Genomic DNA, 71233 nt, shown 5'->3' with positions numbered 1-71233 from the left:
AAAAATCTCCAATTTAGACTCCTGGCCAAAGGACAGATTTCCACCAGTCTAATGTCCTCTGCTCGTGTTTCTTTGGACCAAGCAGGTCTATTCTTATTATTGGTGTCCTTTAGTAGTGGTTTCTTTGCAGAAATTCGACCATGAAGGCCTGATTCAAACTGTCTCCTCTGAGATGTGTATGTTAGTTGAACTCTGTGAAGCATTTAGTTGGGCTGCAATTTCTGAGACTGGTAACTCTAATGAACGTATCCTCTACAGCAGAGGTAACTCTGGTTCTTCCTTTCCTGTGGTGGTCCTCATGAGAGCCAATTTCATCATAGCGCTTGATGGTTTTTTGCGACTACACTTCTAGAAACTTTCAAAGGTCTTGAAGTATTCATATTGACTGACCTGCAAGTCTTAAAGTATGGATGGACTGCCGTTGTAACGGGATTCTTCCGTCGAAGGAGAGGCGGACCAATACGCAGCGTGGTTGAAGTTCATGGTTTTTTAATAAGAAAAACTATACATGAACAAACTACAAAACAATAAATGTGAAAACCCGAAACCAGTCCCGTGTGGTACAAACACTGACACAGGAGACAATCACCCACAAAACCCAACACCAAACAGGCTACCTAAATATGGTTCCCAATCAGAGACAATGACTAACACCTGCCTCTGATTGAGAACCATATCAGGCCAAACACAGAAACAGACAAACTAGACACACAACATAGAATGCCCACTCAGATCAAACCCTGACCAAACAAAACATAGAAACATACAAAGCAAACTATGGTCAGGGTGTGACAGTCGTTTCTCTTTGCTTATTTGAGCTGTTCTTCTCATAATATGGACTTGGTATTTTACCAAATAGGGCTGTCTTCTGTCTTATTGACTACCTTGTCAAAACACAACTGATTGGCTCAATCGCACAAAGAAGGAAATAAATTCCACAAATTAACTTTTAAGAAGGCACACCCATTAAATTAAATGCATTCCAGGTGACTACCTCATGAAGCCGGTTGAGAGAATGCTACGAGTGTGTAAAGCTGTCATCAAGGCAAAGGATGGCTATTTGAAGAAATTCAAATATAAAATATGTTTTGAATTGTTTCATTCTTTTATTGGTTACTACATATCTCAAAATGTGTTATTTCATTGTTTTGATGTCTTCACTATTATTGAACAATGTACAAAATAGTCAAAATAAAAAAACCTCTTGAATGAGAAGGTGTTCTAAAACTTTTGACCAGTAGTGTAGACTGGCCACAGTCAATAAATTTCACAGAGAGCTGACGTTCAATCAGACAGACCTGGAGACTGAGATGAGACCTAGCTCATTGTTGTACTATCCTTGTGGGGACTGAAATTCGAAATCCTAAATTAACCCTTAATCCTAACCCATACCCTAACCCTTAACCCTTAACCCTTAACCCTTCCCACCCATTCCTTCTCAACCCTGCCATGTCTTTGGCTATGCCGGATTAAGTGGTATGACATGCTATTCTATAAAATAATTTATCCGTAATTAATATTACCTGATTGAGCTAATCATGTAAATGTAATTAACTAGAGAGTCAGGGCACCACAAAATAATATTTATAGAGCTATTATCTTCCGAATAAACTCTTAAAGAACTAGTAATATTTTGCATCAATAGCAGTCAATATTAATCGTCACTTTAATTCAGTCTCATCTGAAAGTTGTACATTTTTGGTTATCTTCACGAACCCTGGCTAACAAGTTGAATCAGAAATACAAAATTTTGGTTTAATTATTTATTTACTAAATACCTAACTAATCACACAGAAATGCACATATACATAATTAATCATAACTTGATTACCAATTACGTCATAAAGGAAAACGTCCCTAGCGGGCGGAACAGATGACAGCAGGTTACACAAAAGAAAAGGGGCTGGGTTTGAGTGAAAGATCGGGAAGACTGAGGGACACATGGAGAAGCTGTGCTATCGTAAATACAGTATCTTATGCATTCTAAATTACCACCCATTTGGGAAAGGAAAATGCAATAAATATTTATTCTGAGCTGCGCTTCGGTAGGTTGGTGGTAGATGGAAAGCCGTGTAGCCCAACCGAGTCCTTTGAAGAATGTCTCTGCTGGTAAATTGGATACGTTGCAGTAATGTTGATGTGTGGTAGACAGAATACTCTGTCTGTTCCTTCCTAACCTGCGTTTGCAGCTGCTGTTGCTAACTCAACGGCTAGGAGGTATCACTTCTGTAATGAATAAGAGCTCAAAGTTCATACTATTTGCAACCAAAGCTCACGCTGATGTTGGCTTCGTTCTGTAGTTATTATCTGAACCATTATGACATTGGACCGTCATCCTCACATTCTAGGAACAGGAGGTCATTTTGTCGTCAAGGCTTTATATAGGAAGGGAGAGGAGGGCGTGTTTGAAAAGTTTTATAGCCCATGTCCCTTCACAGGGGCGGGCCACTGATTGAGCAGAGCCCTACCTTATGAAAATCCAAATCTCACATTTTAAATTGAACAACAATTCCATGTGAATCCGTTAACTCTGATGTGTAGACTTTCTACTGTAGAGTTTATGTCATCTTATCATTGATGAGATTGTCTCAGATGACAACCGAACTGACATCATATTCATTAAGTACCACCGCATATGTTCAATTGGTCGGATTACCAGAATATAGTTCATTTCCCCCCACCTTCTGATGTTCCCATAATCTCTATGTTAACCAAGGGTTTTGCAAATGTAACATCAGTAGGGTAGAGAGAGGAAAAAAGGGGTGGGAGAGGTATTTATGACTGTCATAAACCTACCCCCAGGCTAACGTCATGACACCCCGTCTTAGAGGGATACTGCTCCTACATAATTCTAGGGTCTATTGAACCATGTCCCCTCCCTCACAGCCCTCGTTCCATGGCCACACACGTTAATTCAAATAGCCCTAATGCTGAAATGCTATGACAACTCCAGTGCCACGTCCTCTGTCTCTCGCTCTGTCTCTGTTTTCTTTTTCTCTCTCTCTCTCTCCTACTCTGTCTTGCTTTCCCTTTCTCTCCTTCCTTTCTCTCTAAGTCTTCTCTTCTTTCCTCTGGATCCACATACCCGTTTAAAGTTATATTCGACGTGCCTCAACTAAATATACAGTAGTAATCATGAAACCCTTGTCATCATAAATATACTTCATCAGCGCATCACTCTAGGCCCTGCGTTAAAGGACTAACCATTCCAGGCACGAAGACTCACACGTCAGTAGACACACACACTTTTCTAGCTCACGTCATCACCCACAAACACACACACTTCTGCTCCAGCCCGTGGACTAATGTATTGGCTCACACACACATACCTATCATCATTACGCACATACAGTGTTTTAAACCAGTGATACATAAAAAATGAAACAACACACACAGCAAGCACATCTATTTACATATAAATGGAGGGGGAGCTGTGTCTTTCAAGTGTATTGTGTGATAACAGACCCCATAGTCATGTGTAATGATGAAGGTCAAGCCTCTAGCGGTTAGCATCAAAATGGCTGCTTCGTTTCCTCATTTAAAGGTGATTATGTCCCACATGCAGCACTTGACTATCATTGAAAGATGAGGCCTCGAGGTCGATAGCATTGCTGGTTTTCAAGCCTTACCCTCTAATGAGGGACTGATTGAGTCTTTACTTCCAGGGAAAGAAGAAAAGCAGCAGCGTTGCTAACCTTGAGGCCCTGGTTTGAGTATCTGAGTATCGCTGGTGTAGGGTTTCACGTTGATCCCCCTTCACTTTTCACTCTGCTGCCGTCCTGTACAGACCAGAGTGTGCCAGGGACACATGTTCAGCCTACTGCAGACTGTGTGTGATTGTACAGCGTATTGCTGCCTTAATAGAGATGTTATGTGGTTGTATAAGCAGTGGGTCACATCATCTGTGTGGTTCGATAGGTGTGTCTGTAGGGGTAGGAGGGATAGGACGCACTTCTCTAAGGGGCGCGTGTGTTCACGTGCATGTGTATGTTATTGTAATGTGTAAATAGTGCAGAGTAGTCAGCAGTACATCGAGCTGTCTATCAACATAGTGTGTCAGACCGTCTATCTGTCTGTCGCTGGAGCAGAGAGAGGGATTTACGCACAGTATCATCTCCTTAAATATGTCCCCAAAGCAACATATCAAATGATCTCTATTCATGTGGAAGGTCAAGTCAATACTTTGTGACTGTCTATAGGATGTGTTCTTTCATTCATTCCCTTTTTCTTGTTCAGTATATTCTCTTGTGTCTGTGTCTTTCTTGATTCTAACAGCACATCTCTAGCCTTTGTTTCTCTCCTTCCCTCGTGGGGGGGTGGGGGGGGTGTAAGCAGGCAGCTCCTGTGTCTACTGACGTGTGAGTCTTCGTGCCTGGAATGGTTAGTCCCGTAGCAGGGGCTATAGTGGTGCGCTTTATGGTTACTACTGTATATTTAGTTGAAGCGCGTGGAATATAACAGTAATCAGGTATGGAGAGAGGGAGATAGACATAGAGAGAAAGAAAGGGAGACAGAGAGAGAGAGAGAGAGAGAGAGAGGGCGAGAGGGAGAGGGAGAGAGGACGTGGCACTGGAGTTGTCATAGCATTTCAGCATTAGGGCTATTGGGATTCATGTGTGTCCATGGAACGAGGGTTGTGAGGGAGGGGACATGGTTCAATAGACCCTAGAATTATGTAGGAGCAGTGTCCCTCTAAGACACGGTGAGAAGGCATGGGTGGAAATGCTTCAGATAGTCTAATTATGCACCTTTGTCCTACTGCTACTGGAAAATCAACAACAACAAAACCCTCTTCCAACATTTGATCTCTATTTGGTTTCAATGGGATTACACTGAGAATAATATAGTGAAGAATAATACTATGGAAATTCGCTGTACTTCCTCTGTAGATTTTCTTTGTGACTTATTTCTCCATCCTCCTCCTCGCTCCTGTTTCAAGCATCACTCTCTTCCTTAGTCTTGCTCTCCTTCTATCTCTGTGTGTTGGTGTCTTATAAAGTATTCATTATTTCTGTCTCCTCTCACACGCATAGAGAGAGAGAGAGAGAGAGAAAGAGACAGAGAGAGAGAGATCATGCTCCAGTGGGTCTAGTCCTGTCTGTCTGCCCCCAGGGACTATGGAAGGGGACAGATAGGTGTTAGCGCTGAGCAGCCACCGACTGACTGGGTCCTCCTGGGGGACTTGTAGCTGGAGGTTGACTGAGCTGGAAACAGTTCTTTCTAACGTCACTAAGGCAGAATAGAAAGGTCCCATCAGATAAACAGATGGAGGGATGGATATTGCATGGATATCAAATGTATCAATACTTTTTCAAATATACTGCCTTAGCCCAGTCACCACCATCCTGTGACTGTCAAATCCCTCTGTGTGACTCAATGGCTTTTTGAGAAGGCTGTCGTGTCGGTTTGGCCGGACGAGAGAGAGAATATCCAGGTGAAAGCTATGATCCCTTAGTGATGCCACTTGTTATATCCACTTCAATCAGTGTAGATGAAGGGAAGGAGGCAGGTTAAATAAGGATTTGTAAGCCTTTTAAGCCCTGAGACAACAGTTTCCCGTGTCTATCAAGAATGGTCCACCACCCAAAAGACATCCAACCAACTTGACACAAGTATGGGAAGCATTGGAATCAACATGGGCCAGCATCCCTGTGGAACGCTTGGAATCAACATGGGCCAGCATCCCTGTGGAACGCTTGGAATCAAAATGGGCCAGCATCCCTGTGGAATGCTTGGAATCAACATGGGCCAGCATCCCTGTGGAACGCTTGGAATCAACATGGGCCAGCATCCCTGTGGAACGCTTGGAATCAACATGGACCAGCATCCCTGTGGAACGCTTGGAATCAACATGGGCCAGCATCCCTGTGGAACGCTTGGAATCAACCTGGGCCAGCATCCCTGTGGAACACTTGGAATCAACATGGGCCAGCATCCCTGTGGAAAGCTTGGAATCAACATGGGCCAGCATTCCTATGGAACGCTTGGAATCAACATGGGCCAGCATCCCTGTGGAACGCTTGGAATCAACATGGGCCAGCATCCCTGTGGAACGCTTGGAATCAACATGGGCCAGCATCCCTGTGGAACGCTTGGAATCAACATGGACCAGCATCCCTGTGGAACGCTTGGAATCAACATGGGCCAGCATCCCTGTGGAACAACATGGGCTTGGAATCAACATGGGCCAGCATCCCTGTGGAACGCTTGGAATCAACATGGGCCAGCATCCCTGTGGAACGCTTGGAATCAACATGGGCCAGCATCCCTGTGGAACACTTGGAATCAACATGGGCCAGCATCCCTGTGGAACGCTTGGAATCAACATGGGCCAGCATCCCTGTGGAACGCTTGGAATCAACATGGGCCAGCATCCCTGTGGAACGCTTGGAATCAACATGGACCAGCATCCCTGTGGAACGCTTGGAATCAACATGGGCCAGCATCCCTGTGGAACACTTGAAATCAACATGGGCCAGCATCCCTGTGGAACGCTTGGAATCAACATGGGCCAGCATCCCTGTGGAACGCTTGGAATCAACATGGGCCAGCATCCCTGTGGAACACTTGACACCATGGGCCAGCATCCCTTCCATTCCCTGTGGAACGCTTGGAATCAACATTAGGCTGTTCTGAGGGCAAATCCCTGTGGAACGGGAATCAACTGGGCCAGGTGGAACAACACCTTGTAATCCATTCCAAGCAAAGGCTGTTCTGAGGGCAAAAGGGGGGGGCAACTCAATATTAGGAAAGTGTTTGTAATGTTTGGTATACTCAGTGTGTGTGTGTGTGTGTGTGTGTGTGTGTGTGTGTGTGTGTGTGTGTGTGTGTGTGTGTGTGTGTGTGTGTGTGTGTGTGTGTGTGTGTGTGTGTGTGTGTGTGTGTGCACATTACAGTTTTTTTCAATTGTTAAAGTGCATTGGTCAAAACTGAAGTCACATTGTCAAAACTATTCACACACTCAGCGAAATAGAAGTCTATGTGGACCAAACTGTGAATAATTTGTCATTGCTTTCACACAAAAATGCATTCAATGACCACATTCTCCGAAATCCATGATCTCTTTTCTCATTCATACTCCACCAGCTGCAAAACTATATATTTGCAGCATATGTTTTCAAATGCTAACACAGTTTCCAAAACTGTTAAAAACACATTCAAAACAGAGTGATGGCAAATGTTGTGCATTTCTGCAGTAACCAGATTGAAACATAGAAAATCTCAGCAGAATATTTCATCATTCCAAACACAGCTGATTGTAATTTCAGCTGAAAGCCGACCCAAGTGTCCTGTTCTTAGTTTCGTTACCAAATACACAAAAGAGGACGGCTTCGGAATGATTTAGTTTGGAAACATGAATCAAGGAAGACAGGTTGGTGGGGAAAGAAGTGTGGCAGGAAGAGAGAGACTGCATGGAGGACAAAGGAGAGGAAGACCAAGAGTGGTGGTCTCTAATGAGATAAGGGTCACATTTATTGACCATGTTGTAAACAATGGTCACTCTCTGAGAGTGGCCGGTTTAAGGGTGCAACCAAATCTGCAGCTTTCAACAGTTACATTAACAATACGAATTTTCCGGAAAAACAACAGGTGAGATGTGTGTCCTTCAATGATAATTGAACTACATATTACAGTACAATACAGTATGTTCACATTTTTAAATGTACTGACATTTTGAAATAAATGGATTGTTTTGTGTTTTTCAGTAGGATACAAAGGTTGTCTACCACAGGATGGAGAGGAAGAATATTATCAGATGCGCAGGAAATTGCCATTGGTGACATGGTAATTGGCAACAATGTAATAAAACTGCGGGCAATTTGGGACAGAGTGCTGGCAGACAATATTACTTTTGGGAATGTGAAAACGGTCAGCACAACAACAGTTGCCAGAGTCCTAGAGAAACATTAAATAAGGAGGAAGCAGTTGTATACTGTACCCTTCGAGAGAAACGGTGAACGTGTGAAAGAAATCGGGTATCAATATGTCCAGGTAAGATGTCTGGTCAATAACCCAACAGGGTACATACACAGCTATGCATAATGTAAAGTACTGTAAAACTGAAGATTTACTGTAATTTATAGAGTAATGGAGATGGAAGCCAGGCAAACTGCACATACATTCATCTTTGTGGATGAAGCTGGATTCAACCTGGATGTCCCAGTCCTGAGGAGCTAACATCATAATGTGTGCAGCACTGTCCAATGATGGTGTGCTGTTACACAAACAACTCATTGGCCCCTACAATACAGAGAGGCTCATTTCTTTTCTGGATGACCTGCATAATGGACTTGTGCCAGCGGAGGAGAGAGGGGCATGAAACCTACCTTCGTTGTTGTGTGGGATAATGTGGCATTCCACCACTCTGCTGCAGTCAGACTGGTTTACTGCACATCCCAGGATGTCAGTGCTATTCCTGCCTCCATACTCCCCCTTCCTAAACCCCATAGAGGAGGTTTTCTCTGCGCGGAGGTGGAAGGTTTATGACCACCATCCACATGACCAGATGTCCTTAATGGATGCCGTGAATGCAGGGTGTGGAGACACTTCTCCTGAAGTCTGGCAGGGTGTGGAGACACTTCTCCTGATTACTGGCAGGGTGTGGAGACACTTCTCCTGAAGACTGCCAGGGTGTGGAGACACTTCTCCTGATTACTGGCAGGGTGTGGAGACACTTCTCCTGAAGACTGCCAGGGTGTGGAGACACTTCTCCTGAAGACTGGCAGGGTGTGGAGACACTTCTCCTGAAGACTGACAGGGTGTGGAGACACTTCTCATGAAGACTGCCAGGGTGTGGAGACACTTCTCCTGACGACTGCCAGGGTGTGGAGACACTTCTCCTGAAGACTGCCAGGGTGTGGAGACACTTCTCCTGAAGACTGCCAGGGTGTGGAGACACTTCTCCTGAAGATTGCCAGGGTGTGGAGACACTTCTCCTGAAGACTGCCAGGGTGTGGAGACACTTCTCCTGAAGACTGCCAGGGTGTGCCAGACTGCCAGAACTAGAACCCTCACAGTACTGTACAGTATGAGTGATTATACTATACATGTTGATGAGAACTAGAACCCTCACAGTACTGTACAGTATGAGTGATTATACTATACATGTTGATGATAACTAGAACCCTCACAGTACTGTACAGTATGAGTGATTATACTATACATGATGAGAACTAGAACCCTCACAGTACTGTACAGTATGAGTGATTATACTATAATGTTGATGAGAACTAGAACCCTCACAGTACTGTATTATACATACATGATGAGAACTAGAACCCTATGAGTGATTATACTATACATGTTGATGATAACTAGAACCCTCACAGTACTGTACAGTATGAGTGATTATACTATACATGATGAGAACTAGAACCCTCACAGTACTGTACAGTATGAGTGATTATACTATACATGTTGATGAGAACTAGAACCCTCACAGTACTGTACAGTATGAGTGATTATACTATACATGTTGATGAGAACTAGAACCCTCACAGTACTGTACAGTATGAGTGATTATACTATACATGTTGATGATAACTAGAACCCTCACAGTACTGTACAGAATGAGTGATTATACTATACATGATGAGAACTAGAACCCTCACAGTACTGTACAGTATGAGTGATTATACTATACATGATGAGAACTAGAACCCTCACAGTACTGTACAGTATGAGTGATTATACTATACATGATGAGAACTAGAACCCTCACAGTACTGTACAGTATGAGTGATTATACTATACATGTTGATGAGAACTAGAACCCTCACAGTACTGTACAGTATGAGTGATTATACTATGATGAGAACTAGAACCCTCACAGTACTGTATGATGATTATACTATACATGTTGATGAGAACTAGATGACCCTCACAGTACTAGAACCCTCACAGTACTGTACAGTATGAGTGATTATACTATACATGTTGATGAGAACTAGAACCCTCACAGTGCTGTACAGTATGAGTGATTATACTATACATGTTGATGAGAACTAGAACCCTCACAGTACTGTACAGTATGAATGATTATACTATACATGTTGATGAGAACTAGAACCCTCACAGTACTGTACAGTATGAGTGATTATACTATACATGTTGATGAGAACTAGAACCCTCACAGTACTGTACAGTATGAGTGATTATACTATACATGTTGATGAGAACTAGAACCCTCACAGTGCTGTACAGTATGAGTGATTATACTATACATGTTGATGAGAACTAGAACCCTCACAGTACTGTACAGTATGAGTGATTATACTATACATGTTGATGAGAACTAGAACCCTCACAGTACTGTACAGTATGAGTGATTATACTATACATGTTGATGAGAACTAGAACCCTCACAGTACTGTACAGTATGAGTGATTATACTATACATGTTGATGAGAACTAGACCCCTCACAGTACTGTACAGTATGAGTGATTATACTATACATGTTGATGAGAACTAGAACCCTCACAGTACTGTACAGTATGAGTGATTATACTATACATGTTGATGAGAACTAGAACCCTCACAGTACTGTACAGTATGAGTGATTATACTATACATGTTGATGAGAACTAGACCCCTCACAGTACTGTACAGTATGAGTGATTATACTATACATGTTGATGATAACTAGAACCCTCACAGTACTGTACAGTATGAGTGATTATACTATACATGTTGATGATAACTAGAACCCTCACAGTACTGTACAGTATGAGTGATTATACTACACATGTTGATGATAACTAGAACCCTTACAGTACTGTACAGTATGAGTGATTATACTACACATGTTGATGATAACTAGAACCCTCACAGTACTGTACAGTATGAGTGATTATACTATACATGTTGATGATAACTAGAACCCTCACAGTACTGTACAGTATGAGTGATTATACTATACATGTTGATAACTAGAACCCTCACAGTACTGTACAGTATGAGTGATTATACTACACATGTTGATGAGAACTAGAACCCTCACAGTACTGTACAGTATGAGTGATTATACTATACATGTTGATGAGAACTAGAACCCTCACAGTACTGTACAGTATGAGTGATTATACTATACATGTTGATGATAACTAGAACCCTCACAGTACTGTACAGTATGAGTGATTATACTACACATGTTGATGATAACTAGAACCCTCACAGTACTGTACAGTATGAGTGATTATACTATACATGTTGATGATAACTAGAACCCTCACAGTACTGTACAGTATGAGTGATTATACTATACATGTTGATGAGAACTAGAACCCTCACAGTACTGTACAGTATGAGTGATTATACTACACATGTTGATGAGAACTAGAACCCTCACAGTACTGTACAGTATGAGTGATTATACTATACATGTTGATGAGAACTAGAACCCTCACAGTACTGTACAGTATGAGTGATTATACTATACATGTTGATGAGAACTAGAATCCTCACAGTACTGTACAGTATGAGTGATTATACTATACATGTTGATGAGAACTAGAACCCTCACAGTACTGTACAGTATGAGTTGATTATACTATACATGTTGATGAGAACTAGAACCCTCACAGTACTGTACAGTATGAGTGATTATACTACACATGTTGATGAGAACTAGAACCCTCACAGTACTGTACAGTATGAGTGATTATACTATAATGTAGTCTTTTTTGTAAATATAATTTGCAGCCCTGGAATTTCAGGAATTTGTTTTTTGTTTCAACTTTTTATTTTTCACAAGTAAATTTCTACATGCAAAGATATAGAAAAAATAAAGGCTATTGAAGCAAATAGCTGCATTTCTGATTCATTCTTGTTACATATACTTTAGTACAATCAATAAAGTGAAAATGTGTTCTTATTCTATGAAATACTGATTTATGTGACAAATCATTCAAACCTCAAAGACAAGTTCATAATTTATGTAGTGCTCCCTGTTACTGTTTTTTTAGGTCAGTGTGTTGTGAGTGACTATGCTTTCTGAGTGAGAATTGTTGATAGAGTGCCTTGAGTATTGACCGATGCTTGTTAACCATAACTCTAACCAGTCATCAATCCAGTCATCAATCCAGTATCATCTGACCTTTTGGCCTCAAAAGGTCAGAAGATACTGGATTGATGACTGGTTAGAGTTATGGTGTTCTTAATGTTTGGTATACTCTGTGTGTGTGTGTGAGGGTAATAATCTGCCAAGCTCCCAGCCTATATCTCTAATCATGGCACACACATCAATGAGAAGGCAGGCAGGTGAGCCACATCACAGCTCAGATTATTAATGGATGGGAGAGGTGCCTGGGAGTTAGTGGGAGACAAAGGGCTAACACAGGGGACTGAGGGGGGAGGGGCTTGCCTTGGAAGGACTCATGTTTGAACATACACCACCATGTTTGAACATACATTCACACTCAACACTGGATTCATACATGTACACAATCTATAAGTGTTCCTATACATGCAGTTTTGCATTTCAATACTCAGAAATATAACATCTGTAAAGCCCACAAAAAAAGAAAAAGATGAGGGTGAGCGGGGGCATGCATGAAGTAGGAGGGGCTGTAGGAGGAAGGAGAGAGAAAGGAAATGGAAAAACGGTAGAGGAGAAAATGTCATGGAACAAGAGGGTTCCTTGGATTTTCTAGTCCTGTAGATGTATATCATACGTGAGTTGAATTATGGTGAAGAAAGGAGGAGGAAAAGGAGGAGGTAGAGGAGAAGGAGGAGGTAGAGGAGAAGGAGGAGGTAGAGGAGAAGGAGGAGGTAGAGGAGAAGGAGGAGGTAGAGAAGGAGGAGGCAGAGGAGGAGGAGGAGGTAGAGGAGGAGGTAGAGGAGGAGAAGGAGAAGGTAGAGGAGAAGGAGGAGGTAGAGGAGGAGGAGGAGGTAGAGGAGAAGGAGGAGGCAGAGGAGGAGGAGGAGGAGGAGGTAGAGGAGGAGGTAGAGGAAAGGGAGGAGGTAGAGAAGGAGGAGGTAGAGGAGAAGGAGGAGGTAGAGAAGGAGGAGGCAGAGGAGGAGGAGGAGGTAGAGGAGTAGGAGGAGGAGGAGAAGGAGGAGGTAGAGGAGAAGGAGGTAGAGAAGGAGGAGGCAGAGGAGGAGGAGGTAGAGGAGAAGGAGGAGGGAGAGGAGAAGGAGGTAAAGGAGGAATAATAATATATCCCATTTAGCAGGAGGAGGTCCAGGAGGAGTCGGCTGGGGCCAAGGCATATGGGTGGAGGTAGAGAAGGAGGAGGCAGCTTGGCGAGGTAGAGGCCATGCTCTAGGAGAAGGAGCCACACAGGTAGAGAAGGAGGAGGAGGTAGAGGAGGAGGAGGAGGTAGAGGAGAAGGAGGAGGGAGAAGGAGGAGGTAGGTGAGGAGGAGGTAGAGGAGAAGGAGGAGGTAGAGGAGAAGGAGAAGGAGAGAATGAATGGGGGGTCATATAAACCAAGGGGAGGAGGGGCTGCATATAGAGTGAGAGTGCAAATAAAGAACACGAGAGAGATTGTAAATACAACCCATTTATGTTTATTTATTTTCCCTTTTGCACATAATATGACATTTGAAATGTCTTTATTCTTTTGGAACTTTTGTGAGTGTAATGTTTACTGTTAATTTCTTATTGTTTATTTCACTTTTGTTTATTCTCTATTTCACTTGCTTTGGCAATGTAAACATATGTTTCCCATGCCAATAATGCCCTTAAATTGAGAGAGAGAGAGAGAGAGAGAGAGAGAGAGAGAATGGTCTCTGGGTGGAGTCTGCTGGGTGGAGATAAGGATGAAGAGGCAGAGAGAAGTTACGCACAGTGGGGCCCTCCCCTCTTCCCTCTATCACCCAATTCCTCATTCTGTCCAGCCCCCTGGAGCCCCCCCCCTCCTCACCGCTGTAAGTGTCTCGCTCTCTTTCTCTCTCTCTTGCTCTCTTTCTCTCTCTCAATACAATTTCAATTTAAGGGCTTTATTGGCATGGGAAACATATATTTACTTTGCCAAAGCAAGTAAAATATATAATAAACAAAAGTTCCAAAAGATCATCTGAGGGAGGCGCTGCAGTCGGCTTCGTCCATCACCCAACCGCATTACCTCGAACACACACACACACACACACACACACACACACACACACACACACACGCACATTCTCATACTTTATTTAGTGCAATGAAACAAAGAGCACCCAATTACATACCGGTATGCTTAATGACTACTCCTATTAATAGTCATCATCCATACTGTATACATGACCTCAATATACTGTAATAATTAAACCGGGCTTTTTACTGACTGCATCACACATACACACACAAATTACACTCATACACACCGTGTCCACTGCCGACCCTTTCAAGTGCCTTTTATGACATGAGACACAAATAGCCTTATAGAAAATATGTCTTTCTGATGTTGGAATAATTGGAAAAGCTCGGTCAAAAGCACAGACTGCATGTGACGTAATGTGTGTGTGTGTTTTCCTCCATACCCCCAGGGAAAGGGGACTTGATCGGCAGTGATTCTCTGACCAAGGAGCAGGTGATTAAGACCAATGCCAACGTGAAGGCCCTGACCTACTGTGACCTGCAGTACATCAGTCTGAAGGGGCTGAGGGAGGTGCTGAGGCTCTACCCAGAGTATGCTCAGAAGTTCATCTCCGAGATACAACACGACCTCACATACAATCTCAGAGAGGGCCACGGAGCTGACGTGAGTAAAACCGCAACACGTGCAGGCATACACTACTAAACATGCAGTAAAAACATGCACATGCACAATATCACACACAGACACACACACACACACACTAGTACATTGTTAGGCGTACAGCCTGCAGCTGTACCCGGTTTGTTTGATCAACAGAGAACATCGAGTGAGGAGGGATGGTTTGTCTGTGTGCATGTGTGTGTGTGTCTGTCTCTCGGTGTGACAGTGGTGAGATTAGTAACAAAATGGAGTCCCTCTCTTCTCTCTGTGTTATCTGCTAATGCTGCATTATAAAACTCTGAGGGACTTGCCTGAGGGGACATTCACCTTCAGAGGCCACATCATGCATTATATGCATAATCACTACTCCACCTCCCCTCTCCCTCCTCAAAATACACACACACACACCACTCCCAGTGCAGTGGAGTCAAACTCAACGAGACAGGAATAGCAGCGTTCAGTGGTTTGGAGTGTGTGCCGGAGCTAAGAATAGCGCCGGGGATGTCAGTGGCTCTCGCTGACAGGCTGTGTCCCCTGCAGGTCCTGCTAAGATTGGATCCTGCAGGATAAAAATAGCCCAGGCAGTGGAGGAGAGAGGAAGGAGGAGGGAGGAGAAGGAGGGAGGGCTCAGCGCTCTTTCTTCTTTTTTTTCTCCTGTTCACAACCACTTCCTTCAAACACACGCAAGAGGTCTGTCTCCACCTTTCACAGAATAGCATGTCTATTTGTAACTCCCACTTTCTAATCTTAGCTTACAGCCCCAAAGGCTGTGTTTGTGTGTCTGTGTGTGTCTGTGTGTGCGTGTGGTCGTGCTCATGAGCATGTATGCATGCGTGTTTGTGTTTGTTTGTCTCATATAGCATCCAAAGAACTTTTTCCTTATCGGTCAACGTTGTGATGGTATCACCGGGGTCTAAGGTGGGTTCTGCTTTACCGGGGTCTACGGTGGGCTCTACTATTCCTGTCATTTGTGGGGGGGGGGGGGGATTTAGAGGAGCCCCTGGTGGGGCTAGGGTTGGGCTGAGGGCTCCGGCTCGAAATGGACAGCAGCCATCAACCATTATTATGGGAAGCTCAATGGTTAGATTGGTGGAAGTCCGAAATTCCCGTATACTTTGTTTTCCTGAAGCTATTGGATTTATCAGAAGTGAAGCCCATCACGAAACAGATTCCTGCTCGGAAAATGTATTGTCTTCGCAACAACTCAGGTTATCTTGACAGAGGGGTGTTAAATGTGAATTTCTTGAGATTCAAAAAGGTGTTCCTCAGGGTTTGATTTTTGGTCCATTATTGTTCACCTTGTATATTAATGACATAGGAAACACTGTTAGTACTTGTAGAATTCCTCTCTATGCAGATGATGACACAGTTTTGTATTCCTGTGCCACCTCGGTGCAGTGGGTCATTCGTGGACTTCAGCATGACTTTGATTCAATTCAGAAATCACTTACGGATCTTAAATGAGTGTTAAATACAAGTAAAACCATGTCACGAAATGTTGACCGTGAGGACCTGCGTATTTACTTTACAAATGGAGCCCAAATTGAGCTTGTTTCTCAATATAAGTACCTGGCTGTCTGGATTGATTACAAGTTATCCTTCGTAATGCATATTGAAAATCAACTAAGAAGCTAAGATCCAAAATAGTTGTTTTTATATTGAAATAAATCATGCCTCAGTATTGAAAATATGAGAAAGATTGTTCAAACAACGCTTCTCCCTGTATTGGATTTAGGTGATATTGTTTACATGCATGTGACAACCTCTGTTTTGAAAACCGTTGGACGCAGTCTACCAGTCTGTAATATTTTATCGCAGGGGACAATTTTAGGACTCATCATTGTAGTCTGTATAAAATGTGGGATGGACCTCTCTGTCTGTAAGAAGAGAGCTGCATTCTCTTTGATTTAGTTACAAAGAAATCTTACAGAAACCCCCTTCATATATAACTTCATTAGTGAACTTAAGAATCATAAGTTAACAAACCAGTTCTCAGGAATGGATCACATTAGAGATCCCTTCAGTCTTTTGTTTTTGTGCCCCTAATTTGTGAAACAATATGCAGAGTTGACTGCAGTTACATGTGCTGGTGCCACTCAGGAAGTTTAAATTATTGATTGAGGACCTCCATGTAGCTGAATGTGATTTATTTTATTAAGTATGTTTATTTTGTTATTGTGTGCTGAGAGTGAGTGAGTGAGTGAGTGAGTGAGTGAGTGAGTGAGTGAGTGAGTGAGTGAGTGAGTGAGTGAGTGAGTGAGTGAGTGAGTGTGTGTGTGTGCTAGAGGGAGGAGGGTTTGAGAACTTTGTGAAAGCAGCAATGAATGTATTCCGTCCCCACTGTCTCTGCTGATTCACTTACTTCTGACTGAAAGACTGAGACTCATGAGCCAGGCGCTGGAGGGAACACAATGTACTGGGTACACAATGTACTGGGTACACAATGTACTGGGTACACAATGTACTGGGTACACAATGTACTGGGTACACATAGACACACTTACAGACACATGCAGTAAACACACACGTTCAAACCACAGGAGGCTGCTGAGGGGAGGACGGCTCATAATAATGTCTGGAACGGAGCAAATGGACTGGCATCAAACACAAGGTTTCTGCTCCTGCCGTTATCATGAACCCATCCTCTCCAATTAAGGTGCCACCAACCTCCTTGATACCAACTCCGTGGCCTTGTGGTTAGTGTCCGCCCTGAGATTGGAAGGTTGTGAATTCAATCCCTGGCTGAGTCATACCAAAGATTGTAAAAATGGGACCTGATGCATCTCTGCTTGGCACTCAGTATGAACGGGATTGGGGGTAAGTCCCTGCGACAGACTAGTGTCCTGTCCAGGGTGGTGTACTGGTACATCAAGCTGTCTCACTACAGAAACAGGAGCCAGACTAGTGTCCTGTCCAGGGTGGTGTACTGGTACATCAAGCTGTCTCACTACAGAAACAGGAGACAGACTAGTGTCCTGTCCAGGGTGGTGTACTGGTACATCAAGCTGTCTCACTACAGAAACAGGAGACAGACTAATGTCCTGTCCAGGGTGGTGTACTGGTACATCAAGCTGTCTCACTACAGAAACAGGAGACAGACTAGTGTCCTGTCCAGGGTGGTGTACTGGTACATCAAGCTGTCTCACTACAGAAACAGGAGGCAGACTAATGTCCTGTCCAGGGTGGTGTACTGGTACATCAAGCTGTCTCACTACAGAAACAGGAGACAGACTAGTGTCCTGTCCAGGGTGGTGTACTGGTACATCAAGCTGTCTCACTACAGAAACAGGAGGCAGACTAATGTCCTGTCCAGGGTGGTGTACTGGTACATCAAGCTGTCTCATGCTACAGAAACAGGAGACAGACTAGTGTCCTGTCCAGGGTGGTGTACTGGTACATCAAGCTGCCTCATGCTACAGAAACAGGAGACAGACTAGTGTCCTGTCCAGGGTGGTGTACTGGTACATCAAGCTGTCTCATGCTACAGAAACAGGAGACAGACTAGTGTCCTGTCCAGGGTGGTGTACTGGTACATCAAGCTGTCTCACTACAGAAACAGGAGGCAGACTAGTGTCCTGTCCAGGGTGGTTTACTGGTACATCAAGCTGTCTCACTACAGAAACAGGAGGTAGACTAGTGTCCTGTCCAGGGTGGTGTACTGGTACATCAAGCTGCCTCATGCTACAGAAACAGGAGACAGACTAGTGTCCTGTCCAGGGTGGTGTACTGGTACATCAAGCTGTCTCATGCTACAGAAACAGGAGACAGACTAGTGTCCTGTCCAGGGTGGTGTACTGGTACATCAAGCTGTCTCACTACAGAAACAGGAGACAGACTAGTGTCCTGTCCAGGGTGGTGTACTGGTACATCAAGCTGTCTCATGCTACAGAAACAGGAGACAGACTAGTGTCCTGTCCAGGGTGGTGTACTGGTACATCAAGCTGTCTCACTACAGAAACAGGAGGCAGACTAATGTCCTGTCCAGGGTGGTGTACTGGTACATCAAGCTGTCTCATGCTACAGAAACAGGAGACAGACTAGTGTCCTGTCCAGGGTGGTGTACTGGTACATCAAGCTGTCTCATGCTACAGAAACAGGAGACAGACTAGTGTCCTGTCCAGGGTGGTGTACTGGTACATCAAGCTGTCTCATGCTACAGAAACAGGAGACAGACTAGTGTCCTGTCCAGGGTGGTGTACTGGTACATCAAGCTGTCTCATGCTACAGAAACAGGAGACAGACTAGTGTCCTGTCCAGGGTGGTGTACTGGTACATCAAGCTGTCTCACTACAGAAACAGGAGACAGACTAGTGTCCTGTCCAGGGTGGTGTACTGGTACATCAAGCTGTCTCATGCTACAGAAACAGGAGACAGACTAGTGTCCTGTCCAGGGTGGTGTACTGGTACATCAAGCTGTCTCATGCTACAGAAACAGGAGACAGACTAGTGTCCTGTCCAGGGTGGTGTACTGGTACATCAAGCTGTCTCACTACAGAAACAGGAGGCAGACTAATGTCCTGTCCAGGGTGGTGTACTGGTACATCAAGCTGTCTCATGCTACAGAAACAGGAGACAGACTAGTGTCCTGTCCAGGGTGGTGTACTGGTACACCATCCGTCTCACTACAGAAACAGGAGACAGACTAGTGTCCTGTCCAGGGTGGTGTACTGGTACATCAAGCTGCCTCATGCTACAGAAACAGGAGACAGACTAGTGTCCTGTCCAGGGTGATGTACTGGTACATCAAGCTGCCTCATGCTACAGAAACAGGCTCGCTTCCGCTACTTACATACAACCTACTGGGGTTCACACACACGAGCGTGCTCTTGCTTTCATGTGCACACACACACACACACACACACTGCATCATACACAAACGTTTAACAAACGTGCACACATACTCACAGTCTAGATAGGCTGCAGATAAATACTCATTCTTAAACATTCTGACTAAACACACACTTACACGCTTGCTTGCATTCCAGCATGCTTGTGGCCATGGACGTCTGCAGACACCATGCATACATTAAACACATCATGTGAATGTGAAGGAACACAGGCACGTGAACACACCCACCCCCGCACAGTAAAGCAGCCCCTGCTTGCCTTTGGGGCTGTGAGCTAAGATTAGAAAGTGGGAGTTAAAAATTGACTCTCTACTGTGAAGGGCGAACTGATATGAGGGGAGTGGGGGATGACAGTAGAAGAAAGGACAGAGAGGGGGGGAGGAAGGAAAGAATGTCTTTGATCGAGGTGAAAGAAGGGAAGAAAAGAGAAAGAGTGGTGGCGTTGGCGGAGTATGGTGGAATATCGCACCCATTCATTAGCTCATTTACTGAATAGGCCTGTGGACATGGATTCAGGTACAAGCTCTCTGTTTAGATAGTGGATGAGATCTGCATACACACACACCTGGCAACACCTGGCATCACCTGGCATCTGTAAGGGCAGAACAAATAGAACACACCTCCTCCTTCATCTCCGTCCATCTCTCTCCCTCTCTGTCTCAGCCATGTACACTAACATGCCACCTTTCCAATCCATTAGTAATGTGTTGTAGCAGGTGGTGTTTGTTGTCTAAGACTCGTGGATTTAGCCTGTCCTTACAACATTACGCCTTCTCATGTAATCTCACAGCCCGCTAATTGCTGCTCTGTTTGGCTGCACGGGTTATCGAAGTCATTTGTGTGCCTCTGAGGACATTGTTGAATTATTCATTTGGGGTTGGCGAGGGGTGGGCTGGGTGAGAGGGGGCATGGAGGGACAAAGGTGTTTGAGGAATGGATCTATCATACACAAACTCAGAGAGAGAGAGAGAAAGAGAGAAGCTGGGAGTAGAGTTGTACAAGTCTGCCTCCCACTGGTACTATGTTGCTACTGCACCCACTGTACTGGCTGGTCTTCTTGTGGAATGGATCACTCTCCTCTCCTTCCACTAGCCTGGTCAGAAAACAGTAGCAATAATACCATTTCATATTTTGCAGATTTGAAGGAACTGGATATAATACAGGTAACTGCCAAAATAAAGGAAACACCAACATAAAGTGTCTTAATAGGTTGTTGGGCCACCACGAGACAGAACAGCTTCAATGCACCTTGGCATAGATTCTATATGTCTGGAACTCTAATGGAGGGATGTGACACCATTCTTCCATGAGAAATTCCATCATTTGAAGTTTTCTTGATGGTGGTGGAAAACGCTGTCTCAGGAGCCGCTTCAATAGGGTTCAGACCTGGTTACTGAGAAGGTCATGACATATGGTTTACATCATTTTCTCATCAAACCATTCAGTGACCACTCGTGCCCTGGGGATAGAGGCATTGTCATTCTCTGGGGGCAAAATAATGGCCTGCCCAGCATTTTTATACATGACCCTGAGCATGATGGGATGTTAAGTTACCTGTACAGAATTCCATGTTATCAGATTACCTTTCTCATCTCTCTCTCTCTCTCTCTCTCTCTCTCTCTCTCTAGGTTGACTGGGAGAGTAACGGAGGCCTGGTGAAGAAGCTTTCTTCCATTAAGGAGGATGAGGAGGGTGATGAAGAACAGAGCTCTGTATCGTGTGCCCCCCGTTCCCCTTTACGTCTCACCAGGGTTCTTAACTCGCCCCTGCGCTCCCCCCTGCTGCCCCCTCGGCCCTTCCGCCCCCCCTCAGAACACATACGCCCCGCCACCCTGCAGATACCTGTGGTCAGCTTCAGCAGCGCACCGCCGGAGCTTAGTCCCAGGTAGGAGAAACACACACAGACTCACTCCCATACACACACAAATCATACACCACAGTTTGTATACAGTTTTAACAAGCTGGTTTAAACTCAGGCAGAGGATTGCATTGCTGTAATACAGTAGACTTGTCTATTTCATTGTGGCTGGTAGAGGAACTGGAACTGAACACAATTAACACTTGAGCGTTGATCCTCCAGTGCCTGTCTGGCTGCCATGGCAACTAACTGACGGTGCTATTGGGTCCCAGCAGAGGGAGTGTGGATTTCCCTCCACACCAGGCAGCAGGCTCAGTATGCAACAAGATCTCACAAAATTTTGAAATTGACTTCAGAATCCAATGTTTGTCCATGAGACTAGCGGGTTCAATCCCAGTGCTACGCAATCATTTTTTGGTTTAAGCCTATCCCAAATCTTAACCCTTACCTTAACCGGAGCCTACTTTATGGGAATAGCGCTCACCGTTGCCCCTAGTGGCCGGTATTGAAGGCGATTCCCGACCCCGACAGATGTCGAATATTACTTTGGCTCTTGAGTGACCTGGCTGCAGAGAGAGAGTGAGTGAGTGAGTGAGTGAGTGAGTGAGTGAGTGAGTGAGTGAGTGAGTGAGTGAGTGAGTGAGTGAGTTAGTGGGGGTGTGGGTGTGGGTGTGTGTTCAGCACACTGCATAGCCCGCCTGCCAGCCCTGCTTGAGAAGCCCAAACCTGACATGTACTCAGTGGGGTGGCAGCTGTGTTGCTGTTTGAACATAACATCTGGAGCCGGAGGGAGAGAGAAGAGACCTACAGTAGAGGGTGAGAGCCAGAGGGAGAGAGAAGAGACCTACAGTAGAGTAGAGGGGGAGAGAAGAGACCTACAGTAGAGTAGAGGGGGAGAGAAGAGACCTACAGTAGAGTAGAGGGGGAGATCCAGAGGGAGAGAGAAGAGACCTACAGTAGAGAAGAGGGGGAGAGAAGAGACCTACAGCAGAGTAGAGGGAGAGAGAAGAGACCTACAGTACAGTAGAGGGGGATAGAAGAGACATACAGTAGAGTAGAGGGGGAGAGAAGAGAACTACAGTAGAGTAGAGGGGGAGACAAGAGACCTACAGTAGAGTAGAGGGGGAGAGAAGAGACCTACAGTAGAGTAGGGGGAGATCCAGAGGGAGAGAGAAGAGACCTACAGTAGAGTAGAGGGGAAGAGAAGAGACCTACAGTAGAGTAGAGGGGGAGAGAAGAGACCTACAGCAGAGTAGGGGGAGATCCAGAGGGAGAGAGAAGAGACCTACAGTAGAGTAGAGGGGGAGAGACAGAGGGAGAGAGAAGAGACCTACAGTAGAGTAGAGGGGTGAGAGCCAGAGGGAGAGAGAAGAGACCTACAGTAGAGTAGAGGGGTGAGAGCCAGAGGGAGAGAGAAGAGACCTACAGTAGAGTAGAGGGGCAGAGAAGAGACCTACAGTAGAGTAGATGGGGAGAGAAGAGACCTACTGTAGAGTAGAGGGGAGAGCCAGAGGGAGAGAGAAGAGACCTACAGTAGAGTAGAGGGGGAGAGAAGAGAACTACAGTAGAGTAGAGGGGGAGAGCCAGAGGGAGAGAGAAGAGACCTATAGTAGAGTAGAGGGGGAGAGAAGAGACCTACAGTAGAGTAGAGGGGGAGACAAGAGACCTAATGTAGAGTAGAGGGGGAGAGACAGAGGGAGAGAGAAGATACCTACATTAGAGTAGAGGGGGAGAGCCAGAGGGAGAGAGAAGAGACCTACAGTAGAGTAGAGGGAGAGAAGAGACCTACAGTAGAGTAGAGGGGGAGAGACAGAGGAAGAGAGAAGAGACCTTCAGTAGAGTAGAGGGGGAGAGAAGAGACCTACAGTAGAGTAGAGGGGGAGAGAAGAGACCTACAGTAGAGTAGAGGGGGAGAGCCAGAGTGAGAGAGAAGAGACCTACAGTAGAGTAGAGGGGGAGAGAAGAGACCTACAGTAGAGTAGAGGGGGAGAGCCAGAGGGAGAGAGAAGAGACCTACAGTAGAGTAGAGGGGGAGAGCCAGAGGGAGAGAGAAGAGACCTACAGTAGAGTAGAGGGGGAGAGAAGAGACCTACAGTAGAGTAGAGGGGGAGAGAAGAGACCTACAGTAGAGTAGAGGGGAGAGCCAGAGGGAGAGAGAAGAGACCTACAGTAGAGTAGAGGGGGAGAGAAGAGACCTACAGTAGAGTAGAGGGGGAGAGCCAGAGGGAGAGAGAAGAGACCTACAGTAGAGTAGAGGGGAAGAGAAGATACCTACAGTAGAGTAGATGGGGAGAGAAGAGACCTACAGTAGAGTAAAGGGGGAGAGCCAGAGGGAGAGAGAAGAGACCTACAGTAGAGTAGATGGGGAGAGAAGAGACCTACAGTAGAGTAGAGGGGGAGAGAAGAGACCTACAGTAGAGTAGAGGGGGAGAGCCAGAGGGAGAGAGAAGAGACCTACAGTAGAGTAGATGGGGAGAGAAGAGACCTACAGTAGAGTAGAGGGAGAGAGAAGAGACCTACAGTAGAGTAGAGGGGGAGAGAAGAGACCTACAGTAGGGTAGAGGGAGAGAGAAGAGACCTACAGTAGAGTAGATGGGGAGAGAAGAGACCTACAGTAGAGTAGGGGGAGAGAGAAGAGACCTACAGTAGAGTAGAGGGGGAGAGAAGAGACCTACAGTAGAGTAGAGGGTGAGAGAAGAGACCTACAGTAGAGTAGAGGGGGAGAGAAGAGACCTACAGTAGAGTAGAGGGGAGAGAAGAGACCTACAGTAGAGTAGAGGGGGAGAGAAGAGACCTACAGTAGAGTAGAGGGGAGAGAAGAGACCTACAGTAGAGTAGAGGAGAGAGAGAAAGAGACCTACAGTAGAGTAGAGGGGAGAGAAGAGACCTACAGTAGAGTAGAGGGGGAGAGAAGAGACCTACAGTAGAGTAGAGGGGAGAGAAGAGACCTACAGTAGAGTAGGGGGGAGAGGAGAGACCTACAGTAGAGTAGAGGGGGAGAGAAGAGACCTACAGTAGAGTAGAGGGGGAGGGCCAGAGGGAGAGAGAAGAGACCTACAGTAGAGTAGAGGGGGAGAGAAGAGACCTACAGTAGAGTAGAGGGGAGAGAAGAGACCTACAGTAGAGTAGAGGGGGAGAGAAGAGACCTACAGTAGAGTAGGGGGAGAGAAGAGACCTACAGTAGAGTAGAGGGGGAGAGAAGAGACCTACAGTAGAGTAGAGGGGGAGAGCCAGAGGGAGAGAGAAGAGACCTACAGTAGAGTAGAGGGGGAGAGAAGAGACCTACAGTAGAGTAGAGGGGGAGAGAAGAGACCTACAGTAGAGTAGAGGGGAGAGAAGAGACCTACAGTAGAGTAGAGGGGAGAGAAGAGACCTACAGTAGAGTAGAGGGGAGAGAAGAGACCTACAGTAGAGTAGAGGAGAGAGAAGAGACCTACAGTAGAGTAGAGGGGAGAGCCAGAGTGAGAGAGAAGAGACCTACAGTAGAGTAGAGGGGAGAGAAGAGACCTACAGTAGAGTAGAGGGGGAGAGCCAGAGGGAGAGTGAAGAGACCTACAGTAGAGTAGAGGGGAGAGCCAGAGGGAGAGAAGAGACCTACAGTAGAGTAGAGGGGAGAGAAGAGACCTACAGTAGAGTAGAGGGAGAGAGAAGAGACCTACAGTAGAGTAGGGGGAGAGACAGAGGGAGAGAGAAGATACCTACAGTAGAGTAGAGGGGGAGAGAAGAGACCTACAGTAGAGTAGAGGGGGAGAGCCAGAGGGAGAGAGAAGAGACCTACAGTAGAGTAGAGGGGGAGAGCCAGAGGGAGAGAAAGAGACCTACAGTAGAGTAGAGGGGGAGAGCCAGAGGGAGAGAGAGAGACCTACAGTAGAGTAGAGGGGGAGAGAAGAGACCTACAGTAGAGTAGAGGGAGAGAGAAGAGACCTACAGTAGAGTAGGGGGAGAGACAGAGGGAGAGAGAAGATACCTACAGTAGAGTAGAGGGGGAGAGAAGAGACCTACAGTAGAGTAGAGGGGAGAGCCAGAGGAGAGAGAAGAGACCTACAGTAGAGTAGAGGAGAGCCAGAGGGAGAGAGAAGACCTACAGTAGAGTAGAGGGGAGAGAAGAGACCTACAGTAGAGTAGAGGGAGAGAGAAGAGACCTACAGTAGAGTAGAGGGGGAGAGAAGAGACCTACAGTAGAGTAGGGGGGAGAGAAGAGACCTACAGTAGAGTAGAGGGGGAGAGAAGAGACCTACAGTAGAGTAGAGAGAGCCAGAGGGAGAGAAAGAGACCTACAGTAGAGTAGAGGGGAGAGAAGAGACCTACAGTAGAGTAGAGGGGAGAGAAGAGACCTACAGTAGAGTAGAGGGGGAGAGAAGAGACCTACAGTAGAGTCGAGGGGAGAGAAGAGACCTACAGTAGAGTAGAGGGGGAGAGAAGAGACCTACAGTAGAGTAGAGGGAGAGAGAAGAGACCTACAGTAGAGTAGAAGAGACCTACAGCCAGAGGGAGACCTACAGTAGAGTAGAGACCTACAGTAGAGTAGAGGGGAGAGAGAGAAGAGACCTACAGTAGAGTAGAGGGGAGAGCCAGAGGGAGAGAGAAGAGACCTACAGTAGAGTAGAGGGGAGAGACAGAGAAAGAGACCTACAGTAGAGTAGGGAGAGGGGAGAGAAGAGACCTACAGTAGAGTAGAGGGGGAGAGAAGAGACCACAGAGAGTAGAAGCCAGAAGAAGAGACCTACAGTAGAGTAGAGGGGGAGAGCCAGAGGGAGAGAGAAGAGACCTACAGTAGAGTAGAGGGGGAGAGCCAGAGGGAGAGAGAAGAGACCTACAGTAGAGTAGAGGGGGAGAGAAGAGACCTACAGTAGAGTAGAGGGAGAGAGAAGAGACCTACAGTAGAGTAGGGGGAGAGACAGAGGGAGAGAGAAGATACCTACAGTAGAGTAGAGGGGGAGAGCCAGAGGGAGAGAGAAGAGACCTACAGTAGAGTAGAGGGGGAGAGCCAGAGGGAGAGAGAAGAGACCTACAGTAGAGTAGAGGGGAGAGAAGAGACCTACAGTAGAGTAGAGGGAGAGAAAGAGACCTACAGTAGAGTAGAGGGGAGAGAAGAGACCTACAGTAGAGTAGAGGGGAGAGAAGAGACCTACAGTAGAGTAGAGGGGGAGAGAAGAGACCTACAGTAGAGTAGAGGGGGGAGAGAAGAGACCTACAGTAGAGTAGAGGGGGAGAGAAGAGACCTACAGTAGAGTAGAGGGGAGAGAAGAGACCTACAGTAGAGTAGAGGGGGAGAGAGAGGGAGAGAGAAGAGACCTACAGTAGAGAGAGGGGAGAGGAGGTAGAGAGAGAAGAGAGACCTACAGTAGAGTAGAGGGGGAGAGAAGAGACCTACAGTAGAGTAGAGGGGAAGAGACCTACAGAGAGTAGAGGGAGAGACCTACAGTAGAGTAGAGGGGAGAGAAGAGACCTACAGTAGAGTAGAGGGGGAGAGAAAGAGACCTACAGTAGAGTAGAGGGGGAGAGAAGAGACCTACAGTAGAGTAGAGGGGAGAGAGAAGAGACCTACAGTAGAGTAGAGGGGAGAGAAGAGACCTACAGTAGAGTAGAGGGGAGAGAAGAGACCTACAGTAGAGTAGAGGGGAGAGAAGAGACCTACAGTAGAGAGAGGGGGAGAAAGAGACCTACAGTAGAGTAGAGGGGAGAGAAGAGACCTACAGTAGAGTAGAGGGGGAGAGAAGAGACCTACAGTAGAGTAGAGGGGGAGAGAAGAGACCTACAGTAGAGTAGAGAGGGAGAGAAGAGACCTACAGTAGAGTAGAGGGGGAGAGAAGAGACCTACAGTAGAGTAGAGGGGAGAGAAGAGACCTACAGTAGAGTAGAGGGGAGAGAAGAGACCTACAGTAGAGTAGAGGGGAGAGAAGAGACCTACAGTAGAGTAGAGGGGGAGAGAAGAGAGAAAGAGACCTACAGTAGAGTAGAGGGGGAGAGAAGAGACCTACAGTAGAGTAGAGGGGGAGAAGAGACCTACAGTAAGAGACCTAAGTAGAGTAGAGGGGAGAGAGGGAGAAGAAGAGACCTACAGTAGAGTAGAGGGGGAGAGAAGAGACCTACAGTAGAGTAGAGGGGAGAGAGAAGAGACCTACAGTAGAGTAGAGGGAGAGAAGAGACCTACAGTAGAGTAGAGGGGAGAGAAGAGACCTACAGTAGAGTAGAGGGGAGAGCCAGAGGGGAGAGAAGAGACCTACAGTAGAGTAGAGGGGGAGAGAAGAGACCTACAGTAGAGTAGAGGGGGAGAGAAGAGACCTACAGTAGAGAGGGAGGGGAGAGAAGAGACCTACAGTAGAGTAGAGGGGGAGAGAAGAGACCTACAGTAGAGTAGAGGGGAGAGAAGAGACCTACAGTAGAGTAGAGGGGGAGAGAAGAGACCTACAGTAGAGTAGAGGGGAGAGAAGAGACCTACAGTAGAGTAGAGGGGGGTGAGAAGAGACCTACAGTAGAGTAGAGGGGAGAGAAGAGACCTACAGTAGAGTAGAGGGGGAGAGAAGAGACCTACAGTAGAGTAGAGGGGAGAGAAGAGACCTACAGTAGAGTAGAGGGGGAGAGAAGAGACCTACAGTAGAGTAGAGGGGGAGAGAAGAGACCTACAGTAGAGTAGAGGGGGAGAGAAGAGACCTACAGTAGAGTAGAGGGGAGAGAGAAGAGACCTACAGTAGAGTAGAGGGGGAGAGAAGAGACCTACAGTAGAGTAGAGGGGAGAGAAGAGACCTACAGTAGAGTAGAGGGGGAGAGAAGAGACCTACAGTAGAGTAGAGGGGAGAGAAGAGACCTACAGTAGAGTAGAGGGGGAGAGAAGAGACCTACAGTAGAGTAGAGGGGAGAGAGACCTACAGTAGAGTAGAGGGGAGAGAAGAGACCTACAGTAGAGTAGAGGGGAGAGAGACCTACAGTAGAGTAGAGGGGAGAGAAGAGACCTACAGTAGAGTAGAGGGGGAGAGAGAGACCTACAGTAGAGTAGAGGGGAGAGAAGAGACCTACAGTAGAGTAGAGGGGGAGAGAAGAGACCTACAGTAGAGTAGAGGGGAGAGAAGAGACCTACAGTAGAGTAGAGGGGGAGAGAAGAGACCTACAGTAGAGTAGAGGGGGAGAGAAGAGACCTACAGTAGAGTAGAGGGGGAGAGAAGAGACCTACAGTAGAGTAGAGGGGGAGAGAAGAGACCTACAGTAGAGTAGAGGGGGAGAGAAGAGACCTACAGTAGAGTAGAGGGGGAGAGAAGAGACCTACAGTAGAGTAGAGGGGAGAGAAGAGACCTACAGTAGAGTAGAGGGGAGAGAAGAGACCTACAGTAGAGTAGAGGGGGAGAGAAGAGACCTACAGTAGAGTAGAGGGGAGAGAAGAGACCTACAGTAGAGTAGAGGGGGGGGAGAGAAGAGACCTACAGTAGAGTAGAGGGGAGAGAAGAGACCTACAGTAGAGTAGAGGGGGAGAGAAGAGACCTACAGTAGAGTAGAGGGGAGAGAAGAGACCTACAGTAGAGTAGAGGGGGAGAGAAGAGACCTACAGTAGAGTAGAGGGGGAGAGAAGAGACCTACAGTAGAGTAGAGGGGAGAGAAGAGACCTACAGTAGAGTAGAGGGGAGAGAAGAGACCTACAGTAGAGTAGAGGGGAGAGAAGAGACCTACAGTAGAGTAGAGGGGGAGAGAAGAGACCTACAGTAGAGTAGAGGGGAGAGAAGAGACCTACAGTAGAGTAGAGGGGAGAGAAGAGACCTACAGTAGAGTAGAGGGGAGAGAAGAGACTACAGTAGAGTAGAGGGGGAGAGAAGAGACCTACAGTAGAGTAGAGGGGGAGAGAAGTAGAGTAGACCTACAGTAGAGTAGAGGGGGAGAGAAGAGACCTACAGTAGAGTAGAGGGGGAGAGAAGAGACCTACAGTAGAGTAGAGGGGAGAGAAGAGACCTACAGTAGAGTAGAGGGGAGAGAAGAGACCTACAGTAGAGTAGAGGGGAGAGAAGAGACCTACAGTAGAGTAGAGGGGAGAGAAGAGACCTACAGTAGAGTAGAGGGGGAGAGAAGAGACCTACAGTAGAGTAGAGGGGAGAGAGTAGAGAGAGAAGAGACCTACAGTAGAGTAGAGGGGAGAGAAGAGACCTACAGTAGAGTAGAGAGAGAAGAGACCTACAGTAGAGTAGAGGGGGAGAGAAGAGACCTACAGTAGAGTAGAGGGGAGAGAAGAGACCTACAGTAGAGTAGAGGGGGAGAGAAGAGACCTACAGTAGAGTAGAGGGGGAGAGGGACCTACAGTAGAGTAGAGGGGGAGAGAGACCTACAGTAGAGTAGAGGAGAGAGAAGAGACCTACAGTAGAGTAGTAGAGTAGAGGGGAGAGAAGAGACCTACAGTAGAGTAGAGGGGAGAGAAGAGAGACCCTACAGTAGAGTAGAGGGGGAGAGAGAAGAGACCTACAGTAGAGTAGAGGGGGAGAGAAGAGACCTACAGTAGAGTAGAGGGGAGAGAAGAGACCTACAGTAGAGTAGAGGGGGAGAGAAGAGACCTACAGTAGAGTAGAGGGGGAGAGAAGAGACCTACAGTAGAGTAGAGGGGGAGAGAAGAGACCTACAGTAGAGTAGAGGGGGAGAGAAGAGACCTACAGTAGAGTAGAGGGGAGAGAAGAGACCTACAGTAGAGTAGAGGGGAGAGAAGAGACCTACAGTAGAGTAGAGGGGAGAGAAGAGACCTACAGTAGAGTAGAGGGGGAGAGAAGAGACCTACAGTAGAGTAGAGGGGGAGAGAAGAGACCTACAGTAGAGTAGGGGGGAGAGAAGAGACCTACAGTAGAGTAGAGGGGGAGAGAAGAGACCTACAGTAGAGTAGAGGGGGAGAGAAGAGACCTACAGTAGAGTAGAGGGGGAGAGAAGAGACCTACAGTAGAGTAGAGGAGAGAAGAGACCTACAGTAGAGTAGAGGGGGAGAGAAGAGACCTACAGTAGAGTAGAGGGGGAGAGAAGAGACCTACAGTAGAGTAGAGGGGGAGAGAAGAGACCTACAGTAGAGTAGAGGGGGAGAGAAGAGACCTACAGTAGAGTAGAGGGGGAGAGAAGAGACCTACAGTAGAGTAGAGGGGGAGAGAAGAGACCTACAGTAGAGTAGAGGGGGAGAGAAGAGACCTACAGTAGAGTAGAGGGGGAGAGAAGAGACCTACAGTAGAGTAGAGGGGGAGAGAAGAGACCTACAGTAGAGTAGAGGGGGAGAGAAGAGACCTACAGTAGAGTAGAGGGGGGGAGAGAAGAGACCTACAGTAGAGTAGAGGGGGAGAGAAGAGACCTACAGTAGAGTAGAGGGGGAGAGAAGAGACCTACAGTAGAGTAGAGGGGGAGAGAAGAGACCTACAGTAGAGTAGGGGGAGAGAAGAGACCTACAGTAGAGTAGAGGGGGAGAGAAGAGACCTACAGTAGAGTAGAGGGGGAGAGAAGAGACCTACAGTAGAGTAGAGGGGGAGAGAAGAGACCTACAGTAGAGTAGAGGGGAGAGAAGAGACCTACAGTAGAGTAGAGGGGAGAGAAGAGACCTACAGTAGAGTAAGAGGGGGAGAGAAGAGACCTACAGTAGAGTAGAGGGGAGAGAAGAGACCTACAGTAGAGTAGAGGGGAGAGAAGAGACCTACAGTAGAGTAGAGGGGGAGAGAAGAGACCTACAGTAGAGTAGAGGGGGAGAGAAGAGACCTACAGTAGAGTAGAGGGGGAGAGAAGAGACCTACAGTAGAGTAGAGGGGGAGAGAAGAGACCTACAGTAGAGTAGAGGGGAGAGAAGAGACCTACAGTAGAGTAGAGGGGAGAGAAGAGACCTACAGTAGAGTAGAGGGGGAGAGAAGAGACCTACAGTAGAGTAGAGGGGGAGAGAAGAGACCTACAGTAGAGTAGAGGGGGAGAGAAGAGACCTACAGTAGAGTAGAGGGGGAGAGAAGAGACCTACAGTAGAGTAGAGGGGAGAGAAGAGACCTACAGTAGAGTAGAGGGGAGAGAAGAGACCTACAGTAGAGTAAAGGGGGAGAGAAGAGACCTACAGTAGAGTAGAGGGGGAGAGAAGAGACCTACAGTAGAGTAGAGGGGGAGAGAAGAGACCTACAGTAGAGTAGAGGGGAGAGAAGAGACCTACAGTAGAGTAGAGGGGGAGAGAAGAGACCTACAGTAGAGTAGAGGGGGAGAGAAGAGACCTACAGTAGAGTAGAGGGGAGAGAAGAGACCTACAGTAGAGTAGAGGGGGAGAGAAGAGACCTACAGTAGAGTAGAGGGGGAGAGAAGAGACCTACAGTAGAGTAGAGGGGGAGAGAAGAGACCTACAGTAGAGTAGAGGGGGAGAGAAGAGACCTACAGTAGAGTAGAGGGGGAGAGAAGAGACCTACAGTAGAGTAGAGGGGGAGAGAAGAGACCTACAGTAGAGTAGAGGGGAGAGAAAGAGACCTACAGTAGAGTAGAGGGGAGAGAAGAGACCTACAGTAGAGTAGAGGGGGAGAGAAGAGACCAGTAGAGGAGAGAGAAGAGACCTACAGTAGAGTAGAGGGGGAGAGAAGAGACCTACAGTAGAGTAGAGGGGGAGAAGAGACCTACAGTAGAGTAGATGGGGAGAGAAGAGACCTACAGTAGAGTAGAGGGGGAGAGAAGAGACCTACAGTAGAGTAGAGGGGGAGCCAGAGAAGAGACCTACAGTAGAGTAGAGGGGAGAGAAGAGACCTACAGTAGAGTAGAGGGGGAGAGAAGAGACCTACAGTAGAGTAGAGGGGGAGAGAAGAGACCTACAGTAGAGTAGAGGGGGAGAGAAGAGACCTACAGTAGAGTAGAGGGGGAGAGAAGAGACCTACAGTAGAGTAGAGGGGGAGAGAAGAGACCTACAGTAGAGTAGAGGGGGAGAGAAGAGACCTACAGTAGAGTAGAGGGGAGAGAAGAGACCTACAGTAGAGTAGAGGGGGAGAGAAGAGACCTACAGTAGAGTAGAGGGGGAGAGAAGAGACCTACAGTAGAGTAGAGGGGGAGAGAAGAGACCTACAGTAGAGTAAAGGGGAGAGAAGAGACCTACAGTAGAGTAGAGGGGGAGAGAAGAGACCTACAGTAGAGTAGAGGGAGAGAGAAGAGACCTACAGTAGAGTAAAGGGGAGAGAAGAGACCTACAGTAGAGTAGAGGGGGAGAGAAGAGACCTACAGTAGAGTAGAGGGGGAGAGAAGAGACCTACAGTAGAGTAGAGGGGAGAGAAGAGACCTACAGTAGAGTAGAGGGGAGAGAAGAGACCTACAGTAGAGTAGAGGGGAGAGAAGAGACCTACAGTAGAGTAGAGGGGGAGAGAAGAGACCTACAGTAGAGTAGAGGGGAGAGAAGAGACCTACAGTAGAGTAGAGGGGGAGAGAAGAGACCTACAGTAGAGTAAAGGGGGAGAGAAGAGACCTACAGTAGAGTAGAGGGGAGAGAAGAGACCTACAGTAGAGTAGAGGGGAGAGAGAAGAGACCTACAGTAGAGTAGAGGGGAGAGAGTAGAGACCTACAGTAGAGTAGAGGGGGAGAGAAGAGACCTACAGTAGAGTAGAGGGGGAGAGAAGAGACCTACAGTAGAGTAGAGGGGAGAGAAGAGACCTACAGTAGAGTAGAGGGGGAGAGAAGAGACCTACAGTAGAGTAGAGGGGGAGAGAAGAGACCTACAGTAGAGTAGAGGGGGAGAGAAGAGACCTACAGTAGAGTAGAGGGGGAGAGAAGAGACCTACAGTAGAGTAGAGGGGAGAGAAGAGACCTACAGTAGAGTAGAGGGGGAGAGAAGAGACCTACAGTAGAGTAGAGGGGGAGAGAAGAGACCTACAGTAGAGTAGAGGGGAGAGAGAAGAGACCTACAGTAGAGTAGAGGGGAGAGAAAGAGACCTACAGTAGAGTAGAGGGGGAGAGAAGAGACCTACAGTAGAGTAGAGGGGGAGAGAAGAGACCTACAGTAGAGTAGAGGGGGAGAGAAGAGACCTACAGTAGAGTAGGGGGAGAAAGAGACCTACAGTAGAGTAGAGGGGAGAGAAGAGACCTACAGTAGAGTAGAGGGGGAGAGAAGAGACCTACAGTAGAGTAGAGGGGGAGAGAAGAGACCTACAGTAGAGTAGAGGGGAGAGAAGAGACCTACAGTAGAGTAGGGGGAGAGAAGAGACCTACAGTAGAGTAGAGGGGAGAGAAGAGACCTACAGTAGAGTAGAGGGGGAGAGAAGAGACCTACAGTAGAGTAGAGGGGAGAGAAGAGACCTACAGTAGAGTAGAGGGGGAGAGAAGAGACCTACAGTAGAGTAGAGGGGGAGAAGGAATGAGGAAGGCAGGGCTGAACATAGGCTTAAATCCTCCACTCCTCTCTGACAGCTCTTTTCCCACTCTTTCATTATCTCGATCCTCACTCTCTCTCCCTTTGTCTCTCCCCCTCTCACTTTCTCTCCCTCTAGGTTTGTGGATGGTATTGAGACAGAGAGAAATGTGAACTCAACCCAAAAGTTTGAGTTTAGCTCCAGTCTTCTACACAGTGGTCCACCATCCCCAGGACTAGGTAATACAATCTCCTCTCCACCAGTCTGTTGCTGCTCTCTCTCCAACATGTACTTACCTCTCCGTCTGTGTGCGTGTGCGTGTGCGTGTGTGTGTGTGTGTGTGTGTGTGTGTGTGTGTGTGTGTGTGTGTGTGTGTGTGTGTGTGTGTGTGTGTGTGCGTGCTCGTGTAGGGATCCAGCAGCAGTCAGAAATCAAACAGAGTGTCTCTAAGCTGAGTGACGAGGTGAGTGGTTCTAGCTGGTCAACAATCATCACTGTTTTCAGGGTGATCCATAAAAACATATCAATTACTGGTCATGAATCTAAAACATAATATATAGTAACATGACACGTAAAAACACTAATATTCCAGGTTCAGTCACACTCACACATCTCTCGTCTGTGTCCACAGATGAGCAGTCTCTCCCAGCAAGTCTCTCAGCTCAGCCAGGAACTGCTGGAAATGACCCGCCTGCTCCGGCCCCTCCTCCTCGTGGCTCCTCAGCCAATCCTGACAGCCATGACGCCCATCCTGACTCCACACCCCAGCAGTGCCAGCCAACCGTCCAGGACACCTCTGGTGGTCCCACCTCCAGCCCCGCCCTGCTCCCCACAACCCCACCCCCGGCGAACGCAGTCTTGCTCACTATTGGACGTGGACAGTGCTGACACAGGGAGGGTGGACCTGCCAGGTTGCCTCCTCCCCACCTCCCCTCCACAGAGGCCTCCAGACCAGGCCCATTCTCCAATCTCCCCAGGGAGATGCTCCAAGGACTCACTCCGCTCCAACCCCCCTTCCCCTGGGACAGGAGACACAGAGGGGTCCACCCACCTCTCCAACGGTTCTAACCACTCCAACCTCCCGGTCTCTAGCAACGGGTTCTTCCCTGTCCAGGACCGTCCTCCCCTTGCCTCCCGCACCCCGTCCCCCTCCCTTTCCTTCTCACTGTCTCTCTCCTCCTCGCCCTCCTGCTCTCCCTGCCAGGGACCCCACCATTCTCGACCAGGCAGTCACAGTAGCCACAGCAGGGGCCTATTCCCCCCGACTCCCACCCAGGAGACCCCACCCCCACCTTCCTCCCATTGCTCTGCTCCCCCGTCACTCATCTCCTCGCCTGGAGACCATAGGCTGAGGGTGGTCAGCCCCACCTTTTCCTCCTCCACTAACCTCATCCCTCCCACGTCCTGTCTTAACCCCTCGCCGTTCTCCCTGGACTCTCTGAGGGGGGAGACACAGGGGGGCCCCAGGCTGGAGGCAGGACACCTGGAGCTTGAGATGCAGGAGTGGGGAGGGGAGAGGGGGGAGGGATGCTCCCAAATGATGGAACACATCAGCTACATCGACGAGGAAGGGCCAGCTCTGTGACAGAGAGGCAGATTACATGCAAGAAGATACAGTAGAAGAGAGAATGACAAGGAGAAGAGAGGAGAAAATGTAGCCATCTGGTCCAGAGAGCAACGTTGAACCTGTGATATGCACACAGACAGACATATAGACAAATGAATAGACAAACAGTGAGATGGTCAGGTGGAAACCAATGGCATCACTGAAAAAGATCCCACCAGGACAGTAGCATGACACCTAATCTAACGGTAGTCTAATCAGGCGATCTGGCCATGTTCTGGTCATGTTAAAGCAACAAATCCTTCGGTATCTGTGGACGTCATGATGTCATAAGTGAAATGTGCATCCTTTTCCCTCCCCTCTGCTGACTCCATAGAGAGCATGTTGCCCTTGCCAGATTTTCCCAACCTACCACCCCTTCAAGACATGACATAGGACTGGAAATGTACACTCATATTCAGTCTCTGTCATGTAGATTCAGTATCATACTAACATATATTGCTTGGATATCACCATAGCTGATGTGGAGTTAATTGACTTAATATTACTACTTAATATTCCTTCAGAGTTTCTCTTTAGATACATTGGGACCTGCTTCTCTGCTACTTGTTATATGGAGGGTTATTTGTTAGTTTTGGGTGACCCCATTAGACTATCTCCACAAACTACATACACACTTGAACTGTGGTCTTATATATAATGACACCCTCAGTGTCGATCCAGCATTCATAGTAAAGCCTACACACCTTAGTTTCTCTCCCTCTAATCATATAAAAACACTACAAGAGAATCCGTGAGCTTACAAGACACATGGATCCCACCAAAACATGAAGACAACACTACTGTAGAGTAGATGTTAAAGGGCAACTCCACCACTTTTCAACCTCATTTTCATTATCTCCAGCAAAATACCAGTCAACATATGTGTAAAAGTTTTGTAGAAAAAAATTATTTAGTTAAAAAGTTGTACCCGATGACTAGCCTGATTGATGACTCACACTAAATGATTCCGCTGCTCTGTTGTTCGCTACATAGTTTTGTCTGAGACTGCCATCATTGAAGTCATCTGTGGTGACGAGGGGCATTGTACAACACAAAGTCCCTTTAATACTCTGATTGGTTCGCCTCTAACCAATCAGAGTATTAAAGCCGCTTTTCCCAAGCATGTTCTGGCACTTGCCCAAGCCATCAGTGTCTTGACCAATCAGACGGCCCTGAATTTGTTCGCAATCGGTGAAGGGTCAGGGAGGTACTCGGAGCCAGACTCAATGCGGAGAAGGAACTAACGTCTCTGGGCGTGGAGTATAGTCGGAGCCTGGGGAGCCAACCCGATGACATCGTCAAAAGTTAAAACATTTTAAAAACTTTCATTTTCAAACACTATGAAATTTGCGGTGATATGGGGAGCAAGAGAATACCCTCCTTTGGGCTAGAAATTCATTGCAGGTTTTGAAAATCAGTTTTTTTTACTTTTAATCCAACCCTATGATGTCACAGAGAAGCATCTTTTTAACCACAGAAATGGGCTGTTTTCACATACACTACCGTTCAAAAGTTTGGGGTCACTTAGAAATGTCCTTGTTTTTTAAAGAAAAGCACATTTTATGTCCATTAAAATAACATAACAGCAGGGTAGCCTAGTGGTTAGAGCGTTGGACTAATAACCGAAAGGTTTCATGTTCAAATCCCCAAGCTGACAAGGTACAAATCTGTCGTTCTGCCCCTGAACAGGCAGATAACCCGCTGTTCCTAGGCCATCATTGAAAATAAGAATTTGTTCTTAACTGACTTGCCTAGTTAAATAAAGGTAAAATCAGAAATACAGTGTAGACATTAATGTTGTAAATGACTATTGTTTCTGGAAATTACAGATTTTTTATGGAATGTCTACATAGTTGTACAGAGGCCCATTATCAGCAACCATCACTCCTGTGTTCCAATGGCACATTGTGTTAGCTAATCCATGTTTATCATTTTAAAAGGCCAATTGATCATTAGAAAACCCTTATTTGTTAGCACAGTTGAAAACTCTTGTTTTGATTAAAGAAGCAATACAACTGGCCTTCTTTAGACTAGTTGAGTATCTGGAGCATCAGCATTTCTGGATTTGATTACAGGCTCAAAATGGCCATAAACAAAGTATTTTCTTCTGAAACTTGTCAGTCTATTCTTGTTCTGAAAAATGAAGGCTATTCCATGCGAGAAATTGCCAAGAAACTGAAGATCACGTACAATGCTGTGTACTACTCCCTTCACAGAACAGTGCAAAATGACTCTAACCAAAATAGAAAAGGGAGTGGGAGGCCCCGGTGCACACCTGAGCAAGAGGACAAGTACATTAGAGTGAAAATAAAAGTTCCCTTACGTTGATAACTTTTTGTAAACCCAAACAGTTTCCACATTGAATCAGCATCATCAAATAGATTTTTAAACAACAAGTTTTTGCCCAGTGGTTGGTTTGGTGCTGATGATGAATGAGGTTGAAAAGTGTCAGAATTACCCTTTAAGAGGGAGATCTAAGGGCAGCACCAGCCTGGTTTAGGTTTTGGAGGCTATGCATAGTGGGGGATGAGGGGAATATAGGTCTGTTGTGAAAAAGAAGATGGACAGATTGAACAGTGAAGTTCCCACATCAAACCAATGTTTAGCCATCCAGCCATTCGTGCCTTCTCCTTCGAACACACACTGCTAGTCGTACACATATATAGCACATATCCATTCTTTCACATATCATTCACAGATGGGAATGCTGTGATTTATAAACCATTGACTACTCAATTATGAACACTGCACTTTTATTTTGAAAAGTAAGTTATGTATTTATTTGTGTTAGTAAATTATATATTCTGGCAATATCTTCTGTTGAAAACACAGAGGAGTGTTCTGGCCCTTTTCCATCCATCACTAGTTGTTCAACCAGACATCTCCACTTCAACAGCTTCATATGAAAGCCCACATGCACCAACACACACTATTGCCATGTCCCCAGCATCATCTGCAACCCATGAACAATTATCAACCTCTGGATAACACAGACTTATCCTACAATGCTCAGATACGGTTAAATTGGTCAGAGACCTAATTTTTCAAGCATCTGTGGAATGTGTACCAGAGTTGTTTGGGGGTGGTGCACTATGCGTAATATAGACAGATTCAGATGCTGGTTTCTATTTTCTGTAACAAGGTGAGGACTTGGATGCGGCTGCATGGAGGTGTGAGAGTAGTGGGAGGAAGGGGGGCCCAACGAGAGGGGTTTGGGGTGCGGGTGTTAAATGCATGTCACAGCTATCTGCATGAGGAATATGCCTGCTTCAGAACTAACAGAGAGGAAGGTAGGCTTACTGTGCTGCCCGAGGCTTTGGGAGGCTTCAGATGTATTTTATTATTCAATGTCACCAACTTTACCAGAAATACATTATACAAGAATAAACAAAGTGTTGTTTTATAAGATCCAGGCTTCTGTGATGCTTTGGATCCGAATCATTGTCAGGGATGACGTGATGTCCAGCCCCAGTGGGATCACTTCCTAAGTCATTTTAACATGTGGCACAACCATGGTAATGCTCTTATAACCAGTGGAGCTTTAATTGATGCATGTATTCAGATATGTTACACTTGTGACTTGTTTCGTTCACCTGTTCACATGCCTCACATTGACAAGTGTTCTCCACTTCCCTCCACCCGGTGCCCCATGGACAAAAAAAAGACAGTACTCAATGACCAAGTCCTCTTTCAGGTCTGCATATATTTCAAATGGTAGCATTCATTCTGTCAGAGCTTCTGTAAGAATGGAAATGTCAGGGAGAGGAAAGATCTAGAAGATTCTGGGAGGAACCAAATGGCTACAGGTGAAGGACATTTAGCAGATCCATCTTTGTGCCTCCTGAAAGGTAAGACTAGAGAGAGTCAGGGTCATACATAGTGACACTATGGGCCGGTTTACCAGATACAGATTAAGGGCCCAATTAAATCTGTATCGCTGAATCGTTAAATTCACCGATCGAAATGTAAAGGTACATTCCGGTTGAACCGACATATGCAGCGTTTACCACTAACGTGGGAACATTGCCTAGAAATTTCAATCACGCTATAACACTGAACTTCCACAACACAGATAGAATAGAGCCCTAAATCTAGTACGAGATTTAAAAATTATGCTCAATGGAGATTCTCCATTGAAAGTGCTTTTTAGTCCAGGACTAAACTTAATCTGGGTCTGTGAAAGCAGCCCATATTTCCAGTCAACCTTCTAACTTTGTTCTATTGACCACATCATCCTCCCATTGATATTATGTTCACACCCTACTGTACAAGGAACCCGGGATCAGACACAAAAAAACAAACGGGGGGGGAAATAATCATCTAAAAAATATATTTATATGTTTATATATATTTACGAGGTATGTATCCACAAAAAAAGAAAAACACAAAAAAGTACAAATTGAACAGTCTTTTTCCAAACGCAACCTATCTCGTGACATAAAGCCCCTCTAATAATAATAATAATGAATCATTAATTAGCTAAATAAAACCAGGAGGAAGCGATGCTCCCAAAACCCTGCCCTCTTCGTCAGAGCCTTTAGTCCAGCTCTCCGTCCCACTCTCTGAGACATCTTTATGTTCAGTCTCCTCATTAGGAGTCCAATAGCACCAAAGCCTCCTGGCCACATGGTGGCGATGTGCTGCACTCTACTAACCCTTCTTCATTCACATCCATCTTTGCATAAAAAAATAAAAAGGCAAAAACCTTTGAATGACCCCCCCCCCCTCCAGTAACCGTTGCTATGCAGAAGGTGTTTCCCAGTTCCCCCGCCAACCTGGTCTCCGGGTGGGATGGGGGTCAGGTTTGGGTTGGGGGTGATGGGGTGGAAGGGGGGCGTCCGTCGCTGCAGCTCAAAGGTGTCTTTGTGCAACAAAACTAAGATTAAACTGAAGGAGAAGAAAACAAAACAATGACGGCAGCAGGCAGGTCTCCTACTGGCAGGCCATTGGATTGTTAGTTGTGTTGTTAGGGGCAACGACATCGGAGACTGCTCTCGTAGGGTCACGCCAGATACTGCTGCATTGCCGTCTTCGCCCTGAAAGAGAGCGAGAGAGTCAGTATCCTACAACACAATGAGCGTGCATGTGTTTGTGCGCGTCTGTCTGTCAATAGAAGAGAGAAACTGTAGAAAAAGAGAGTAGAAAAGCGGGAGAGAGATCAGAAGTGTGTGTGGCTGTGTCGGACCTGTCACAGAGGTTGGGATCTGAGGCCTGGGTGAGTTTGTGCAGGATGTCTACAAAGCCCAACTCCCTCAGCTTGTCCTGACGCTCCTGGGAACCTGAACAGAGAGAGACACCGACGTAGGAAGGTTAGAGAGGAGGATGTCGGAGCCAGAGGCAGAGACCCGGTCCAACAGTGTTTACTCAAAACACAGATGAAAACCATTGATGTAGTGGAGCATAAATGCGTTACGTTGCCGTAATGCATAACATTGCAGAATTTGACTCACTTTATACCACTACATCCATGAAACTACCACTAGCCCTGGCTAACACAAACACTTCGAACATCTGCGTTTCCACGCTCCCCCGCAGTCCCCCCCAGCTTGTGACAACCTGTCATGGCGTTGGCCTCACCGTCCTCCTCGTTCCAGATCAGGTTGGAGATACAGAAGGTGGCCGCCAGCTGGAGCTTCACATTAGAGTGAGCCTGAGAGGACATCACAGAGAAAATGGCAGTACTTGCTTAAGATATGGCAACAATAGATCCAAAGAGAGACGGTCAAACTCGTTCTAAATAAAATGATCACACATGGATACAGGCAAATATGAAGGTTGACAAAGTTCAGTGAACCTCTAAACCTGATCAGTAGTTGAGAATGAAGTATAACTACAGTGGCTAATGGAGGGAAGAGACTCTACCATGTAATATTTGATTTTCTGGAGGATGTCGTCATTGGTCATGATGAGTTCCTTGGCTGTGTTGCCGTCGGCAATGTTGGCTAGGATACAGAGTGTCTGAAACACAGACAGCAGCCCTGTCCTGAAGTGCTTCTCAAGACAAAAAAGTAGGGTTGCAGAACTGCTAACTTCTCAGAAATTCACAAGTTTTCTAGAATTTGGAGCACTCCTGGAATTAGGAAATAAGCAAGGAGGGAATAATCCAACTGGAAAGCCTGGGAATTTGGGATTATGTGAATGAAATATTGCAACCCTACATCAAAGTGTTCATGGTATAGTAAGCCAAAGGGGGGAGGAGGGGGTCATACCTGTTCCTTGACCTCGATGCTGTGTTCTCCCTCGAGGATTAGAGTGACTGCCTGCATGATCTGCTTCCCATGAGAACTCATGACCTGGTCGATGTGCTGGGAGACAGAAGGGAGAGGAGGTTAGAGAAAGAGACTGATCAAGCGGGATAGAGTATGAAAAGGCGAGACAATGTGCGTGAGACTTGAGATGATTAAAAGCAGAGTGTCTGTCTCTCTGACGACTGCAGTACCGAAAGAGAAATACAAAACCTGACCAAACAAGCCTCAGCTTCCTTTGGTAGGCTCAGGAGAATGGTCTTCCAGAACAAAAGGCCTCAACCTTCACACAAAAATATATGTTTACCAGGCAGTGGTCATGACAACTCTCCTCTACAGCTGCGAGACGTGGACCATCTACACTAGCAACATCAGGATGCTGGAGGCCTTTCACATCAGGTGCCTCTAGTGCACCCTGTGGATAACCTTGCGTGACCGGGAGCCCTGTACGGCCAGCTCTGCAGAGGCACTACAAAGACCAACTGTAGACCACAACGGAAAAGTGCAGGCTTAACCCTACCCAGCTGTAGGGCACTGCCGCTGAACGCTCCATCTGGTGTCAGCTCTACCAGCAAGGAGTGCAGAAGCTTGAGAAGGACAGGAACGGGCTACGGAGAAGAAAGTGCCTCAAGAGACATGAAGCCAGGAATGTACCTACACCCCCCCAGTCAGAGACTCTACATGCCCTGTCTGCAACATACGATGTGGGTGTGTGTGTGTGTGTGTGTGTGTCAGTCTTACGGGTCGTGTGGAGAGCAGGTTCCGTAGCAGGCCCAGGGTCTTCATCAGGACGTTAGAGTCAGGGTCAGAAAGCAGACGGAAGAGCTGCTCTGTTCCCAACGCTCTCACAATCTCCCCCTTCACCTTCTGGTCCGCCTGGAACGCCATGTTCTACACACAACCATGATGGTGTAGGTTAGACACACACCTTCTATAGTAGGGTTGCGCAGATACAGAAACTTTACCAAAGTTCCAGTTGGAAGATTCTCAGGTGAAGGGTTGCTTCACTGCTTATGCTCTACTGACTGAGAATCAATGGAGCAAGGCAGTACAGTGGTGAGAGCAGAGCAAGGCAGTAAAGCGGTGACTCACCATTAGAGCCCAGATGCCATTGACCCTCAGGGCTGGACTATCACTCTGGGTCAGACTGCATAGTAACTCTATCACCCCTGACTCCAAGATGGGCTGCAGACATACACAAAACATATGCACTTACTCCCACTGGTCATGCTAAATTGCAGGTTCATAACCTGACAGCTAATATTTAGTCCTAAAACATCAAGACAAAAATATTAAAACACACACACACACACTACCAGTCAAAAGTTTGGACACCTATTCATTCAAGTTTTTTTCTTGATTTTTTATATTTTCTACATTGTAGAATAATAGTGAAGACATCAAAACTATGAAATAACACATATGACATCATGTAGTGGCCAAAAGTGTGAAACATCAAAATATATTTTATATTTGAGATTCTTCAAAGTAGCCACCCTTTGCCTTGATGACAGCTTTGCACACTCTTGGCATTCTCTCAACCAGCTTCACCTGGAATGCTTTACCAAAAATCTTGAAGGAGTTCCCACATATGCTGAGCACAGGCTGCTTTTCATTCACTCTGCAGTCCAACTCATCACAAACCATCTAAATTGAATTGAGGTTGGCTGATTGTGGAGGCCAGGTCATCTGATGCAGCACTCCATCACTCTTCTTCTTGGTAAAATATTCCTTACACAGCCTAGAAGTGTGTTGGGTCATTGTCCTGTTGAAAAACAAATGATAGTCCCACTAAGCCCAAACCAGATGGGATGGCGAAAAGCTGCAGAATGCTGTGGTATCCATGCTGGTCAAGTGTGCCTTGAATTCTAAATAAAATCACTGACAGTGTCATCAGCAAAGCACCCCCACACCATCACACCACCTCCTCCATGCTTCATGGTGTGAACCACACATGCGGAGATCATCCGTTCACCTACGCTGCATCTCACAAAACACGGCGGTTGGAACCAAAATTGCACATTTGGGCTCATCAGACTAAAGGACAGATTTCCATGTGTATCATTGCACGTGTTTCTTGGCCCAAGCAAGTCTCTTCTTATTGGTGTCCTTTAGCATTGGTTTCTTTGCAGCAATTCAACCCTGAAGGCCTGATTAAGACCGTCTCCTCTGAACAGTTGATGTTGAGATGTGTCTGTTACTTGAACTCAGAAGCATTTATTTGGGCTGCAATCTGAGGTGCAGTTAACTCTTAATGAACTTATCCTCTGCAGCAGAGGTAACTCTGGGTCTTCCTTTCCTGTGGCGGTCCTCATGCAGGTTTGTCATAGCGCTTGGTTTTTGCGACTGCACTTTTAAAGTTCAACTTTACCTAGCTAGGTGGCAGTGTTGTATCGCTAGCTAGGTGGCAGTGTTGTATCGCTAGCTAGGTGGCAGTGGTAGTGTTGTATCGCTAGCTAGGTGGCAGTGGTAGTGTTGTATCGCTAGCTAGGTGGCAGTGGTAGTGTTGTATCGCTAGCTAGGTGGCAGTGGTAGTGTTGTATCGCTAGCTAGGTGGCAGTGGTAGTGTTGTATCGCTAGCTAGGTGGCAGTGGTAGTGTTGTATCGCTAGCTAGGAAGCAGTAGTAGTGTTGTATTGCTGTCTGGCGGTCTCACCTCTTTGCTGGGTGAAAATTCCAGTAGCAGGTTGCATAGTGTAGAAGAGGCCATGACCAACACCTCGTCTGGAGCGTTCTGTAACAACTACACACAGCAGAGAAGAGACGTACAGTCTCACTACGAAGGCCATGTACTTCGCAGCATACATAGACCATTTGTATAGTAAGTAATCTTGTATGGTGAGAAAAAGACCCCTTGGTACAGACCTTCATAAGGGGCTTCCATACGGCGTGGTCATGAAAACTAGTCCTCAACTGCTGGACTGACCGGGACAGACTGTGAAGACACCTGTACACAGAGGAAGAGTCAATATCACAACAGGCACACACGGCAACCATTCGAGAGTCAGATGTCTCAGATGCAAGGAGATCTTCTGAGGCTAAGAAAGGAACAGAATGTGACAGGACACTCAGGATGTCACAGCACCCTCAGTGGAGAGGTAGGGATGTTATCAGTACCTGACGGCAGCTAGCCGCACCTTGACGCTGGATTCTGACAGGCCACTCACTATCCTGTCCATCATGTTCTCTGTCTCTGTGATCTGGGAGGAGGAGAGAGACGGGGGGGTGTTAGGAAGAGGACACGGACACATTTCTAAAGGCGGCTAGGTAAGGGTGTGTGTGTGTACTGTTGAGTGAAAGCCACCTTCTTGCGGATATCTTCGTCATTGGAGCCCAGTGAGGCGTACAGTTTAAAGGCAGCTTGTCTCAGCTCGTGAGCATGCTTCAGGTCGTGATCCAACTGCAGATAAAGACAATTCAATATTTATTTATTTAGCCGTTATTTTACCAGGTAAGTTGACTGAGAACACATTCTCATTTGCAGCAACGACCTGGGGAATAGTTACAGGGGAGAGGAGGGGGATGAATGAGCCAACTGTAAACTGGGGATTATTAGGTGACTATGATGGTTTGATAGCCAGGTTGGGAATTTAGCCAGGACACCGGGGTTAACACCCCTACGATAAGTGCCATGGGATCTTTAATGGCCACAGAGAGTCAGGACACCCATTTAACGTCCCATCCGAAAGACGGCACCCTACAAAGGGCAGTGTCCCCAATCACTGCCCTGGGGCATTGGGATATTTTTTAGACCAGAGGAAAGAGTGCCTCCTACTGGCACTCCAACACCACTTCCAGCAGCATCTGGTCTCCCATCCAGGGACTGACCAGGACCAACCCTGCTTAGGTGGTGGTATGCTGCTGGCTATTTGGTGAGAGATAAGAGAGTTAGAGGTTTTTGTCCAAAGTAAGGAATGTGGTGTTCTTTTCTCCCAACAGTGTCAGGGTTTTCCTGACAGTACTAGTTCTCTCTGCCTTGTAAGATTGCCTGGCTAGGTTCAATGAGTAAAGTCCAGTGTCTCACCCTCTTGATGTCAGTGATGGCGCTGACAGAGCTGGGGTATTTGAAGTAGTCAGCCAGCATGGCCACGAGGTGGTCGGTTACACTGGCGATCCTCTGCAGCTCCACATCAGGCTCCATCAGGTAGGCCAGGGTCTCTGCCCCCTCCACACGCTCCTCCAACAACCTCTCCTTACTGCACATCCTCACCAGGCACGGCAGGGTCTACACAGGGATGGAACAAGGATTACACACACACAGGCAGGGAAGACACTACACACAACAGGCAGGCTAGACTCAACATACATCACACACATACCAGTACCAGGCAAGTCATATGATTGCACAAGACACGCAAAATGGTATAATCACCTTTAACACGATGCAGCTGTCATCTGTCCTAATGGCTCCTGCTCGACACATGTATGTTAGACTGGGGGAGAGGAGGAAAGCAAACGGTGAGTGAGAAAAGAGATTATCTTCCCGAAACTAAAACACTTGAGATTCTTACTTTAATAGTCTGCAGAAAAACATATACTTTACAGTTACTTCAACACTGTCAATGGAAGCATACTTCTTTTAATAGTCAAGTGAAGGAAACACTCACTCACCACTTGGCTGCTGTGAGCTGCATATCAATGGGCTGATCCCTTTGCATCATTCTGACAAATACCTGAGAGAGCAGCTCCTCATCCACCAGCACTGAGAAGAGAGGAGAACAAACTTTTTGCTACCATGACAATACCAATATAATGCCAATAATAGAAATCCTGACACAGAGTGAAGAATCTAGCTGGAAGCTGTCCCAGTCAGGTCCCAAAGCAGCAGCAGCGAGAGACAGACATAAATAGAAGGGGAAATAAAGCCCCTCACCATTCACCAGTGTCATGGAGACCTGAGTGTTCTCGTAGGCCAGGACCGAGAAGCATTTTAATGCTTGCATCCGTACCTGTATAGGATGAGAGCAGAAAGAAAAGAATGAGAGAAGAGGGGGGGGGGGGGGGTGAGAGAGACATGGTAATATAAAAAGGTCAGAGATGTTAGTACTGAGATCTGGGTGAGGAGTCGTTTCAAAGGCTACCTTATAGGAGGGAGAGATGAGAAGAGGAGCAATGTTCTGGATAGCCCCGTGGTTAAACAGAACCGTCTGGTGCTCCGGAGTCTACAAAACACACACACACACTGAGTGTCTTCGGTGTTCTATTACAATACTGTAAATCTTTCTCTAATGTGAAGTGTTTTAAATGTGAGCTGGTGTACTGACCTTGCAGCAGTGGGAGAAGATCTGGGTGATGTACTCCTGCGTCCGCTGTGACCGACTCAGCAGGGACATGAGGTGGGGGATCACAGTGGGGTCCTGACAAGGTGTAACACACACAGTTACTGCGCACACCCAGTGTTACTGTGCACACTCACAGAAATACACCCCAGTTAGACAACACATCACTAAGAATAGTGATGGCAAGTTACACAATACCAATGGGGGGGGGGGGATAGACAGAAAGAGAAGAGCGAGAGAGACTTACAGTGTAGAGCAGCTGCACTGGGGTGACTGGACTGATGAAGACTGTCCTGAGGCAGCGTAGACAAGCCTCGATGAAGACCAGGTCTGGACATAGGAGACCTGCAGAGAGATACACTTGCTATGAGAGAATGAGTATGTGTTTCCTCAGTCAGAGTGCTGTCCTGTCAGTGATTTATGACTGAAAGACTAACACGGGTCAGCGCGTCACTAAGTGTGACTGATTGTGTGTGAGTGTGTATCGATTTGTCTGTGTTACGCATACATCTACCTTGCAGTAGGGCAGGGATGATGTGACAGTCCACCAGGGACTTGATGTTGTTCTCAGTGCCCATGGCCAGACTACCCAGCACCACCGCACACTCTGCCCTCAGCTCTGAGCTGGACGAGCCCTGCTGGAGCAGATATAGTAACCTGGGGAGAGACACACAGTTTGAGTTAATTTTATTTTTACAGGGACAGTGCACATTAATCAACGTTTCAGTAAAAGTGACGGTTTTAGCCAGCCGGCTAATTTTCAACCTCAGTCCCTGGGCAGGTTAAACGCAGTCAACGCTGCCATTCAATTGGGCTTGGAGATTGGGTTGAGGGGAGGGGAAAGAGAGCAAGTGGGGAAAGGAGAAAGAGGAAGATGGAAAAAACAGGTGAAGAGAGAGAGACACCTGGGCACAGCTCCCAGGACAATCAGGTTGGCTTTCTGTTTGTTGTTTCCGATGACAGCATTCTTCATGTCACTGTGAACACACAAATGGTCAGAGTCAGATGTGTGGAGCTTCCTCAGCATGTTACCAACAGCCACAATAACAACGCTTGACAGAGTTCAACCACAGTAGCAATCATATCACCTACGCTAAACCACACAAGTCTAACACTAATGCTAACAGCCACAGGTTCAACTGAGAAACATCATTGCTGTTCAAGCTTGTTAACATGTTGCTTTGAGGATAGAATTCTGAACATCACACCACTTATATAAACCAATAACATACAGTACCAGTCAAACCTACGCATTCAAGGGTTTTTCTTAAATTTTACTAGTTTCTACATTGTAGAATAATAGTGAAGACATCAAAACTATGAAATAACACATATGGAATCATGTACTAAGCAAAAAAAGGGTTAAACAAATCAAAATATATTTTGAGATTTTTCAAAGTAGCCACCCTTTGCCTTGATGACAGCTTTGCACACTTGGCATTCTCTCAACCAGCTTCATGAGGTAGTCACCTGGAATACATTTCAATTAACAGGTTGCCTTGATAAAAGTCAATAGTGGAATATCTTTCCTTCTTAATGCATTTGAGCAAATCAGTTGTGTTGTGACAAGGTAGGAGTGGTATACAGAAGAGGGCACTATTTGGTAAAAGACCAAGTCCATATTACGGCAAGAACAGCTCATAAGCAAAGAAATACACCGTCCATCATTACTTTAAGACATGAAGGTCAGTCAACACGGGGCGGCAGGGTATCCTAGTGGTTAGAGCATTGGACTAGTAACCGGAGCGTTGCAAGTTCAAATCCCCGAGCTGACAAGGTACAAATCTGTCGTTCTGCCCCTGAACCCACTGTTCCTAGGCCGTCATTGAAAATAAGAATTTGTTCTTAACTGACTTGCCTAGTTAAATAAAGGTAATAAAATAAAATGCAAATATCAGGATCGTTTCCCGCAGGTCTCAAAAATGGCTTATAGGAGGACCGCCACAGGAACCCACTGTTCCTAGGCCGTCATTGAAAATAAGAATTTGTTCTTAACTGACTTGCCTAGTTAAATAAAGGTAATAAAATAAAATGCAAATATCAGGATCGTTTCCCGCAGGTCTCAAAAATGGCTTTTAGGAGGAACGCCACAGGAACCCACTGTTCCTAGGCCGTCATTGAAAATAAGAATTTGTTCTTAACTGACTTGCCTAGTTAAATAAAGGTAATAAAATAAAATGCAAATATCAGGATCGTTTCCCGCAGGTCTCAAAAATGGCTTTTAGGAGGACCGCCACAGGAAAGGAAGATTCAGAGTTAACTCTGCTGAGGAGGATAAGTTCATTAGAGTAAACTGAACCTCATATTGCAGCCCAAATAAATGCTTCACCGAGTTCAAGTAACAGACATATCAACTGTTAAGAGGAGACTGCGTGAATCATGGTCGAATTGCTTTAACCAACTCAGAGAGGCTGCTTACTACACCGAGACCCAATCACTGGCCACTTTAATAAATGAATCTCTAGTCACTTTAAAACAATGCCACTTTAATGTTTACATAACTCATACATCTACATACCGTATTTCATAATATATATTGCACCTTGTCTATGCCGCTCGGCCATCGCTCATCCATATTTACATATTCTCATTCACCCCTTTTAGATGTGTATATTGGTTAGTTGGGAAATTGTTAGATTACTTGTTAGATATTACTGCACTGTCGGAACTGGAAGCACAAGCATTTCGCTACACCTGCATTAACATCTGCTAACCATGTGTATGTGACCAATTTGATTTGAAACCACTACTAAAGGACACCAATAATAAAGAAGAGACTTGCTTGGGCCAAGAAACACGAGCAATGGACATTAGACTGGTGGAAATCTGTCCTTTGGTCTAATGAGCCCAAATTTGATATTTTTGGTTCCAACTGCTGTGTCTTTGTGAGAAGCAGAGTAGGTGAATGGATGATCTCCACGTGTATGGTTCCCACCGTGAAGCATGAGGTGGTGGTGTGATGGTGCTTTGCTGGTGACACCATTGGTGATTTATTTAGAATTCAAGGCACACTTAACCAGCATGGCTACCACAACATTCTGCAGCAATATGCCATACCATCTGGTTTGAGCTTAGTGGGACTATCATTTGTTTTTCCAACAGGACAATGACCCAAAACACCTCCAAACTGTGTAATGGCTATTTGACCAACGAGTGGAGTGCTGCATCAGATGACCTGGCCTCCACAATCACCCGACCTCAACCCGATTGAGATGGTTTGGGATCAGTTGGACCGCAGAGTGAAGGTAAAGTAGCCAACAAGTGCTCAGCATGTGGGAACTCCTTCAAGACTGTTGGAAAAGCATTCCAGGTTTAAGCTGGTTGAGAGAATGCCAAGAGTGTGCAAAGCTGTCATCAAGGCAAAGGGTGGCTACTTTGAAGAATCTCAAATATATTTTGATTTGTTTAACACATGATTCCATGTGTTATTTCATAGTTTGGATGTCTTCACTATTATTCTACAATGTAGGAAATTGTACAAATAAAGAAAAACCCTTGAATGAGTAAGTGTGTCCAAACTTGCAGAATTCTAACTCTGGTTTGCCAACTGCTGACACCCTATAGAATGCAATGCATATGACATAAAGATACAAGTAGCTAAATGGAATTAAATAGCCATGAGAAGATGGAGGCCAGTGGAAAAGTACTGCTGCACCAGTCAGGTAAGAAGCGACTCGGCTAGCCATCCAAAACCGTAACCAGAGCTGGGTCTCAGAGTTAAAAATAAAGATGAAAAGATGTCTGAGTCCAAGCTGTGCTGAGGCTCTCACTCACACTGCCCAGTGAAACACACTCTCAGTCACACACACACACTAGCAGAGACCTGGCATACCACACAGCATGAATCACACTGACTGATCGGAGAGAAACACACACCACTGACAGCCAGGTTGTTCAGCCACATGTAAACAAAGTGTTCCAAGCAGCACACACTGAGCATGCTCACGTCGCACCTCAAACAAATCAATCATTGACAGACAGCTCCCTCCAGAGCACCAAGAGCTGCCTGCTCCACCCGCATACAGATACCAGACTCACACAAGGACAGACAGAGGCCCAAATGGCATCCTAATTCCCATAAGGCTCTGGTCAAAAGTAGTGCACCAAGTAGAGGATAGGGTGCCATTTGGGACGGAAACAAAGATGGACAGACAGGACAAATATCTATTTTCCTATAGAAAAACATAGGCTACTACAACACAAGGTAATGTACTTACATGACTCCCTGCAGCACTTTCTGCGGGTCAGGGTCAAAAAGCCTGTCAACATAATGGCGACTGGTGGCCGTGACCTCCTGCATGGTGACAAGAGACAGAACAACAATGAGTCAGCGCTTGGCCTCCCTCATCATCCCACTGCTGACACCAACCACACACTCAGCAGAAAGACACCGGCCTGGGCAAGATAGATACTCCATCCCAGAAAAGCCCCTCCTAACTATATGACTGGTCAACAGGCAGTAGGCTACTCTCGTCAAGCTGCAAACTCATCCAGTGCACGAGATGGTCATATGTCACTTGATAACTTTGTTTATGTTTATCATTGAGGGACCGTCCAGAACTTTCCCCACGACTCACTATGTAATAGGTTACTGATGAGCAAAGAGGCACTGCTCTACTATAGCCCTCTTTAAAAAAAAGGGATTTGCAATGACTTGTGTGTATTCCTTGTGAATCATACCATATCAGTCATGAGTCAGTAAGGGATCTGAAACAAAGTTCTTTAACAATTAAAGTACATTACAGTAGTCCAGATGCAGTTATGGGTGCATCGTCACATTTCAGGTGGGTGAAATGTAAAACTTTGACAATATGAGGACTCCTGAACAGCTAATCAAAGGGCTACCCAGACCCCTCTTTTACACTGCTGCTGCTACTCTGTTAATTATCTATGCATGGTGACTAACTCAACCTACATGTACATATTACCTCGACTAACCAGTGCCCCGCACATTGACTCTGTACCAGTACCCCCTGTATATAGCCTCGCTATTGTTATTTTACTGCTGATATTTAAATTATTTGATAATTTTATTTTTCATTTCTTAATCTGTTCTTAAAACACCTTAAAGCATTGGTGGTTAAGGGCTTGTAAGGAAGCATTTCACTGTAAGGTCTCCTCCACCTGTTGTATTCAGCGCATGTGACAAATAACATTTTATTTGAATATGACATTTGGTAAACGTTGTTAAACCCAGCTCTGGCTTTGGCCATTTCCTTACAGGTCCTGAAAAACATATCTGTTGACAGACTAACAGGTGGCAAATGAACACATTTTGTTGAAGAGCTGTATAGTTTGCCGTGTATTCATGGCATCTTCATGTATTTCCTCCAAAACCCTGTGATCTGGTCACTGACACCACCAACAGCATATGGGGGCGTTTCCAGTATGATAACTTTAAACTATCTTGCTAACGTTAGCTTAATAGCTAACTTTGAAACATCAGTAAAAATGATAAACGTTAGTCTTAAAAACGTGAAATTCGATTCTCAATCACAAAACTGACAGCAGTTGACACTTGACATAGTTAGCGAGCCTTTTACCCAAAACTGACTCAGACAACTAGCTAGTTCTGTATAGCATGCTACCTAACTAACAGAGTAAGTACGGTTATAGATAGCTAGCCAACTAGGTAGCTAATTAGCGAGTGGTTCCAGCTAGCATAACCTTATTTAATTACACCGTCACTGTGCAATATAGTTATTACATGTTGCGGGTTTTCGTTATAATTGGTTTCACGTAAATGTCACCGGTTACTAGTTAGCTAGCTAAGTCATTCCGGGTGAACGTCGGGAGACCGCCCTAACTACAGTAGCTAACGTTAGCTAGCTAAATGTTGCAAAGCCTGAGTTAGCGTAGCTAGCTAGCAAATTCAGTGCATGCCCTCAACCCACATTGATAATTTGATGCGACACGTAAATTGCGTTTCACTATGCAATGCAGTTAGGAAGAATGCAGTGCATAGCAAAAAAATAAAATGTTTATTAAATAGTATAAGAACGACTCACAGATAGCACGCTGATGCGGAGAGGGGCCTCCAACAAGCACGCCATCTCTCTTCCCCCTGTCGAGCACCCCACTCGGAGCAGCACTTTCCAAACACTCTGCCCTCCAGACCAGCTGCTCAGATTAAAAAAGTAAATATAGCTAAATCACGCAACACTTTAGAAGCACTTAGTATTTCATGGGTTAGGTGGAGTTAGTCGGGTGTATTTGGTCTGTTTAAGCCACAGATAACATTTCCTGTGATAATGAAACTATTGTTTATAGTTGCACACTGGCTACATTGCTCGAATGTCAATTTGTGAATCAAGTCAATTAGGTACATTTTGGTTCTAAACGCGCAGATAATTTGAAATTGAAGTTTGGGTGATTCGACAAATATATGATTATTATAAGCATTTTTGTTCATATATAAATATGTTTTATTAATAAAGAAGTGGTGGTAGTCCGAATTACAACGTTTCGGGATAATGTACGGATGTTTGTTTTTTATTATTATTTTGATTGTGGAAAGTGCAACCTATGACGCCATCGCTCGATTTACTTTGGTGGATGTGGTGTGCGCATGCGCTCTGGGCAAACTAGGCTGAGGTGGGAAAAAATGTTCGATTCATACGTTTTGGTTGAGATGAACGGAATAAACCAACATAATCATAATCACGCTACGTCGTAAATGAAAATAGCAAAAGGTGAGAAAAAAATGTATACTTTGATATGACCATGTCTCTTCGACAGGACAAGGCTACAACCTGTCTACAACCCCAGAGAGTTATTGACAGCTGATCTCTTGCGCTAGCGACAACAACCAACACAAATGACTTTTATTATATTATATTCTGTAGTTGTCTTCCTCATCATATCATTCATTTATTTCCCTCGACCTAGCTCGTTATGCAAACCAAACTATTACTGTAGCTACAGTATATCAGAAGGTACATAGAAGGGCAGCTGCTGTAATCTGTTGGCCTCTATGGATTTAGATGCCATAGGAATCAACAGCCATGTGTGTTCAACCCAACCCTGTCAGTACTACTTATGGTTCCTTTAGTTTAAGGGACAATCTGTTGTATTTCTGATGGTTGTATTTTGGTTCTTGCAGGTATTACTCTGGAGAGTAGACAGCTCTGATCCTGACCATCTTTATCGGGGGGAATCATGAGGCCTCCAACCACTTCCAGGACTGGTGGGTAAGACCTTACCTTTAGACTTTGGCTACAAAGTTAAGACGCATATTACGAGTTCCCTCCATATCCCAGAAACTCTACGCAGTGTTTACCACATCAGGAACATTGATGTCTTCAAACTCAAACAGGTGACTACCACTTACAAGGTTAATGTATCATATTATGTCCCCACCATTGTATCGTATTTGTCATCATGCCTCCCCTATTTTGCCACTAGATCCAGATGCCTGTGGATGTCTTCCTGACCCATGACTGGCCTCATGGGATCTACCATTATGGCAGCACGGGGCAGCTACTGAGTAAGAAGAAATTCCTGAGGCAGGAGGTAGAGTCCAACACACTGGGTAGTCCTGTGGCTGCAGTGCTCCTGGCCCATCTGCAGCCTAACTACTGGTTCTCTGCACACCTCCACGGCAAGTTTGCTGCCCTTATGCAGCACCCGGTGAGCTGAACTGACTACGGTTATGTAGAGAGACTGCTGTGGATATTCAGAGATGTGATTCTTTCTGATTAATCAGAATTAAGATTCTGGGATTTTTGTATAATCCCAAACCAATATCTTATTTATCCTGATTGTCATTGTTGTGTTGCTAGGTCACGGAACTGATATTTCCTATGCAGCACTGGTTATATTGCTGCTCTGTTTTTCCCTTTAGGCCAATGGTGATGCTGCTCTCCGCACTGCCAAATTCCTCTCACTGGATAAGTGCCTCCCCTACATGGACTTTCTACAGGTGAGAGAGGGTGATGACACGTGGGATGGATGGTGTGTGATTATGGTCCAGTTTCATAGATATTTTACATTTAAGTCATTTAGCAGACGCTCTTATCCAGAGCGACTTACAAATTGGTGAATTCACCTTCTGACATCCAGTGGAACAGCCACTTTACAATAGTGCATCTAAATCATTAAGGGGGGGGGTGAGAAGGATTACTTATCCTATCCTAGGTATTCCTTGAAGAGGTGGGGTTTCAGGTGTCTCCGGAAGGTGGTGATTGACTCCGCTGTCCTGGCGTCGTGAGGGAGTTTGTTCCACCATTGGGGGCCAGAGCAGCGAACAGTTTTGACTGGGCTGAGCGGGAACTGTACTTCCTCAATGGTAGGGAGGCGAGCAGGCCAGAGGTGGATGAACGCAGTGCCCTTGCTTGGGTGTAGGGCCTGATCAGAGCCTGGAGGTACTGCGGTGCCGTTCCCCTCACAGCTCCGTAGGCAAGCACCATGGTCTTGTAGCGGATGCGAGCTTCAACTGGAAGCCAGTGGAGAGAGCGGAGGAGCGGGGTGACGTGAGAGAACTTGGGAAGGTTGAACACCAGACGGGCTGCGGCGTTCTGGATGAGTTGTAGGGGTTTAATGGCACAGGCAGGGAGCCCAGCCAACAGCGAGTTGCAGTAATCCAGACGGGAGATGACAAGTGCCTGGATTAGGACCTGCGCCGCTTCCTGTGTGAGGCAGGGTCGTACTCTGCGGATGTTGTAGAGCATGAACCTACAGGAACGGGCCACCGCCATGATGTTGGTTGAGAACGACAGGGTGTTGTCCAGGATCACGCCAAGGTTCTTAGCGCTCTGGGAGGAGGACACAATGGAGTTGTCAACCGTGATGGCGAGATCATGGAACGGGCAGTCCTTCCCCGGGAGGAAGAGCAGCTCCGTCTTGCCGAGGTTCAGCTTGAGGTGGTGATCCGTCATCCACACTGATATGTCTGCCAGACATGCAGAGATGCGATTCGCCACCTGGTCATCAGAAGGGGGAAAGGAGAAGATTAATTGTGTGTCGTCTGCATAGCAATGATAGGAGAGACCATGTGAGGTTATGACAGAGCCAAGTGACTTGGTGTATAGCGAGAATAGGAGAGGGCCTAGAACAGAGCCCTGGGGGACACCAGTGGTGAGCGCGTGGCGAGGAGACAGATTCTCGCCACGCCACCTGGTAGGAGCGACCTGTCAGGTAGGACGCAATCCAAGCGTGGGCCGCGCAGGAGATGCCCAACTCGGAGAGGGTGGAGAGGAGGATCTGATGGTTCACAGTATCGAAGGCAGCCGATAGGTCTAGAAGGATGAGAGCAGAGGAGAGAGAGTTAGCTTTAGCAGTGCGGAGCGCCTCCGTGATGCAGAGAAGAGCAGTCTCAGTTGAATGACTAGTCTTGAAACCTGACTGATTTGGATCAAGAAGGTCATTCTGAGAGAGATAGATCCAGATTAAACCTACTCCTGAATTTTTGTAGAATCTGTTCATCTTGGTTTGTGAAACAGCTTGCTTGAAGATCTTGTTTTATGCTAGTACAGGCTATAGGTTTCTTCTATGGTGCATGTCTGAGTTGATGCTGACTTGTAGGGTGTGTGTTTTAGATTGTAGAGGTAGCAGACAGGCCAAGCTCATCCCAGGTTCTGGAATATGATCCAGAGTAGCTGGTCATCCCGAAGGCTAAAAGACAGCCTACTGGAACCCTCCACAGAACAACGGCCTGCACATAAGGTCAAATACTCACGCTGTCTGTATTCCTCTCTCTCTCACACATATGACACACCCTGCTATCTCACTTAAACACCTCTTCTCTCACACACATACGCATTTGTATACTTACAGACCATCCCTTACTTACACACCCACACTTAACTACTTCTGTATGTTTTCCAGGTGGGACATCAGTGCGCCTGAGGCAGCCATGGTGGAGGCTGTGGATGAACTGGGAGGTGGGCTGTCCATCCCAGACAACTTCAGCCTGACCGTGCCAGCCTACGATCCTGCCTGGCCCCCATCCCAGCTACAGCACCAACCCCCAAACCACCCAGCTCTGTGCCACCCAGGGCCTCACAGACATCTATGCCCAGGTCGGGGGACAGATGGGCACAGGAGCTCCAGAGCTGGAGGATGATGATGTCCAGAGTGGGGATGAACCCTATTGACACCTCAGGCCTGTCCAGCTCATACAACCCTGATGAGATTACCATAGAGGAAGAAGAGGGGGAGAATGAGGGAGGAGAGAAAAGGGGTAAGGGGGAGGGCCTTGATGCAGTGGTGCCTGAGGGTGAGATGGGGGAAGCAGGAGAGAGACGGGACTCAGGGAGCCTCTGGAGAGCTACCCCCCCCAGTCGCATGGTCCTGTCCATGCTTGAGCCCAAATCAGACCCCGCTACTCCCTCTGGCCTGTCCCTCAACCTGCCTACCCCCTCTCACTCCTCACCCCTGGAAGGGGAAAGGGAGGGGGAGGAGCCCCTTGTCCGGATCCCCAAGCGCACCAGTGGGAAGAAGGGGGACCACAGCAATACGGGTAGCAACTCCAGGATCAAACGCAGGAACCAGGTCATCTACACAGCAGTCGACGACAAGGAGAGTAAGGACTAGGGCTGGAACTTGACCCAAGTTTTGGTGGGAACTGTTGTGAAATATACAAGATTCTCATGATGTTTTTATATTGATATTGTCTGTCAATTGTCCTTCTTTATTGCAAACCAACAGAGAGCTGTTTTATTAGGAAAGGGAGAGGGGAGAATCCCATGATGGAAATGTATGTTTTTAAGTCTAATTTATGTTTTTGTAAATAATTACATTTTGGACAAATGTTGATTTCAGACATTTTACTGAGTCGTTTTCTAGTGTGGGTCAACTGCAAAAGGGCTGTTGTAAACAAAACATAAAACAAGTATATCATGTAAAGAATGCAAGTTGATGTTTATTCATGAATCTTGCCCTGGAGGCAGAACTGAGCAATTTCTGCTTGAAGGGCCAACTGCAAAGTCAAAATTAGCTATATTGTACAAATTCATGATAACTCAAACTAGTTTTTTTGGTATTCATTTAAGGTTAGGCATTAGGGTTAGCAGTGTGGTTAAGGTTAGGTTTAAAATCAACTTTTGACTTTGTAACTGCCAGCTAGTGACCACTCTGCAGAACTGCCTCCAGAACAAGATTCATGACAAAAAATGCTAACCTCTGTAAAGAACATGATTATGTTTGTACACTAATCAGTGTTTCCCAAACTCAGTCATGAGGCCCTCTGTTGGGTGCACGTTATGGGTTTTGCCCTAGCACTACATAGCTGATTCAAATCATCAAAGCTTGATGACAAGTTGGTTATTTGAATCAGCTGTGTAGTGCTAGGGCCCCAGGACCCAGTTTGGGAAACCCTGCACTAAATAGTCAAATCAATTTTGAACATGAACCTTGTGTATGACATTTTTACTCTTGTACAAATGCTGAGATCAGGCCCATGTTCATTTTTATGCAGTGCTTTGTGACTGCCATAACCAGTGGTTTGTTTTTTTGTTGTTGCAAGCCCCCCCCTCCCCCTAAATGAAAAACTATATTTCAAGCTTAACCCATGACAGAGACAAGTGGCACAACTGGACTAAAGCATTTATGATACAAGCCCTCAGTTCATATTCACTGCACACATGGCGCAATAGCACATCTTTATTGAACAACACTTTACAGAGGAGCTGAGGGAGTTTGAGTCTTTCCCACATCGGGTGGACTTCATCATTATTACACTAACCTGTGATCATAGAATAAGAGTTCATGAATGAGTGACTCGTGGACTTATCAATTAATCATGATGACAGCCCATGAAACAATTAGCTTTGAAATGAAGTAGAGCTCATCACATAGATTGGTGTCCTTAGTGACTAATTCCAGCGTAATGATATACGTACTCTCGTTAGTAAAATCAACAGTTTCAATCAAATTAGGTGACAAAATATACTGTATTTGACAAGAAGAGCTCCTTACAACTGTACAAAGAGCAGAATTACATTGTGCAGAAAGAGTTAATGGTTACAAGCTGTTGAGGTCCAGGGAGATGCTTTGCTTTTCATTTTTAGCTGGTATGGCAAACTCTGGAAATTCCTTTGGTATCTACTGTGTTAAGTAAATCAGCTTTTAGTTTTCTTGCACCTTCTTTGTGGAACAATCAACCATCGACCGTTTGTTTGCGGGTTATGTCATACCAAATTTAAAAAATCACGACAGCTGTGATGGAAACAGGTAGTTTCGGTGCAATTTTTTAAAATGCCGACAGAATTTGTTCGTTCGACATGGTGGGATCTTTTTTGTGTCTTAATTAATTATGTGAGAAATGGTAGTGGAAACACCTTTATACCCAAATATTGTTATAATAACCATAATATGGAAGTAAACTTGAAGTCGTGACGATATGGTGTGTTGTCCTCCCACTATGACTCGGGAAACCATGCAGTTTATTAGGCTACAGATGAAATAATATATGATGAACTTCACAGGGTGGTGAAAGCGCATAGTGATCTTGATGCTCCTTTCCAATACATATCGAGGGTCTTATTCTGGTGACATGATCGACGCTTGACTGCCGTTTAACAAAAACAATTATTCTTGCTCCCATCCGTAATAATCCCATTATATAATCTACCAGCCCAGCCTACGCACATATTCACATAAATCTGTCACCAATTGGATGGAAACCGATCTAGTGTGTTTTTCTTTCTGTTTGCATTTTGCTGCGTATATTTTCTGTCATTCTGGGCTCATCTGTAAAAGAGACCTTGGTCTGAGTATGACCCCCTGATAAAATAAAGGTTCAATAAAAAGGTACATGTCTGCCTATTGAACACGCCAAAGCAAACCCAAAACAAAGAACAAAGGAAGAAAATGGGAGAAGGCACTTCTTGTTTTGTTTGTAAACCCCTTGTAAGCAGCCTTATTCTTCTTAGCTAAGCCTCGGACACATCCCAAATGGATCCTTCCCTACACCAGACACTCCTGTAGATCTTGGAGAGGTGGAAGCAATATGGCAAAAAATAATCCACCTATTTGGCCAGGTTAAGCAACTATCATAAAGCATTAACCTTTCTGATCTGTTCAGATCTACATAAATATGTCTAGGGGTTAAGGGTCAATTCAGAATCCATCAACAGATTGAGTAGCTCTGTCACCAAAGCTTGCCGTCTCACTCCAGTGCTTTGAACAGCATCAGCTCATTAGTCACGTTAAAAGCGTTTGTTTACAATGTTTTCAATGACATCAACTCTTAAGTAGTAAGAAACAAGACAAATGAGGAACAGCAGAACATATCATGTAGATCATGGCCCTTGCATCCACAACATGACAGGCCAGATACCAGATACATTGGTTTCCTACCTACAGGACTGCAAGTCTAGAGGGGTTTGAGTAGCCTGGTCCCAGATCTGCTTGTGCTTTCTTGCAAACTCCTATAGTCATTGTTGAGCAGAGTGAGACAGATCTGGGACCAGGCTAGGGTTTGAGATCAATACCAACTATAAGTTATCACTACGAGGGGCAAGGAATTTCTGCTGACGATGTAAACTGACCAGGAGAGACTGTGGCCATGGATATCACCAATTGTGCCCTAGACAGTGGATTGATTGTTAGAAACAGTGAAGGTTTCCAGTGAAGGTCTAGCCAGACAGACATGGCCTAGAGCATGACTCAGTCCCAACAGCAAATAAATACTGGACTCTGGGTTCTTTAGTGTACATCTGTGCCTGGAAGATAGATAAATGAGGAGGAGATGCCTGGATAATACCAGACTGGCACTGGCAGCATGATGTTTCACAACACCGCTGTCTAAGGAGTAATAATTATAATAATATAGCCTAGGGATTCAAATAAATAAAGGGCACCAGAGGAAATAAGGGCATTAGAAGAGGCAATAAACTGTGGTTATCCTCCCTCTGTCTTTTGGGATTGTGGGTAACCTGTGCCATCTAACATGGGTTACTCTATCTGTAGGGACTGGGGAGTATCTGGAATGGCCCAGAGTTGGGTTAAGGTTGTCCAGGTTGTCTGGGGCTCATGCCAGAGGAGGGTGATGAGAGGGCATTTAATACAGCTCTGCCTCTCTGTGAGGTGCACAAATGGGAAGACTATAGGGAGGGAGTATGACCTGCATCCCATTCACTCTTTCATTCCCTCATCCTTCAGTCTCCCTTGCTCCATCTCTCCTTTCTTCACTCTCTGCCACTCAAGAACTGATACTGCAGCGATTGCATAATCAAATGGAACCATGATTGAAATTAAACGAGACAGACAAAACGCAAAACAGCCACGATTAGCGCTCAATACTATACAAAGTATTCACTCTCTCACAGTCTTTTTCCTCCTCATGTCTGTCAGTCTTTGTCCAAAATCTCTCTGGCCTTGATTGGTGAGGCAAACACTCATAAAAGACAACCGTCCAACTCAAACTCCCTCTTTCTTTCTTCCCCTCTTTCTATTTCTCTCAATAGTGGTCTGTCTGTGGATGGGAGGGAGGGTGGAGGGGGTGTCCCCCTGCCCGACCCCAGAGGTTTGGAACAGGGATGGCAGGATGGCGGTGAAGCAGTCCTAGTTCCCTCCTCCTCCTCCTCCTCCTCCTCCTCCTCCTCCTCCTCCTCCTCCACAGCAGGATCGGGTGTTGTGGGCTTCAGGATCCTGTAGGTTCACTCCCCTGTGTCGTGCTGCGTGTGTAGGATTCTGGGTGTCCATTTTGGGCATCTTTTTGGCTGCAGAGATAGTGGAGCACACTTTGTTAGAGGCCAAAAATAATGTTTGTTATTATTAGTTTGAACTATGCCCTGGAGTTTTTCCTGGTCATGTGTACATTTTTATTAAGCCAATAGTTGATTTGAATATAAATTATTATCCCTAGAAGTCGCCCTCTAGATGGTTGGGAAAAGATGGGAGCTCACCAATGGCCAGGAAAAGTTCGTTGACATTCATGGCAGTCTTGGCAGAGGTCTCCATGAAGAGAAGTCCAGTGTCTTCAGAATAGGTCTGGGCCTCCTGTCAGACAGGCAACACATAATGAAAAGGCTATCCATCAGTATTGGGAATCCCCAGTTAGAATTCAAATGTGGTATAGCATTAAGTCATTGTATAGTAAAGGCCTTAACAGCTTTAAGAGTCAGTGTTGAGTACAGTACCTCATACTCCACTAGTCTCTTCTCAGCCAGGTCCGCCTTGTTGCCTGCCAGAGCAATGACAATGTTGGGGCTAGCCTGCCTCTGTAGCTCCTTCACCCAGGCTTTAGCCCGCTCAAACGTCTCCTACAGGAGGGCAAAATATAGACCACAGGAGAGGGACAGAGTGGAGAGGTGAGAAAGAGGAGTCAGATACAGTGCAACGTTTAAATAACATGGCTGTGTTCACATGATAGAGAGGGCTAAAGCTTCTATACAGTACAATACATTAATTGTTTACTCTTAAAGTTAGCTCTGAGCTTGCATCTTTGTGGTGTGCTGATGACTACCGGCTTGGTGATGTCAAAGACCACGATGGCAGCCTGTGCCCCGCGGTAGTACATGGGAGCCAGACTGTGGTAGCGCTCCTGTCCCGCTGTGTCCCAGATCTCAAACTTCACGGTAGTGTCGTCTAGACACACAGACTGGGCCAGGAACGCAGCTGAGAGAGGGAGAGAGAGAGAGAGAGAGAGAGGATGAATAACTCATGATGTAAAACTTAGTCCTTTCATCTCAGACAACCCTCCCAACTTGATCCAGGAAATCTGGCACAGTGTGCTTACGCTGCGGTACTCAAGGACAAAAAGGCTCCTCAACAGCTTCTACCCCCAAGCCAAAAGACTGCTGAATAATTCATAAAAAAGCCACCAGACAATTTACATTGACCCCCCCCCCCTTTTGTACACTGCTGTTACTCGTTGTTTATTATCCATGCATAGTCACTTCACCCCCACTTACATGTACAAATAACCTCAACTAACCTGTACACCCGCACACTGACTTGGTACTGTTGCCCCCAGTATATAGCCTCGTTATTGTTATTGTGTTGCTTTTGATTACTTTTTACTTTAGTCTACTTGGTAAATATTTTCTTAACTCTTCTTGAACTGCACTGTTTGTTAAGGGCTTGTAAGTAAGCATTTCACGGAAAGGTCTACACTTGTTGTATTCGGCGCATGTGACAAATAAAGTTTGATTTGAACAGAGTTGCCCAGCCGTGATCTGGGGCCAACAGTGTGCCCGTCAACTTCTCCCCTCCCCTTATTCCCCATCCCCCATCACCTCCGATGGTGGTCTCCTGGAACTCATCAAACTGTCCCTTGACGAAGCGCAGAACTAGGCTGGACTTTCCCACTGCCATGTCTCCCAGTAGGACCAGTTTAAACTGGCATATCTTGGTCTGGGGCAGCGTGCCATTGGGCCGGCCACTCCCTCTGGTAGCCATGGTGACGGTGGAGGGTGGGGCCTCCCAGTGATGGGAGCTTAGACTACAGGGATCTCTAGGATGTGAAGTCTTTCTCTACCTCTCCTCTCTTTCTGTCTGCAGATGAGAGAGAATGACAATAGAGGGAACTGTTATGACAAGCATTGGTGGTGATGGAAAAAAGAAAGAGTGGCTCACATGACAGCAGGTGTCATTCAGTCTGGACAGGTGGGTAATTGTTTCATCTGTATGACTAGATTATTACATGATCTGCAATAAAGCCCATCCACACATCTAGGGTGACTGACATAAAACACAGGCTGAGGATGTGCGCTGGCCTGCATTATAGATCGTCATAGGAATCATGGAACGGTCAAAACAAGTGGAGGTGTCGACCATTCCAGGTACAATTGATAGGACAAAAATGGTTATGTCTGACATTCGCACCAATGATGTGTGTTGATCTCCCTCTCCACACTGTCACATGTAAACAAGAGCTGTCATGTCAACGTTTGTTTCATTATGGTTATAAATAATGTACGACTTGTCGACTGCATGAACTTTACAAAAAATCATGTGCTCAAAGGTCATACAGTTTTTTGATGAAGTCGCCACAGTTGCTTCTCACCCACGACACCATGCAGCATCACCTGACTTGTGGAAGGCACTATTTGTCAACCAATCATTAGGGTGCTTTTGTTTCACCCACACAAACGTGGCCGAATGTGACTGAAACATGAACCAACTCTGCGGATTCTAAAGCTACAGGGGATACAAATGAAAAGTGATATTTGCGACCACTCTAACCAATGAATTGTACAAACGTTATATTTCCAGTTTGTGAATGGGTGATATGGGGGTTTAGAAGTTTCTTTAGACATTTATACATTAACACTTTTATAAACAATGGCAGCTATGTTGACTCTGCCATGTTGATCTGAGCCTTAATGTTGTAATACCACTACATTGTCCGACTTTCAGCTGTCATTTCCCCCGAATTCACTCGCCGACTTTCGTCTACTGTCGGCTTTATAAGGCTAAGCCCTCGAACACACCCATTGTCATATCAGGGGAATGACTGTGCTTTCACCACCAGAGATCAAACCACGTATGTGGCTTTGCCATTGTTAATTACCTGCTACGCATTTAGCTTTATTTTTTATTTTACATTGGAGAATAGGAGTTATGCAGGTATTGTCCGTTTTATCCGTTAATTTGTGCGTCTCCGTAGAGAATGGACTCCGTTGTAGCCAAGTCATTTTGATGCGGATGAGTAAATTCGGCCCCAGCTCTGGTTCGACGCCCTTCTCTTTCAGCCTTGCGGATACACGTCCCATGTAGCCTACACACGGGGAGTAGAAAAACATCAATACATACCAGTGACAGTATCGGCGCTGTCTCTAAAACGATCTAAGATCCCAGTCTTGAGTCTTGACTGTTGACAATTTATCTACTGGTAAAAGGACTGTTAACGCTTCCTGCAAATTCGCGCAGTCGCAGTCAGTGCCGCATTCTCGATTTTCTTAAACGGATAGATAACGGCATTCTTCCACCTTTTAGTTCACGTCAGGTGCAAAGGTGCCCACTCTTCCAAAAATTCCCCAACATATTTCATTGAGTAAAATAGTTTTATTTGTAAACCGCATTCCCGCCACAAAAACATCAAAATTTGTAATGCCAAAAGGTCGTAATAAAAAATATTCCTCAATAAGAGGGAGAGCGTTTGATTTGCCTGCTTGGGGGCAAAGTTCCTTTATTGGCATGAGAAACATGTTTACATTGCCAAAGCAAGTGAAATAGATAATAAACAAAAGTAAAATAAACAATACAAAAGGGAAAATAAATAAATGTAAAATATAAACATAAATACCACATCTTCACCAACAAACCGCCCAAGAAGGTCAAACTAAAGTCTGTCAGCTAGACACACACACACACACCTGGACCAAACTAAAATCCTTCAGAAACACATCCCCTCTGACCCTCTGATACACCAAGCCCTGGGTAAAAGTCTCCTCCTCTCCTCTTCTCCGCCTTCTCTCATTCCCTTCTCACATTATTTCTCTAAATGCACAATAGGTGATGAGATTGTGACCCTGTAGGTCACAGTTCAGTCTGTAGCAGCATTCCAAACCAGTTCATTACCTCTGATCCTGTGATGTCACTGGTATTCATTCACAATGTACTGTATAGAGTATAATATGTTGTTTTATGTCAGAGTTGGTGTGTATTCTCCTCATACTGAGGGATCTGTCTGTGAATGTGCTTTTGTTCCAGCCCAGCACTAGCACACCTGATTCAACATAACCTCTCATCAAGACATTGACAAGCTGTATAAGGTGTGTTAATGTTGATACAGTATGTAACTTACAACACTTGAGGTCTAAGGCACTGCATCTCAGTGCTTGAGGCATCACTACAGACACCCTGGTTCGAATCCAATCGAATTGTTTCATAACTGGCTGTGATTGTGAGGCCCACGGGACTGTACACCATTGGCCCAGCGTCCTCCAGGTTTGACCGGTGTAGGTCGTCATTGTAAATAAGAATTTGTTCTTAACTGACTTGCCTAGTTACATTAAAAAAAAATATATATATATATATATATATATATATATATATATATATATATATATATATATATATATATATATATATATATATATATATATATATATAGCTCTCCAGGACCAGGGTTGGCCAGGGCTTGGGAAGTGTGTGGGAGGTCTGGGTTAAAACAAGTGTGTCTCTCTTTTCAGGCTTTGTGACTGTTTGTTTCAGTGAAAGTGAGGGGACAGCTTATAATAATGGCTGGAATGGAGCAAATGGAATGGCATCAAGCACATGGAAACCATGTGTTGGATGTGTTTGATAACGTTCCACCAATTCCGCTCCAGCTATTACTCCAAGCACGTCCTCCACAATTAAGATGCCACCAACCTCCTGTGGTTTGGATGTATTATATGCTCCTCTGACCCAGATGCTATTTTAGCACTCATTGCACTTTGACTAGATAAACTTAAGAGACACCAGACTTCAAGTCATAACGTCATCATAGGAAAAGGGAACAGCAATAGTAGTCTATTTGTCTCCCCTGTTCTCTTCCTCTCCTTCTCTTCCTCTCTCTCTGCCTCCCTCCCTCTCTCCGTTTACTGATCCAAACACTATGAAACTGAAGCGTCTGCGTGAACTGAAAGACTGACATTTTTTTTAAAGTTTGATGTGATTTGACTGAAGCAATGAAGTTGACTGAGACCTTGGGTGTCTTGAAAAACGCTTAAAATAAAATGTATAATTTATTATTGTGTTTGTTGTTTGTTTCTGATGACACTGGTGAGGTCTGTGTACATGAAGGCTAGTAAATGTACCATGCTGGGTAGGTGAGTGCATTTTTCTGCTCTCTGCTCCACCACAAATCTCAAAATGGACTTTTCATAACTAATGCTTATAATCAGTGTTTATATATACAGTGTTTATATACAGTGGAGATCAGTGGTGTAGTTTACCCACCTTTTTTATTTTGTGAGAAAGTATTTTAAAAGTATTTTAAGTATAGGGAGAGTTACTTTATTCACCATGGACAGCATAGTTTACCACCACATCAATGGTAGAGATCATGTTTTAAGATTGTGAGGATTCTAGCTGAGGATATGTTCATACACAACACGCTTGTCTCTCTCTTTAGAGATGGTATCTTTGTAACTTTCTCTCTCTCCAGTGCCCTCATTTATCAACCGGGTGTACATTTCTTACTAAATTCTGCCATATGTGGAGATTCAAGGATTTGTGTGCACCAGAAATTATTAGGATTTAACAAACTGTCGTACACAATATATAGGCATGCTTTTATTGATAAGTCAGAGCCATGTTATATTTGTGCGCTACACCCCAGCTTGGAAAATACCCTCCATTTACCTTTTATGGGAACAAAAACACCCTCATTTGCTGTATGATTTGGAAATGTTGGAACTTGGCCATGTCCGTTTCTTAGAGAAGCAGAATATCAGATTTTTATCACATTTCTGTAGAGTTGAGGGCAGAATGTTTTAATCTGTTGCAGTGACTGGGGCGGCAGGTAGCCTAGTGGTTAGAGTGTTGGGCCAGTAACCAGAAGGTTGCTGGATTGATTCCTCGAGCTGACAAGGTAAATATCTATCGTTCTGCCCCTGAGCAAGGCAGTTAACCCACTGTTCCCCGGGTGCTTCTTACCAACGGCAAATGCATCTGTTTTATTATTAGGCCTACGTTTTAATTATGACTTTGTGGCTGTGGAAGCTAGTGACGATCAACTCTGTAGTCACCCCTTTGAAGTTGAAATGCAAAATGGTTAAGGTAAGGGTAAAGATTAAGGTTAGTTAAGGGTTATGGTTAAGGTCAGGGTTAGGGACAAGCGCTGGTCAAATGTCCTCTCAGAGCATGCAGCCCATTTGAAATGTAAGCTCCACCCTCACCATTGGGGCAACCAATCACATAATTTCTGCCTTGGGGCAGATCTGCCTCCAGAACAAAATTAATGAATAAAAACGCTAACCTGCCTCTGGCAGGGTTGGTGGTGTTCGAACAGGACTTCCTGGCGCAAAGCTGGTCTTATCAATAACAACACAATAGTGGCTGGATACCCTTTCATCCTAACCCACAGGTACACTATGTATTACACTACACACAAATAAACACATGCATGGACACACACACACACACACACACACACACACACACACACACACACACACGCACGCACGCACGCACACACACACACACACACACACACACACACACACACACACACACACACACACACACACACACACACACACACACACACACACACACACACACACACACACACACACACACACACACACACACACACACACAGTGTGAACACTATGCCGAGTGCTGGCCTGTGATACATCTAACAACTGCGTGTGTATCCAGACCCTGTTTACGTTCATGGTGGTCAGTACCATCTGCTAGGGGTGAATGTGAGAGAGAAGCCCCAAGTGGAAGAGTTTCTTAGTGGGGCTGATCTAGAGTTCCCCTACCCTGCTATTGTCTGAAGTGGTGCTCACCTACATGGAGACACAATGTGAGAATGGAGTGGAATGTGTTTGTGTGCGTGCGCATGCGTGTGCGTGCGCATGCGTGTGCGTGCGCATGCGTGTGCATGCTTTTGTTTGTTGGTTTGTTTATGTGTGTCTGTGTGTAAGGGTGGTGGATACCTGGTATACTTGTTAGAATTAAGTGTAATTGTACTTATTCTCTTGACCTTGGTCGGATGCTGTTATTGGCTGGGCTGCGAGGCTCCTCCCCAAGTTGCCATATTTAATGTACGAATAGATCAGCCCCCACAACCCCTTTGGTCGAGTCATGCACGACCACTTCCTGAAGCTCAGCTCCACCTTGCTCTCGCTCAGACACTACCCAGACAGGACTGCACAGGTTCCTGAACAGGGCAAGTATGGTTGACTGAAAGCTCCTGCTGCTACCTAAAGCAGCCATATAAATGTACTCTACCTCTGTTGAATAAGTGTTGTTAAGTGTGTGGGCTGAGTGTTGTCTACATGTTTGGGAACAGTGTCTGGATATGAATGAGTTCTACCTGGATCTGATACCACAGAAGGAGACATGCAGAGTGGTGCTGCTCAGTGGGGGCTCAGGCTAGGGGGGTAGAGAGGATACTACAGCCAGGGTCCTCATCAGAGCCAAGGGTGGCTGGAGATGTGCCTGTGTGAAATCATCCAATGACTGGGGTAAGAGGGTTCAATGGATTTGGTCAATGGTACTATTAGGGCATTGAGTTTTCCACCAAAAACTGTGTTTTGTTCTGACCAGGAAATATTCTGGGTTCTAGATATAGGCTATAGAACCCGGAGTTGTTCCTGGTCAGGTTCTGTTCTCCTCCCAGGTGTCATACTGTATCACACAGTAACATCTGTTCCTGGTCAGGTTCTGTTCTCCTCCCAGGTGTCATGCTGTATCACACAGTAAGATCTGTGCCTGGGCGGGGAGCTGTGTTTGGTGGCCGCTCCTCCCCACTTAACCCAATCAGAACCCTCCTCAGAGTGACCGATGACAATGTAACCTGCCTGACCCCGTTGCCCCTGACGGCCAGGCATCAGTGAGGCTATCCTTGAAGAGAATGACGTGTAGTGGCAACCCGCCTCAACCAAGATGGAGGCACACTCTGACCATGGGTGAGTACTCTTAAACACTGATCTTAAAGGTCCAATGCAGCCATTTTTATCTCAATATCAAATCACTTCTGGGTAACCTTACTGTGACTGTTTTCAGTGAAAATGGTCAACAAAAATAGTTCCTTAGCAAAGAGCAATTTCTCAAGAAAGAATTTTGCTAGGAGTGGCCTGAGTGGGGAGGAGAAAACAGAAAACTAGCGATTATTGGCAGAGAGGTTTGGAACTCTCTTTCTTATTGGTCTATCAACTAATTTCGCCAGGCAGGCCAAAACACCATTCCACTAAACAGGCTGAAATTTCAGGCAGTCTTTTCAAACAGCTCTTACACTAAAAGGGCATTACCCACTGGCCACAGACGTCAATTCAATGTCTATTCCACATTGGTTCAACAGAATTTCATTGAAATGACGTGGAAACAACGTTGATTCAACCAGTGTGTGTTATTCTGACCTCATAGTGTGGATATATATATATATATATATATATATATATATATATAACACAGAAAATCATGTTTTTGTCTGCACTGAAAACAGCTTCTATCAGACTGTTAAATGGCCATCAGACTGTTAAATGGAAATCACAAGCCGGCTACCATCCGGTTATTCAACCCTGCACCTAAGAGGCTGCTGCCCTACATACATAGACGTGGAATTACTGGCCACTTTGATAATGGACCACTAGTCACTTTAATAATGTTTACATACTGTTTTACTCATCTCATATGTATATACTGTATTCTATTCTACTGTATTTTAGTCAATGCCACTCCGACATTGCTCGCCCTAATATTTATATATTTCTTAATTCTATTTTTTGACTTTTAGATGTGTGTGTATTGTTGTGAACTGTTAGATACTACTGCACTGTTGGACCTAGGAACACAAGCATTTCGCTACACCCGCAATAACATCCGCTAAATATGTGTATGTGACCAATAACATTTGATTTGATGTGCTTTGGTGTGCATATCAATGCAAACAGCATCTTTTCCCCCACTTCTATCGATAAAATAATTGTACAACGTCATACAAAAGTTTTACTGCGTGTGAACTTTTAAATGCATCCTGTCCTTAATAAATATAAGTCAGTTTTCAGCAGGAATCATGCCTCAACAGCCTTCTCCGACCTCTCAGAGGTCAGAACTTCCTGTTCGTGTTTGGAGGCAGAGGCAGAATTTTTGATGCCCACTTCCTTTGTCTTGATGGCCAGTGTTGGACTGAGGTGTTTTTAAAACTTTGCTGTTCATTATATTATTACCTCCTGCATTATCCAGCTGTGGGGAACATAGCCCGCCAACAACAAATAAATACAATACCCACAGAACTTTGACTATGTGTTTTTGCAGATTCCTATAGAGGGCTGAGCCTTGCTTCTCCCATTCAGTCTGTCCATATGAAGGAGGGGCAGTGATCTGTGGAGGTTTGGGTAAGAGAAGGCGTTCTACTGGGGGATACAGTCTTACTGAGGCCCACCACCACAGGCTTCTGCTGGGAGAGACTACACCTCCAACCCCCTCTAGTGTCCAGATGTGGAGCTTCAACAACTCAGATACAGGAAAACAGTCTAGTGGCTGACGTTTTCCATATTGTTTAACATCAAATCAAATCAAATTTTATTTGTCACATACACATGGTTAGCAGATGTTAATGCGAGTGTAGCGAAATGCTTGTGCTTCTAGTTCCGACAATGCAGTAATAACCAACAAGTAATCTAACTAACAATTCCAAAACTACTGTCTTATACACACAAGTGTAGGGGGATAAAGAATATGTACATAAAGATATATGAATGAGTGATGGTACAGAGCAGCATAGGCAAGATACAGTAGATGGTACCGAGTACAGTATATACATATGAGATGAGTATGTAAACAAAGTGGCATAGTTAAAGTGGCTAGTGATACA

General features: G+C 45.7%; 4 protein-coding genes and 1 pseudogene across 5 annotated transcripts in view; 3 read left to right on the top strand and 2 right to left on the bottom strand.

Annotated features, from left to right (window-relative positions):
• kcnh3 (potassium voltage-gated channel, subfamily H (eag-related), member 3) overlaps nt 1-35265 on the top strand; it is a 220545-nt gene extending 185280 nt beyond the window's left edge. Inside the window, 5 exon segments of the mRNA XM_064944534.1 lie at nt 14470-14684; nt 21157-21413; nt 33819-33919; nt 34091-34143; nt 34312-35265. Coding sequence (XP_064800606.1) covers nt 14470-14684; nt 21157-21413; nt 33819-33919; nt 34091-34143; nt 34312-35265 — 1580 coding nt within the window.
• A 3336-nt stretch (nt 35266-38601) lies between these two features.
• On the bottom strand, nt 38602-53125 carry armc8 (armadillo repeat containing 8). Of its 2 annotated transcripts, none has more exons than XM_064944532.1 (22): nt 52818-53125; nt 51027-51103; nt 47715-47786; nt 47324-47466; nt 47057-47154; nt 46795-46887; nt 46612-46692; nt 46404-46479; nt 46142-46232; nt 45903-45963; nt 45555-45755; nt 44835-44930; nt 44648-44730; nt 44396-44477; nt 44187-44273; nt 42624-42716; nt 42273-42422; nt 41496-41591; nt 41149-41244; nt 40843-40936; nt 40472-40565; nt 38602-40322 (listed from the first exon to the last, which is right to left on the bottom strand). In XM_064944532.1, exons 1-22 carry the CDS (start codon nt 52860-52862, stop codon nt 40289-40291), a joined length of 2043 nt encoding a protein of 680 aa, XP_064800604.1. In that variant the 5' UTR covers nt 52863-53125; the 3' UTR covers nt 38602-40288. The 2 variants fall into 2 exon arrangements, with proteins under 2 accessions (XP_064800604.1, XP_064800605.1); XM_064944533.1 differs by having other exon boundaries at nt 40864-40936.
• Nucleotides 53126-53377: 252 nt separating this feature from the next.
• LOC135519565 (lariat debranching enzyme-like) lies at nt 53378-57564 on the top strand (annotated as a pseudogene).
• Nucleotides 57565-59153: 1589 nt separating this feature from the next.
• On the bottom strand, nt 59154-64624 carry rab5b (RAB5B, member RAS oncogene family). The gene is made up of 7 exons (XM_064944531.1): nt 64510-64624; nt 62991-63249; nt 62219-62370; nt 61893-62015; nt 61659-61752; nt 61371-61472; nt 59154-61340 (listed from the first exon to the last, which is right to left on the bottom strand). Coding segments are annotated over exons 2-7 (636 nt in total). The 5' UTR covers nt 63154-63249; nt 64510-64624; the 3' UTR covers nt 59154-61338.
• A 3875-nt stretch (nt 64625-68499) lies between these two features.
• lcmt2 (leucine carboxyl methyltransferase 2) overlaps nt 68500-71233 on the top strand; it is a 6688-nt gene continuing 3954 nt past the window's right edge. Inside the window, 8 exon segments of the mRNA XM_064944799.1 lie at nt 68500-68571; nt 68708-68882; nt 69097-69204; nt 69207-69330; nt 70445-70550; nt 70675-70688; nt 70690-70756; nt 70758-70849. Of these exon segments, the coding sequence (XP_064800871.1) occupies nt 68500-68571; nt 68708-68882; nt 69097-69204; nt 69207-69330; nt 70445-70550; nt 70675-70688; nt 70690-70756; nt 70758-70849 (758 nt within the window).

The sequence above is a fragment of the Oncorhynchus masou genome, chromosome 29, assembly GCF_036934945.1.
Source record: "Oncorhynchus masou masou isolate Uvic2021 chromosome 29, UVic_Omas_1.1, whole genome shotgun sequence".
NCBI classification, from domain to species: Eukaryota; Metazoa; Chordata; class Actinopteri; order Salmoniformes; family Salmonidae; genus Oncorhynchus; species Oncorhynchus masou.
This window is presented reverse-complemented; position numbering and strand designations above follow the sequence as displayed.

Bases quoted from the DNA above. Each gene is read 5' to 3' on its own strand.
- armc8 (XM_064944532.1), bottom strand. From the start codon at position 52,862: ATGGCGTGCTTGTTGGAGGCCCCTCTCCGCATCAGCGTGCTATCT. The intron at 46,693-46,794 runs GTCAGTACACCA...TGTGTTTTGTAG, and splicing joins TCTTCTCCCACTGCTGCAAG to ACTCCGGAGCACCAGACGGT. The intron at 46,233-46,403 runs GTGAGGGGCTTT...CTCTCTTCTCAG, and splicing joins CTCCATGACACTGGTGAATG to TGCTGGTGGATGAGGAGCTG.
- rab5b (XM_064944531.1), bottom strand. From the start codon at position 63,153: ATGGCTACCAGAGGGAGTGGCCGGCCCAATGGCACGCTGCCCCAGACC. The intron at 62,016-62,218 runs GTAGTCATCAGC...GCCCTCCTGTAG, and splicing joins TCTTTGACATCACCAAGCCG to GAGACGTTTGAGCGGGCTAA. The intron at 61,753-61,892 runs GTACTGTACTCA...CCTGTCTGACAG, and splicing joins AGAGACTAGTGGAGTATGAG to GAGGCCCAGACCTATTCTGA.